We start from the raw sequence: 61,537 nt of genomic DNA, 5'->3' as shown, positions 1-61,537 counted from the left end.
AAGACAAACAATCCAATCCAAAAATGGGCAAAAGAAATGAATAGACACTTCTCCAAAGAGGACATAGAGATGGCCAATAGGCATATGAAAAAATGCTCAACATCACTAATCATTAAAGAAAAGCAAATTAAAACCACAATGAGATATCACCTCACACCAGTCAGAATGGCGCTCATCAACAAAACAACACAGAATAAGTGCTGGCGAGGATGTGGAGAAAAGGGAACCCTCCTGAACTGCTGGTGGGAATGCAGACTGGTGCAGCCACTGTGAAAACAGTATGGAGGTTCCTCAAGAAATTAAAAATCAAACTGCCTTTTGACCCAGCTATACCACTGCTAGGAATATACCCCAAGAACACCATAGCACTGTTTCAAAAGGAGAAATGCACCCCCATGTTTATGGCAGCATTGTTCACAATAGCAAAAATCTGGAAACAGCCCAAGTGTCCGTCTGTGGACGAGTGGATTAAAAAGCTTTGGTACATATATACTATGGAATACTACTCAGCCATAAGAAATGATGAGATTGGATCATTTACAACAACATGGATGGACCTTGATAACATTATACTGAGCGAAATAAGTAAATCAGAAAAAACTAAGAAATATATGATTCCATATATAGGTGGGACATAAAAATGAGACTCAGAGACATGGACAAGAGTGTGGGGGTTACAAGGTGGGGGGGAGGAGAGGGAAGGGGTTGGGGGAGGGGAGGGGCACAAAGAAAACCAGTTAGAAGGTGACGGAAGACAATTGGACTTTGGGTGATGGGATTGCAGCATAATCAAATGTCAAAATAAACTAGAGATGTTTTCTCTGAACATATGTACCCTGATTTATCAATGTCACACAATTAAAATTAATTAATAAAAATTTTTTTTTAATTTATGCACCCAACATAGGTGCACCTAAACATGTAAAGCAAATCTTGATGGACATAAAGGGAGAGATTGACAGTAATACATACAGTCATTGTAGGGGATTTTAATACCCTGTAATATATCAATGGATAGATCTTCCATACAAAAAAATTAACAAAGAAACAGTGATCTTAAATGACACAGTAAATCAGACAGATTTAATTGATATCTTCAGAGTATTTCACCCCAAAACAGCAGAATACACATTCTTTTCAAGAGCACATGGAATATTTTCTAGGAAAGACCACATGTTAAAACACAAAACAAGTTTCAATAAATATAAGACTAAAATCATAGTAAACAGCCTTGGCCAGTTAGCTCAGTGGTAGAGCATCAGCCTGGCATATGGATGTCCTGGGTTTGATTCCTGGTCAGGGTACACAGGAGAAGTGATGATCTGCTTCTCCACCCATATCCCTCCCCTTCTCTCTTTCTTTCTCTCTCTTTTCCCTTTTTGTAGCCATGGCTCAATTGATTCAAGCAAGTAAGCCTCAGGAGCTGAGGATGGCTACGTGGCCTCCACCTCAAGTGCCAAAAAAATGGCTCGGTTGCTGAGCAACAGAGCAACAGCCCCAGATGGGCAGAGCATCACCCCCAAGTGGGCTTGCTGGGTGGATCCCAGTCGGGGTGCATATGGGAGACTGTCTCTCTTCCTCCCTTCCTCTCACTAAAAAGTTTTTAAAAATTAATAATAAATAAAAAATAAAATAAAACCATAACAAGCATATTCTCTGATCATAATAGTGTGAAACTAGAAATCAAACACAGGATAAAACTGAAAAACACACAAACCCATGGAGGCTAAATAACAGGCTACCAAACAATAAATGGGCTAACAATGAGATAAAAGAAGAAGTCAAAAAATAGCTTGAAACAAATGAAAATGAGAATACAACAACCCAAAATCTATGGGACACAGTAAAAGCAGTCTTAAAAGGGAAATTCATAGCATTACAGAACTGTCTCAAAAAAAAAAAAAAAACAAGAAAAATTTCAAATCAACACTCTAACTTTACACTTAAAGGAACTTGAAAAAGAAAAACAAACAAAACCCATAGTGAGTAGAAGGAAAAAGACAATAAAGATCAGAGCAAAAATAAACAAAATAGAGTCTAAAAACCAATGCAAAATGATCAATGAAACCAAGAGCTGATTTTTTGAACAGATAAACAAGATTGACAAACCTTTAACAAGACTCATCAAGAAAAAAAGAGACTCTAAATAAATAAAAGTAGAAATGAAAGAGTAGAAGTAACAACTGACACCAAAGAAATAAAAAAATATTTAGAACTATATGCCAAAAAATTGGACAGTCTGGACAAAATGGATAAATTCCTAGAAACATACAATCTTCCAAAACTGAATCAGGAAGAATCAGAGAATCTGAATAGACAGATTACAAGTAGTGAAATTGAAGCAGTAATCAAAAGACTCCCTACAAACAAAAGTCCTGGACCAAATGGCTTCACAGGTGAATCTTTCCAAACTTTCAAAGAAGAACTAACACTTATCCTTCTCCAACTATTCCAAAATATTCAAGAGGAGGGAAGACTCTCAAGCTCATTTACAAGGTCAGTATTATCAAAATAAAACAGATAAAGACATTACAAGGAAAGAAATTATAGGCCAACATTCCTGATGAACATAAATGCAAAAATCCTCAACAAAATATTAGCAAACTGAATTCAACAAACATTAAAAAGATCATACACTGTGATCAATAGAAAAGAATAAAGAGTCTAGAAATAAACCCACACTTACATGGTCAATTAATATTTGACAAAGGAGGCAAGAACATACAGTGTGTAAAGACAGTCTATTCAATAAATGGAGTTGGGAAAATTGGACAGATACATGTAAAAAAAGAAAGAGTAAAAAAGAGAAAGGAAGGAAAGAAGGAAGAAAGGAAGAAAGGAAGGAGGGAGGGAGGGAGGGAGGGAAGGAAGGAAGGAGGGAGGGAAGGAAGGAAGGAAGGAAGGAAGGAAGGAAGGAAGGAAGGAAGGAAGGAAGGAAGGAAGGAAGGAAGGAAGAAAAGAAAGAGGGAGGGAGGGAAACTAGACCACTTTCTAACATCATACACAAGTATAAACTCAAAGTGGATTAAAGACTTAAATGTTAGACTCAAAATCATAAAAAATCCTAGAAGAAAATATAGACAGTAAAATCCTAGAAGAAAACATAGACAGACAAAGAGTAATATTTTTTCTGATATAGCTCCTTAGATAAGGGAAACAAAACAAAAAATAAACAAATAGAGCTACATCAAACTAAAAGTTTCTGCACAGTAAAGGAAGGCATGAGTAAAATAAAAAGACAACCCACTGAATGAAAAACATTTTTGTGGATACATCCAATAAGGGGTTAATATCCAAAATTTAGAAAGAACTTATACAACTCAACACCAAAAAAACCCACAAACAATTCAATTTAAATAATGGCAAAGAACCTGTACAGACACTTCTCCAAAGAAGACATATAAATGGCCAGTAGACAGATGAAAAGATACTGAACATCACTAATCATCAGAGAAATGCAAATTAAAACCACAATGAGCTATATCACCTCACACCTGTCAGAATGGCTGTCGTCAATAAATCAACAAACAAGTGTTGGCGAGAATGTGGAAAAAAAGCCACCCTCACGCACTGTTGATGGGAATGCAAGTTGGTGCCTACTGTGGAAAACAGCACAGAGTTTCCTCAAAAACATTAAAAATGGAACTGCCTTTTGACCCAGTGATCCCACTTCTGGGAATATATCCTTAAGTATCCCAAAAACACTAATTCAAAAGAATATATGCATACCTATATTCATTGTTGCATTATATACAACAGCCAAGATCTGTAAATAGCCCAAGTGTCTGTCAGTAGATGAGTGGATAAAACCATGTAACATAATGGAATACTATAATACTTGGCCATAAAAAGAAGGAAATCTTACCTTTTGCAACAGCATGGATGGCCCTGGAGAGCATTACGCTAAGTGAAATGACCAACCAGTCAGAGAAAGACAAGTACCCTACCATTGTACTCATCTGTGTAATCTAACGAACAAAATGAACTAACAAGCAAAATAGAGACAGATTCATAGATAGAGAGCAGGCTGACAGCCATCAGAGAGGGGGCTGGAAGGTGGGATTGAGCAAAAGAGGAAAAAAAGAGAAAAAAACTCATGGACACGGACAACAGTGTGGTTATTGCTGGCCGGGGTTGGGTATAGAAGGGGGTGCAGGAAGGTACAGGGGGATAAATAGCCATGGACCCAAACTTGACTTGGGGGTATGAGCACACAATACAGTGTCCAGGTGACGTGCTGTGGAGTGCTGCCCCCCAAACCTGTATCATTCTGTGAACCAGTGCTGCCCCAATAAATTCAATAGAAAGGGGAAAAAAGAAAAAGGAAGCTGTGCACTTCTGCCCAGCGCTCTAGTAATCACTTCCTTTCTCACGCTCAAAGCCACAGGTGACCTGAGCTCTCCTGCAAGAAATTTCATCACTTCTGAAGGTTCTTTGTTTGTCTGCTTGCTTATCACATGCTCCTATATTCCTAATCTATCTGCTGTGTGGTTTGTTGTTGTTGTTTTGGTTGTCTCCGTCCGAGATATTTCTGCTTCAGGCTACGTGACATTGAGACTGGAGGGTGCTTGTGTTCTGGGTCAGGCTGTCCCACATACCTGGGTATGCCTGTGAGCTGAGTACCTTGGGGCGCCTGAAAAAAGCTCCAAAAATCTCTGGCCCACCTTGGGAAGGGCCAGGACAGAACAAGCCACTGTAGACCTCAGGGAAACCACTTGGGGCCCTGCCTTCACATTTGGTCATGATGCCATCCTCATCTTCAGCTGAGGGACAGCGAGCACCTGTCTTTCCAACGGCAGGCAGGTACAGCTCAGCTCTGCGGCCTTTGCCAAGTCCCTGCTGAATCTCTGTTTCCTCGTCTACAATATGGGGTAACAAGCACATCCCAGCCACCCTCGCGGGGCTGCTGCGGAGAGCCCGGTCACAATGACAGCATGTGCCAGATGTCAGTTTGTAACTGTATTGTGCTGACCATGCATTAGCGCCGTGTTTCCTGGGGGACTCAAGGAATACTCATCCGAGGGATGTTAATAGGTGTTATTTGAAAAATAACTTTTTTCAATGTTAAAAATGGGCTTGGGAAGCTCTGGGTTAACAAAGTATGAATCGGTTCTTCACCGCAGGATTTCTCAGAGACGTGAGTATGCTCTGAGTCTCCATGAGGGTTTTCCAAACAGTGTAGGAAGGAATCCTTATGCAGAAAACTGTGAAGTTCCACACGACACCCTCTATTAAAAATGGAGGATGAGATACCACAATAGTCCTTCAGTGGAGGACACAGACATCAAATTTCTTGCCAGCTATCATGCTAATGCTTGGATCATACAAGACATCAAATACCATGGATGGATTAGTTAGTCTAACCCAGGGGTAGTCAACCTTTTTATACCTACGGCCCACTTTTGTATCTCTGTTAGTAGTAAAATTTTCTAACCACCCACCGGTTCCACAGTAATGGTGATTTATAAAGTAGGAAAGTAACTTTATAAAATTTATAAAGCAGAGTTACAGCAAGTTAAAGCATATAATAATAATTACTTACCAAGTACTTTATGTTGGATTTTCGCTAAGTTTGGCAGAATAAATCTTTATAAAACAACTTCCTATAGTTAAATCTATCTTTTTATTTATACTTTGGTTGCTCCACTACCGCCCACCATGAAAGCTGGAACGCCCACTAGTGGGCGGTAGGGACCAGGTTGACTACCACTGCTCTAACCAATGAACAATGAAAGAAGAGCCACAACCTGAAAAGCACTCTCATGGCCCAGGAGAAAGCTTCGGGCCACATGTGAAGAACCTGACAAGATCTCCCAGGGTCACCACATACCCTCAGAGTGCACTCCGGTTCCGGAGTTATTTTTCTATCAAGAATTGTATGTGAGCCTGACCAGGCGGTGGTGCAGTGGATGGAGTGTCGGACTGGGATGCAGAGGGCCCAGGTTCAAGACCTCAAGGTCACCAGCTTGAGCGTGGGCTCAGCTGGTGTGAGCAAGGCTCACCAGCTTGAGCCCAAGGTCGCTGGCTTGAGCAAGGGGTTACTCAGTCTGCTGAAGGTCAAGGCACATATGAGAAAGCAATCAATGAACAACTAAGGTGCCACAACTAAAAACTGATGATTGATGCTTCTCATCTCTCTTCATTCCTGTCTGTCTGTTCCTATCTATCCCTCTCTCTGACTCTCATTCTGACTCTGTAAAAAAAAAAAAATGGTTGTGTTTATCCTCACATACATTAACCCCCGCTTTAACTTTTTCTGGAGCTTAGTCTCTCGGTTGGTGAGAAAATCTGCCCTGACCAGGGCACTCAGTTGAAGTACCCCATAACGCCTTGCTCCACACGGATCACGCAGCAGAGTCACCCCCGTGAAGATCCGACTCACGCCTGAACTCAACACGCCTCCATTCCTTTATCCCGAACCTTTATTTTTTGCCCCAGAATGATTGCCTTTTTATTTAGATCTCTTCATTTTGGCATTTCTTTACCACCATTACCAGCAGTTAGCTTGTTTCATAAAGAAATGAAGTCCTTGGGTTGGAGAATTCTAAGTCTTCTGTGAGTAATGAAGACTGAGTTAGGAGGCAGAGGACGAGGCCCGCGCACTGGATAGAGGGAGTGGTTTTGAGTTGGTCGAGTCTGGACAGACGAGGCTTGGCTCAGCTCTGTCCACTTTCCTCTTGAAAGAGAGCTGCCTGGGGGGGTCTGGGTGTTGGCTTTGCTTCCGTAGATACGTCTGTCCAGTTCTGGTTTGCTTACCAAGCTCATTCTTGGCCCTTCAATTTCTTAATTTGCTCAGAACCGAGGCAGTAAAGGGGGCGGGGGAGAGGTGAATGCTTATCTTAGGCGATACTGAGCACTGAAAACTAAGGAGACCGTAAATGCTGCAGGGTTTTAGAGGAGGAGTGAGTCCCAAGGGCCGGCACTGTAAGACACCACCATCGTGGTTAACGTGGGGCGAGCACGTCCTACAACCAGGCACTGTGTGTGCAAAGCTCTTTCCACGTGTTCCCGCCCCTGCTCCTCACGTCAGTGTTGGTGCTATGACAACCTCCATTTACAGGATTCTGGAATTTTCTAATTCAATCTCTCACCTATGGAGAAAGATTTCCATATTCTTATATAAAATTTTCATTATAGAAATGCTGGTTCTTCCTTCTTTCATTTGTTCAGTAAGTACCTGGTGTCCGTGGTGTGCAGGTGTGGGGAGGTGGCGGCAGGCGGGGAGGGCCCGGCCCCCGGCCCCCGGCCCCCAGCCCAGAGTCCTCCCCGGGGCTGAGCGCTCAGCACACAGTGGGCCACGCAGGCTCCATCGGCAGGATTCCACAACGGGCCCTTTGCTGACACTGCTCTTGTTCAAGGGGCTAGAAATCTACCTCCTGGTAACCTCTCCTCCCTGGAAAGCCTCCTAGAACGAACCCATGGCAAAGGCCAGTTCTCTGATAACATAGAACTAAGGATATCTTAGCTTCTCTTTTCCAGACCAGAAACTTTCAGTTCCTCCCCCTCTTCTCTGCCAGGGGTTCTCCTGACCCAGATAGCCAAAGGCTCCCCCAAGCTGGGGTCCCAGGATGCCCACACACCCTTCTGACAGTGGCCTTGTCCTTTCTTCCTGTCTTTTCTGTGTCATTTGAAGCATACAGCGCAACCCCACAGACGTAGAAGATGTTCATAGACACGTGGTGAATTTCATTGACTTACCCACTTAGCCACTTTATCAAAGATCACACCAAACGTGGTCAGAACTCTTCCCGCAAACACTGGCCGAGCACCTGCTCTGTGCCCAGTACCATGCGAGGTCCCCTGGACACATCAGCACGTCCAGCAGGCACTCGGTTCTGCCCTGTGAAGCCTACGTCACAGTGGTTCTCTACCCACACCTTATGCTTGCTTAGCCCTTTTACGCATTTACGCAGTTGCTTCCACGACACCTCTATGATGTAGTTACTATTATTTTCAGTTTACAAGTGAGAAAGCTGGGGCCCAGCAAGCTTAGAGAGTTAGCCCAAGGTCATGCAACGATTGGTGCTACAACTGAAACTCAAACTCCCGTTCTCTTGCGGGATATGGACCTGCGCTCCACCCTGCCTCCTTGAAGTCTCCTGTGGAGCTCTGTAAAACAGCTAAATTATGCCCCGGGACATCATTCTTCCCTTCGCAAGGAAATTCCTGTATTGGTTTATAAATCCTGTCTCCCCATGGGTTAAAACAATCCTCCTTCAAGAATTATCCACCTTTCCTCAAAAGTGAGCAATGCCCAGCAAAAGCAGAACCCCTAAAAAAAACCTGCTACATGTCAGCAGCATTCGGGCCCAGGATTACCCAACTGAAACACTAGCCTGTGCAGAAAAGGAAGTTGGGCGGTTCCCTACCTTTCTAATGTCTCTGAACAGATGCTATCTGCACTGCACTGGTGGCGAGGCCCGAGCGACCGCTGGGTGCGTGAAGGACTTCGCTGCATTAGCAGGTACCGCTCGTCTTCTCTTTATTCTCATCCGGGGGAGAGAACTCATTCAAACGCAGCAGAAGTTGCTTATTTGGAAGAGACTTCCAGGTATAGACTGTTGGGTTTTTAGGGATAAGGAGATGGAGCGAGGGGTCTAGGCAGCTGGCAGCAATACCTCCCAGGAGTGCTCATGGATCAAGGAGGCAGAGAGGGGAAGGAGGGCCACCCCCATTTAGCAGGTAGGCTGAGGCTGAAGGCGGAGACTGTGGTGAAGCACGCCCAGTGTCTTCTTGCTTCCTCCCATTTTCCCTGTCTTGCTCCCACCCATACGGTGGTACATCTGCCTCTTCCACCCATCCCAGCTCGGCCTTATGCCTCTTCGGTCCATACGCCCCTAACTGTGACCATGCTGCCTTCCTTGGGCTCCCACAAATTCTCAGTTGAGAAGATGACCACGCCGAAAGGGTTACCCTTAGTAGTTTTGCATTTTTCAATACTGACTTCCAAAAAAACCAGCGAGAACATGTGTTACATGTATGTGTGTACAAACACTTATGTATTACATTTGTATATGTACATCTGTGTTTCAAGTTTTCGTTGGAAATCCACGCTGAGTCAGACTGTTAGATAATCGGTTGGCTGATTCGGCACCCTTTTGTCTGGGTAGCTGTGTCAGAGGGTAGGGGACAGAATGCTTTTTGAATCTGGGAAACTTCGGGCTGCTTGGAGATGGAAGTAAACTGTTGTCTGACGGGTGTTTGGGGGGGAGGAAGGTGGAAATACGGGGCTTTTAGCCTGTGGAAGCAACAGGAGTTGGGACACACTGCCGTTCCAGTGATGTTAACATTGAATCATGAGGCCTGAGTCACTTCTGCTGGGGGAAGAATTTTATGACTCAGTAAGAAAAAAGAGATATACTAAACAGAAAAAAAAAATGGGTAAGGGGCACAAATAGATAATTCACAGTAAAGGAAATACTAGTAATTTCAGCTTAAAAGAAAATTAAATAAATACTGACATCCCTTTGCTCAAATAATTGGCCAAACAATTATTTTTTTTTAGATATTCTCAGTGTTGACAGATGCTTGCTAAGATGAGCGTCATTACCTACTAGGGTCAAGAGTATATATATTGTCACACACTTTCTGGAAGAATTTGGCAAGATGCATCAACAGCCTTAGAAATGATTGCAAGTAGAAATGGTGCTTTGGGAAATCTACTTAAAGGGAATAATTTTTAAAAATGAAGACAAATATGTTTATTGCAGCATTATTTCTAAAAAGCACAAATTGGCAACAACTTAATTATGCATCAATAAGATAATGATTAAATAACTATAGCCCTGGCCGGTTGGCTCAGCGGTAGAGCGTCGGCCTAGCGTGCAGAGGACCCGGGTTCGATTCCCGGCCAGGGCACACAGGAGAAGCGCCCATTTGCTTCTCCACCCCTCCGCCGCACTTTCCTCTCTGTCTCTCTCTTCCCCTCCCGCAGCCAAGGCTCCATTGGAGCAAAGATGGCCCGGGCGCTGGGGATGGCTCCTTGGCCTCTGCCCCAGGCGCTAGAGTGGCTCTGGTCGCAATATGGCGATGCCCAGGATGGGCAGAGCATCGCCCCCTGGTGGGCAGAGCGTCGCCCCATGGTGGGCGTGCCGGGTGGATCCCGGTCGGGCGCATGCGGGAGTCTGTCTGACTGTCTCTCCCCGTTTCCAGCTTCAGAAAAATGAAAGAAAAAAAATAAATAAATAAAAAATAACTATAAATATCTATAGTTCCAACTATAAATATGTTGGAATCGTTACAAATTATATTTTCTAATAATTTTTAACCACACGAAACCAGGTGCAGGATATAAAATCCAAACTACCCGAATACAAAATATTCTACAAGGGTGATTATCAGTTATAACACACATGGTAGGCAGAAAGGAGACAGTGGTTCTTCTTTCTTCACGGCATAGGTCGGGGTGGGCGGACCAGAGGGGCCAGAAATCTGAACCCTCTGGTCATGCGGAACGCCCTGTTACCACATTATTTTGACAGCATACGCATACATTCCCTATGAAAACATACTCTTCCCGATCATCTCTTTCAATTAAGTAATATATCAGCCTATATACAAATACTAAAAATCAGCCACATTCGAAACACCTGTTAATGAAACATAAAGAGTAATATGTTTGGACAAGGAAGCCGGTAAGAATATTCAAAATTGCTTGTCAGGTGGAAGAAAGCAAGCAACTTGAAATGAACTGATCACACTCCCCCTGATTTCTAATTGTCTTCAATTTGCCAGAAATTCTAATTCTAATTCTATCTATCTATCTATCATCTTTGTGAAAGATAAGCCACCTGTGATGTGTCTTTGTTGGACACGTCATTAAGTAAGCGGATAAATATAATCCTGGATTCCCATTAGGTTATTTCATTTGCTTACGACCCCAACCCATCGGCAGAAATTCAAACTTCTCATTTACCGTAACTAAAGATTTTTAACGAAGGCTGCAATGTCTTGTTAAAACAAATTGTTAGATACCAATCATTGCAGGTTTTCTATAATTTTGGGTGATGGGCTACAGACTGGTTGTTCGTGGGAAGATAAGAATTTCTCTCTACGCTGAGGAGTTATTTCCTTCTCTAGAGTCACACAAAGTTATCTTGAACAAGATCTAAGAAAATTTTAGAAGGCCTGAAAACTTAAAAAAAAAATAAAATAAAGATGGTCAGCGGGTAGAGGAAGGAAGGGAAGAACTAGCGCACATCTGTCTGGCTCTGGGCATGTTCTCACGTGGTTCGTGCGTTATCCTCACGCCAGCCCTTCCTCTTCACGACACTGTCTGCCCTGGGCTTCCGGGACACCAGCTCTCCTGCTTTCCCACCCACCTCGCTGTCCACTCCTTCTCGGTCTCCTTTGCTGTGTCCTCCTTATTCCTCTGGCCTCGGATTTTTGGCAAGCCCAGGGACACCATCCTCTAGCAGGGGTCGTCAAACTTTTTATAAAAACCGCCCACTTTTGCAGTGCTGGTCGACCTGGTCCCTACCGCCCACTAGTGGGCGTTCCAGCTTTCATGATGGGCCAATCACAGCGCTGTTTGTTTGTACGGTAGGGACCAGGTTGACCAGCGCTGCAAAAGTGGGCGGTTTTTATAAAAAGTTTGACGACCCCTGCTCGGTGTTCTAACCCAATGCCATGGACTTTAAACACCATTGATGTGATGGAAAAAGTCCATTTTGTATCTTTGGCCAAGAGTTCTCTCCTGGAGCTATGTATCCCCTGCCTGCTGGACCTCTCCACTTGGCTGGCTTGTAGGCATCTCCGACCTCACACGCCCCAGACCAGGCTTATTCCTCGTCCCCTCCCCTCCCCCGTCCTTATCCTGGCTGATGGCAACTCCTTCCTGCCAGTTGCTCAGGTCCAAACTCTTGGCGTCACACTTGACTGTGTCTCCCTTACTCACATCCCAGCTGCCAACAAGTCCCATGGTGCTGCTGTCTGCATTCATACGGAACCCACCCACTTCCTGCCCTTTCTACCCCTCCAGCCACGTCCAATCCAGAGTCAGACCATGCCTGGATGATCATAACAGCCTCCTTACTGGTCCCGTCTTCCCAACTCTGCTTCCATGGTCTATTCTTACAGGCCTTTTAGAACAGTCCTTATAAAATATCAGTCGGATCATGTCCTGCCTTTAATGAGAATTCTCCGATTGTCCTCCACCTCCTTCGGAGGAGAGCCAAAGTTCTTTCACGGCGGCACGACTGCCTGGAACCCGTGCCTGACCCCAACTCAGATATCCCTGGCACCTCGCTCTTCTCTGGCCACAATGGCCTTCTTGCTCTCCCACAAACATGCCCAGGTGTTCCCCCATCTCAGGGTATCCGCACCTGTGGTTTCTCTGCCTGGTCACTGGAGTGGAGTGTAAAGCACACAGCAGAATCAAGAACATTAGAGAATACAGGGTGGGACAAAAGTAGGTTTACAGTTGCTCGTATGGAAAATAACAAGTAATAACTAGCAATACAAGAATAAACTGTGTTTTGCATCCTTGCAAGTGTAAACCTACTTTTTCCCCACCCTGTACATAACAAAGGAGGTGTTTCGAGCCCAAGGAGGAGAGGACGCTTATTCAACATACGATGTCTTTAAATTGGTTAACCATGTAGAGAGAAATAAATTAGAAATGCATTTCATGCCATATATCAAACTAAATTGAAACTGTACTAGAGATTTATATATATACATATATGGAACAAAGAGATACTAAAATATAGAAAAAGGTTTATGTAATTTGGGGGGTGTGGAGGCCCTTCCTTCAGAGAACCCTATGGCAATAATAGTGTGGGCTTTGGAGCCAAAGGTCGCAGGTCCCAGCTCTGCCCAGCACTAACCACACAGTAGTGACCGAGCCTTGCCAAGCCTCTTCCTGTTCATCTGTAAAATGGGGACAGAAACACCCATGCTGCAAGGTTGTGAAAACAAGCGAACATTCACACAGTGCCTGGCCTAAGGAAGACACAATTATTTTTGACTCTTAGCTCACATTGGTTATGTGCAAAGAATTCAAACTTCCCGAACTCAGAGACCATTTTCTTGCCAGTAATTTTCCCTTTATTGTTTACAATAAAGAAAAATCACATCATACAAAGGAAGTGTTTGACCATATCGCGCGTTATCCGGTCCACACTGAAAACAGAGCGCTTCTTCCATTCAGAGGCGCTCTGTGGGCTGTGGCTCCGCACGGAGGAGTTGGAGTCGCGCTGCGCTGGTTTTGGTTGGAACACCTGGAGTTCAACAAGCCTCTCTGAGTTGATGCGCTGGTTTTGGTTGGAACACCTGGAGTTCAACAAGCCTCTCTGAGTTGATGCGCTGGTTTTGTTTGGAACACCTGGAGTTCAACAAGCCTCTCTGAGTTGATGCTCTGGTTTTGTTTGGAACACCTGGAGTTCAACAAGCCTCTCTGAGTGGATGCGCTGGTTTTGTTTGGAACACCTGGAGTTCAACAAGCCTCTCTGAGTTGATGCGCTGGTTTTGTTTGGAACACCTGGAGTGGAGTTCAACAAGCCTCTCTGAGTTGATGCTCTGGTTTTGTTTGGAACACCTGGAGTTCAACAAGCCTCTCTGAGTTGATGCGCTGGTTTTGTTTGGAACACCTGGAGTTCAACAAGCCTCTCTGAGTTGATGCTCTGGTTTTGGTTGGAACACCTGGAGTTCAACAAGCCTCTCTGAGTTGATGCGCTGGTTTTGGTTGGAACACCTGGAGTTCAACAAGCCTCTCTGAGTTGATGCGCTGGTTTTGTTTGGAACACCTGGAGTTCAACAAGCCTCTCTGAGTTGACGCTCTGGTTTTGGTTGGAACACCTGGAGTTCAACAAGCCTCTCTGAGTGGATGCTCTTTGGGAGGAGCTCTGGCTTGCATAAGGGGAGGTGCTGGAGGGTTCAGGGGAACGGTCTCCGGTCTTCAAAGACAGGAAGGTTTGAAAGATTGTAACGCCCTAGGGATTCCCTTCCGATGTGCACTTCAGGCTATCTTAGCCCAGTGCCCAGCCACTCAAGCTGAAAGTCTGGGGCCCACCAAGAAACGTGCAGAGGTCCGGTGCTTGTCCTCCAACTTCAGGATCTGCCCAAAGCAGACTAAGAGTCGCAGAAGAGGAAGGAGAAGAGAGAATGCGGATGTGAGAGTACCACGTAGAGCAGTGGTCCCCAACCTTTTATGGGCCACGGACCGGTTTAATGTCAGAAAATATTTTCACAGACCGGCCTTTAGGGTGGGATGGATAAATGTATCACGTGACTGAGACAAGCGTCAAGAGTGAGTCTTAGACGGATGTAACAGAGGGAATCTGGTCATTTTTTAAAAATAAAACATTGTTCAGACTTAAATATAAAGAAAATGAAAATAATGTAAATTATTTATTCTTTCTCTGCGGACCGGTACCAAATGGCCCACGGACCAGTACCGGACCGCAGCCCGGGGGTTGGGGACCACTGACGTAGATAATTTGGAGGCACTCCAGAGCTGGTGTCCGCATACCCACATGCCACGTGGAGGGGTATTCCACGGGCATCTGAAGGGCCTTCTCAGTCCTCCAGTGGAGGCTGCTCACCCCCAGCCAGCTCGGGTCTCAAGGCCCTAAGAGAAGTCTCCCCTCCCCTTGTCTGGGAGTTGTAAGTCAGCTCCACCCAAGATTGAAAAAGAGAGCCAAGCTGCTGACATTTCCAAACAAAGTTCAAATGCCTTACCTGGAGTGGCCTCTACTTCAGTTCACTTCGGTTTTCTTAGATCTCCGTTGTGGTTTCAAGTTCTGATGGGGAACCCAATTACCTTTAGAGCAGGGGTCGGGAACCTATGGCTCACAAGCCAGATGTGGCTCTTTTGATGGCTGCACTGACTCACAGACAAATCTTTAATAAAAAATAATAATAACGTTAAAAATATAAAACATTCTCATGTATTACAATCCAGTCATTTTCTACCGCTCATGTTCATGTCTGCGGGTGGCTGGAGCCAGTCACAGCTGTCCTCTGGGACAACACCAAATTTTTATTGGATAATGCATAACGCGTACATGGGTCGTTGTGAGGTCAGGAAGTAAACTTCCCTCCTTTTAATCAAGTAGTCAGCTAGCTAATTGAAACCCTTTTGACAAAGAAGATGGCTAAAAGAAAAAAAATGAGGAGTATTCTGTTTTCAGCAGGAATGGACAGAGGAATTCGCCTTTGTGGAGAGAGTAGGTTCTGCAGTGTGTCTAATATGCAATGATAAAATTACATTGATGAAACGGTCAAATATAAAGCGGCACTTCGACCACGACATACTACATTTGCATCGAAATATCCAGCGGGGCACAGCAGGAAGAAAGCATGTCAAGAGCTACTGTGCAGAGTGCAAGCTAGTCAGCAGCAACGCCATGTTTGGACCCAACAAGGTGACTGGAATTCAGCTAGCTTTGCTGATGCTTTAGCAATTGTGAGAAATGGAAAGCCATTCACAGATGGGGAGTATGCTAAAACATTCATGCTTGATGTTGCCAATGAACTTTTTGACGACTTTTCGGATAAAGACAAGATAATCAAACGAATAAAAGACATGCCTCTGTTGGCAAGAACTGTTCACGATCGTACCATCATCATGATGGCAAATCAAATTGAGGCAACACAAGTGAAGGACATAAATGCAGCACCATTCTTTTCTCTCGCTTTGGATGAGTCAACAGACGTAAGCCATTTATCCCAGATCAGCGTGATTGCAAGGTATGCTGTGGTGACACACTACTACGTGAGGAAAGTCTTGCTGTTTTGCCTATGAAAGAGACAATAAGAGGGGAGGATTTATTCAAGTCTTTCACTGAGTTTGCTAAAGAAAAAAATCTACCGATGGATAAACTTATTTCGGTGTGTACTGATGGTGCTTTGTGCATGGAGGGGAAAAACAGAGGATTCGTAGCACTTCTTCGTGAACATGAAAAGAGACCCATCCTAAATTTTCACTGCATCCTACATCAGGAGGTGCTTTGTGCTCAGATGTGTGGCGAGCAGCTTGGTGAGGTGATGTCGCTGGTCATTCGGGTGGTCAACTTTATTGTTGCCTGAGCTTTAAATGATCGCCAGTTTAAAACACTGCTGAATGAAGTTGGGAATAATTATCCTGGTCTGCTTCTGCACAGCAATGTGCGTTGGTTGTCAAGAGGAGAGGGAAGGTGCTCAGCCATTTCGCGGCTTGTTTGAGTGAAATCTGGACTTTTTTGAAATGAAAAACATTGAGCATCCTGAATTAGCTAACACTGAGTGGCTCCTGAAGTTCTACTATCTCATGGACATGACTGAACATCTGAACCAGCTCAATGTGAAAATGCAAGGCATTGGAAATACAGTCTTATCCCTTTAACAAGCAGTGTTTGCATTTGAAAACAAGCTGGAACTCTTCATCGCGGACATTGAAACAGGTCGTTTAATACACTTTGAAAAACTGGGAGAGTTTAAAGATGCATGCACAGCAAGTGACCCTGCTCAACATCTTCATCTCCAGCAGCTAGCGGGCTTCACATCTAATCTCCTGCAGTCATTCAAAGCGCGCTTTGAAGAATTTCATGAGTGCACTTGTCTTTTTAAGTTCATCACCCATCCACACGAGTGTGCAGTGGACAGCGCCGACTTGAGTTATATCCCCTGTGTCTACGTCAGAGATGTTGAGCTGCAAGCTGCTGACCTGAAGGCCTCAGACATGTGGGTGAATAAGTTCAAGTCACTGAATGAAGATTTGGAAAGACTTGCACAACAGCAAGCAGAGTTGATGAGCAAACACAAGTGGGGAGAAATGAAAAAACTTCAACCTGCGGACCAGCTGATTGTCAAAACTTGGAACACGCTTCCCATCACATACCACACACTGCAGCGTGTGAGTATTGCTGTACTGACAATGTTTGGCTCTATGTATGCATGTGAGCAGTCTTTCTCACATCTAAAGAACGTTAAGACCAACCTACGATCACGTTTAATGGATGGAAGTCTCAACACCTGCATGAAGCTTAACCTCACCACGTATCAACCAGACTACAAAGCCATCAGCAAAACCATGCAGCACCAGAAGTCGCAGTAATGATAAGAAGTACTTTATTCATCATTGGTTAACAACAGCGTAACAACGTTATTAAAAAGAATTCAGAGACTTATTGTACTTTAAAAGTGTTGGTCTTACATAAAATGCACACATTTACTTGTATTTAGTGTTAAACATACTGTATGGCTCTCACGGAATTACATTTTTAAATATGTGGCGTTCATGGCTCTCAGCCAGAAAGGTTCCCTGCCCCTGCTCTAGAGGGTGTGTCGGCACAGCCTTCCAGCTGTCGCAGCTGATAGCACTTGCCTTCAGTTACAATTTTAACGTAAGGGAGCGCAGAAAACTTTCAAATTTTACAACTTTAAAAATTTGCATTTCCCTGCCACAACTTTTTTTTTATTTTTTGTCCATTGCCTTTTATGAATATATATAGTTCCATGTTGCAGTTTCTGCACTGTTCATTTGCTCCAATTTTTGTTAACATTTATCTGTGATCCTGCTGGTCCCTGGACCTGGCTTTCATCACTACATGGACTACAGTTATTCAGTTAGCTTTCATGTGTCAAAACGTTTAGACTGTTTTCCATTTCTTTGTCTTTCTATAATAAAAATGATGCCACAATGATCACCTTTGTGCACATTTGTGTTTTGGGTGGTTGACCTTTTCCCCTAAGGGTAAATTCCTAGGAGTTGAACTACTCAATCTTGATGGTCCTTGTTATGGATAAAATTTCTAAAAACTGGCCCTGGCTGGTTGGCTCAGTGGTAGAGCATTCACCTGGTGTGTGGATGTCCCAGGTTTGATTCCTGGTCAGGGCGCACAGGAGAAGAGCCCATCTGCTTCTCCACCCTTCCCCCTCCTTTCTCTTTATCTCTCTCTTCCCCTCCTGCAGCCAAGGCTCCATTGGAGCAAAGTTGGCCCAGGCACTGAGGACGGCTCCATGGCCTCCGCCTCAGGCGCTAGAATGGCTCCAGCCACAACAGAGCGATGCCCCAGATGGGCAGAGCATTGCCCCCTGGTGGGCATGCCAGGTGGATCCTGGTTGGGCACATGCAGGAATCTGACCGCCTCCCTGCTTCTAACTTTGGAAAAATACAAAACAAACAAAAATTTTCTAAAACTCTTACTGAACTAAGTTACATTGCATTGGCAAGGAGCAGCATGTCTGCCTGGGTGCCAGCCCGTTCCATAGGTGCACAGGTCCTGGGCCAGGACCCTGATGGAGATGTGGCAGCGACAGAGCTAAGGTCACAATGCCCAGGGAAGACCGAGACACAATGGACCATGAGGCTATTAATTACAAACCACTGCAGCACATGGCGGCCAAAGGCTCGGGGTTGGGACTAGGTCTCCCCACCTCAGCAGACAGCAGCCACATACACCAGGGAGGGCCAGGAGCCCAGGGCAGCCCCTTCCCACTCTGCCCATGCCTCAGTCATGCCGGCCCCTTCCCCACCTCACCACTGCCATTTAGAAAGGACCAATGAGAGAAGACAAGAGACTGAAATAACAAGCTGGTGACAGCTTCAGGTTTTAATCATTCTCTATGCGTTATCAGGCTAAGTTTAAACCACTTTGACTCAAATTTGTGGATCCTTTTTCTGGCTACCCAGCAGGTACAGAGGTAACAGAGATCCCAACAGTTGGAGACACTAAAGAAGCTTCAGCCCTGGCCGGTTGGCTCAGCGGTAGAGCGTCGGCCTAGCGTGTGGAGGACCCGGGTTCGATTCCCAGCCAGGGCACACAGGAGAAGCGCCCATTTGCTTCTCCACCCCTCCACTGCGCCTTCCTCTCTGTCTCTCTCTTCCCCTCCCGCAGCCAAAGCTCCATTGGAGCAAAGATGGCCCGGGCGCTGGGGATGGCTCTGTGGCCTCTGCCTCAGGCGCTAGAGTGGCTCTGGTCACAACATGGCGATGCCCAGGATGGGCAGAGCATCGCCCCCTGGTGGGCAGAGCATCGCCCCATGGTGGGCGTGCCGGGTGGATCCCGGTCGGGTGCATGCGGGAGTCTGTCTGACTGTCTCTCCCTGTTTCCAGCTTCAGAAAAATGCAAAAAAAAAAAAAAAAAAAGGAAGCTTCATTTGCATGGCACAGCTGAGCTATACAACGGGCCATTTTACTGAACCAGCTAAAATCGTATCATTTTATTTGGTTTTGTAAAATTTATATACATGTCTGCATAGAGAAGTGTCATTCCACTGGTAAATTAGTGGTCATATTAGTGGTAAACTCTGCATGGTGAGATTTGGGGTACATTTTAACTTTTGGGCTTTTTTTTAGTGTTGATGCTGTTTGTTTCTTTACTCATACTGTCTCATTTTTCCAAAATGTAAAAATGTCAGTTTTTAAAAGCCTAATTCAAACCTCTTAACTATTTCAGAGTTATATATTCATTTTCATTAGGACTGTGTAGACTGATGAAAATGATTTCAAGCTACATGGGTTCAGTTTTCATACCTCTGACTCCACGTACCTAGTCATCCAGGACTTGGCTCCTCAGGCGAGAGGACCGGCATGCATGCTCCCCTGTGCTCTGCCCTCCAGCGCCCCCAGAAGTGTATTTAATGTTAACATACAGATCATGTTAGTTTTACAGAAGTAATACATGAATTGAGGGCACGGTCATGCAGTTGAAAAATACTTCAGGAAGTTCAATCAGACGAACCCAGTGCAGACAGCCGGTCACACAGCAGCTCAGCGTCTGGTCCAGGATCACCCAGTTTGAAGTTCAGTCTTCTTGAGGAGCCCACGGTCTTGCAAACACCCACCACTATCAACACCGGAGTTCAAGAACTGAATCCTAGAAGTTGGGTCTCTGAGAAATAGTACCAAGAATGGATTTAGACTTCAGAATATCATTTCTATCTGAACTGTACAGGGGTGACTGTGGGTCAGAAAATATGGACTTTAATCGCAGCCAAAGGCGTGCTGTCTGAAAGACCAGGAGGGTGGGTCCTCTGGGTCCAGCTCAGCTTGTCTCAAAGCAGCACGAACTCGTGTGCAGGCAGGAACTGCGAAGACTCTGTAAGTCATCTCATTTGTGGCAGCAGCCAGACAGACACGGCAAGGACAAAATTATTTTCAAGTGGCCCTGGACCAGTTTATGAGCAATAGGTACTGCGGTGACAGGTCCATGTCCAAGGAGAAATGGAAACCAGTGACAGAGACCGGGCAACATTCAAGAAAGACCTGGGTGATGATTGCATGAAGCCGCCCAGCTTGGCCCACATCCACACAGGGACAGGAAGCCCTCTTTCCCGAGAATATGCCCTTGAGAGAAGTCACTGTTCATCTAAGAACAAAACAATTGTCAAGAGGATCCCCAACAGAGGCAAACGTCGGGACACCCTCCTGCACTCCCCAAGATACTTCTCTGCAAACAGGACAAGAAGATAAGAAAATGGTGTCAACATTTCTTTGAAAACTCTTCACATAAACGGCAGTGTGACTAGTCGAGGCAATCAAACCCCCTCCCTACTCCGTATCCAGGGAGAGAACCGCCCCAGCCTGGAGAGGGAGGACTTTCTTTAGAGAATCCACTCAGCTCCCAAAGAGTAAGTCTGGGCACCTCCAGGTCCCAGGGAGGGTCTCTGAAAGAACACTCTTATCAAGATGTCCTCATGGAGGAGGGACCAACGTTTCTCTCCAGGCTGGACCAGGTCACCCCTGAACCTGTCCCCACCCACCAGAGCAATGCAGGAAACCCCATGTGCAGGGACACCAAGAAAGAGTCCACGGAGCCCAAAAGTCATACACATGTGAGAACTGTCCCAAATCTTTAGGTATTTCTCTCAGCTAAAATTCCATCGGAGAAGACACAATCATGAGAGGACATTGATTCATGCCGCACGTGACAAAGGCTTATGTATCAGAAGATTCATGCAGGAGAGAAGCCGGTCAGGTGTAGCACGTGTACCAAGTCCTTCAGCCACAGAACCAACCTGCTGGTGCCATGAGAGGATCCACCCAGGAGGGAAGCCCTAGGAGTGTTCCGTGGGCCAGAGACACTACCGCCAGTCCTCCACCGACAGCGCCACCTGAGGATGCACCAGACACCTGCCTTCAGACCTGCTTCCTTCCCACCAGGAGCTTCCTCGATGTAAATATGTCTGCCAGTCCCTATATTCCCACAGTACTTCTCTATTTAGAATGTACTTGATTCTTCCCGATTATATATTCTATTCATTGTCTCCCCCACTAAACTGTAAGTTTAAGGAGGGCAGGGCACTTCTGTTTTATTCACCAAAGAATCTTGGCCCTGGCCGGTTGGCTCAGCGGTAGAGCGTCGGCCTGGCGTGCGGGGAACTCAGGTTCGATTCCCAGCCAGGGCACATAGGAGAAGCACCCATTTGCTTCTCCACCCCCCCCCCTTCTTCCTCTCTGTCTCTCTCTTCCCCTCCCGCAGCCAAGGCTCCATTGGAGCAAAGATGGCCCGGGCGCTGGGGATGGCTCCTTGGCCGCTGCCCCAGGCACTAGAGTGGCTCTGGTTGTGACAGAGCGACGCCCCGGAGGGGCAGAGCATCGCCCCCTGGTGGGCAGAGCATCGCCCCTGGAGGGCGTGCCGGGTGGATCCCGGTTCGGCGCATGCGGGAGTCTGTCTGACTGTCTCTCCCCATTTCCAGCTTCAGAAAAATACAAAAAAAAAAAAAAAAAGGATCTCCGGTGCCTAGGAAGTGGCTGGCACATTTCAATTAACCAATAAATACCTATTGAACAAAAAAAAAAAAAAGAAAAGAAAAAGCTTCAGAATTTTTTTGATTGACAGGATTTTAGATCAGTCTGGGAGAGAAGGAAAGAAAACACAATGGATGCTGAGTAGCGAGCGGCTCTACACCTTGCGTCCATCTGAAGTGGGCAGCTCTGTCCCTTGCTGAGACATTCAGGTTTAGAGGGACATTCTCTGGGGTTGTAAATGCATAACAGTTCAAACAATGGGGATTTTTTGTTTTCTCCGCTGCTGTGGGGTATGCTGTTAGGAATAAGAATGCTGCTACGATCCCACAAGCCGGCCGTTGCTCCACGCTCCACCTCAAAGCCTGAGTGTGTCGCTGTTGCACTGAGACAGAGCCGTAAAAACAGTCAGCATGTTCCCTCCGAGAGACCCCCTTTCCTAATTTCCTGTGAAATGGCTTCTTTCACTTCTGCTTCTTACCAATTTTACAGCTTTTTTTGAGTTTCAAATGTGACCTCACGAGCACTGTCTCATCTGGTCCTCACCGGAACCTCAAGTGGTATCATGATCTCCATTTTGGAGATGAGTCAATGAGGCTCAGAGGTGAGGGCTTGGGCCGGTCCTACAGCTGGAGAGAGGGCGGGCCAGGGCTGGCCGCTGCGCCTCCCGTCCACACAGAAGCCTGGCAGACTGACCCCTGGGGGCTCGGTTCTCCGTTAGGGAGCGAGGACGAGGCCCTGCCGTTGGCTCCGATGATTGCATTTCTAGGACTTTCTCTGAAAAATGTCCATTGACTTTATCTACCCATGTCCTTCCCCAACTTCTCATAGAAAGAACGAAGCCAGCAGGAGTCCTTCCAAGGACGTCTGCAGGGATTAACTGACCTTCCTAGGAGTCCCTCCCTGTCTGTTTTTCATTCCTAAGAAAAGCAGGCACGGAGCCTAGGGGTCCTGGTCTTAAAAATGTCAAACCTGGTAAGAATCCTATTGGCCTCCTCTTCCTGGTCAGCCCCTTTATGAAGGAGAAATCCAAGGGCTTTGCATTTGGTACATGACAGGCTTGTCTCAGTATTGGGAGGAGAAAGAGGGTCAATTAATCCAAGTTAACAATGTTTATACAGTAATTGCAATGGCTACCGTAGTTAATAATTCTAATACCTACATCATCCAACTTTAAACTTAAGAGTCACTGCATTTGAATCTAGTGATGAGAAAATTAGACAAAGCTACTGAAGATCTAGCCTGAACTTTTTTGCATTTACTGGTTAGAGAGTTTGGGGTAAATTACCAAATTTCTTCAAGGTCCAATTTCCCCAGTAGCTATGGTGAACAGCACATTCTTACAAGGCCATGAGAGGGGTCATTATTTCTAATAATAATAATAATCACTGGCCCTGGCCGGTTGGCTCAGCGGTGGAGCGTCGGCCTGGCGTGCGGGGGCGATTCCCGGCCGGGGCACATAGGAGAGGCGCCCATTTGCTTCTCCAACCCCCTCCCTTCCTCTCTGTCTCTCTCTTCCCCTCCCGCAGCCAAGGCTCCATTGGAGCGAGGATGGCCCGGGCGCTGGGGATGGCTCCTTGGCCTCTGCCCCAGGCGATAGAGTGGCTCTGGTCACGGCGGAGCAACGCCCCGGAGGGGCAGAGCATCGCCCCCTGGTGGGTGGAGCGTCGTCCCTGGTGGGCGTGCCGGGTGGATCCCGGTCGGGCGCATGCGGGAGTCTGTCTGACTGTCTCTCCCAGTTTCCAGCTTCAGATTTAAAAAAAGAAAAATAAATAAATAATAATCACTATTAGTATTTAAATTTTGGTTTTTAAATACGAAAGATGATTTTTGAAAGTCATATATAAATAGTAAAAATGCATAATTCCTTAAAAAGTTACAGAAATAAGAATTTCTATTACATGATTTATTAGTATCCAGACTGTTTTTTCCTGTTTTGTACTTCTTCTTCCAAATACGTTCAGACGTCAACATCCCCATTTTCACCGCCCGTTTTCACCGCCACCCATTTCTGTCTCTCATCGTGCGTCACACTGACTTTCAAAACTTCCATCTTTCATTTCTGACTCCTCCCCTCCAGCAGCTGCAGCACACACACCAAAGAACCTTCCAGGGTCTATGGGCTGTCTAGCACATGCGGTTCTGTGGGAAAATAATAAATCACCTGGGATTCAGAAACAGTGGTCGGTGCCTAATTGTGGGGTTGTTTTTATCTTCTCTCGCAGGGACAAGAAAAATGGCCACCACCATCATCGATGCGCCCGAGATTGAGGAGGGGGCCATCGGGACCACATCCTATGAGTATCTGTTCACCATGCCATGTGAAAAAGTCAACATCCACGAGCTGGCCACCCACATGCTGCCCCCGCTGTACGCCCTGGTGTTCGGGGTCGGGCTGCTGGGCAACGTGATGGTGGTGGTGATCCTCACCAAATACAAACGCCTCTGCAGCATGGCCAACATCTACCTGCTCAACCTGGTCATTTCGGACTTGCTCTTTCTGTTCACGCTGCCCTTCTGGATTCACTCTCTGCTGTGGGATGAGTGGGTTTTTGGCAATTTCATGTGCAAGCTGCTGTCGGGGCTTTACTGCATCGGCTTGTTTGGGGAGGTCTTCTTCATCATCCTGCTGACAATGGACCGCTATCTGGCCATCGTCCATGCCGTGTTTGCCCTTCGAGCCCGGACCGTCACTTTTGGTATCGTAAGCAGCGTCTGCACCTGGGTCCTGGCAGGGCTGGCTGCCCTCCCTGAATTTATCTTCCTAAAGACCCAAGAAGGGAATGAAAAGTTGTACTGCAGCATCATTTACCCAGAAGATGAAGGAGACGCCTGGAAGCGTTTTCACGCCGTGAGGGTGAATGTCTTCAGCCTGGCTCTGCCTCTGCTCGTTATGGCCTTCTGCTACTCCGGCATCATCAAAACCCTGGTGCGGTGCCCCAATCAGGTCAAGTACAAGACGATCCGGCTCATTTTTGTCATCATGGTGGTTTTTTTCATTTTCTGGACACCCTTCAACCTGGTTCTCCTTCTCTCCACTTTTCAAACCATCTTCTTTGAGACCAGCTGTGAGCGGAGCAAACAGCTGGACGTGGCCATGCTGGTGACAGAGGTGGTCTCCTTCACGCACTGCTGCGTCAACCCCGTCATCTACGCCTTTGTGGGCGAGAGGTTCCAGGAGCACCTGCGCCACTTCTTCCGCAGGCACGTGGCTCTGCCCCTGGGCCAGTGCACCCTACTCCTTTCTAACGACCACCTGGAAAGAGTCAGCAGCTCTGGCTCCCGGTCAACGGGGGAGCAGGAACTCTCCGCTGTGTTTTAGGTCAGATTGGGGAAAACTGCCCGCAGCAAATGCTCTGGGCACATGAAGTGAACACACTGAGCCAAGCACAGTGACCTCTAGACCAGTCTTTTAAACTTCCAGTGCTACACTGAAAAAGCTCTTGAAGACATTAAAATATATACACAATGGTTGCATCTATCCATGCACCCCAATGTCATTAGCAGAGGTCAACGGCTGGGCAGCTCACTTATCGTCAACCCCGAAAAGCACAGCTTTGCTTGATTCTCTGAAGAGTTATATCCATTTTAGTGCACCTGAATGTTAGATAGTTAGTATGTCCAGCTACAAACAGGTAAAACTTAGTGTATTTTAAATCTTAACTTCAGCCAGCTATGGATATAAGCAAAACTTATTTCACAAAATACAATAAATCGATTACATTACTTCTTAATGTGCCTAGCTCTTTCCTTGCTTATCTGAATAATCTTAATATTAAATTGATTTCCTGTTCACAGCAAATGCCCACATTTCCCATGAGTGACTCCATGGAAGAAGAGCAAGTTAGTATCTTCAGTACCAAGAATAGAGGCCCCACTCATAGACATGTCTTAGCCCAAAACGCGCGGACCCTGTCCTCCTAAATGCCCATCTCATCATTCATTCAACAACCGCGTGTGCGGGGACACAGGCAGGATGCACAAATGTTGCTTTTGGTTAAGTGAGGAACACAAAAATGTATAAGACAAACACAATCCTTGCTTCCACAAAACCTTCCACTGAGTAGGGGGTGTGAGGCAGGAGCAAGTAACTCCAGGGCAAAGAAGAACCCTCCGTGCTATGCCCGGTGCAGGAAGGAAGAAAGTATTTCCAGCTAGAATCTGAGAGAGGAAGACTTCATGGAGGAAGTGGCTTTTGAGCAGGTCCATGAAGGAGGAACAGGGTCGGAAAGGCAGGGGGGTTGAGGCGGCACCTTAAGCCAACGAAAGACCCGAGACGAAGGGGAGAGGGGAGAGGACGAACATACGTGGGTGGAAGGGTGGGCTGGGAAGGGCCACGGACTTCAGACAAAGCATCCTGGGCTTTGTCAGGAAGGCGAGGGGAGCTAGAGAGGGGTTGCAGGCAGGGGAGTCAAACAGTCGACACGGTGCCCTCGGGAGACGAATCCGCTAACACGCAGGGGATGGAGCGGAAGCCCAGAACCATGCAGAGAGGTGAGTCGGGAGACAAGGTCAAGTGTGGAGGCCAAGTAAGACCAAGAGCTGGACAGAGGGGTGCCAGGGGCACCCAGCGAAGAGTTTGGCCAAGAGACAGTGTGAAGAGTCAAAGTACCAGGAGCGATATCTGGCAGATTGAAGGGGGAAAAAAAAAATCAAAGGCCAAAAAGTACACCGTATGTAAAAAAGAGAGAGAGAGATTAGTATTGTGAAGTGACGTCTGCCTTTAGATACCGTATTTTTCGCTCCATGAGATGCACTTTTTTTCCCCCAAAAGTGGAGGGGGAAATGCCCACGCATTTTATTAAATATTTTAACACACCATGTGGTTCAGAATATTTTTTTTTTCTTCTTTTCCTCCTTAAAACCCTAGGTGTGTCTTTGGGGTCAGGTGTGTCTTATGGAGCAAAAACTATGGTAACCACCATGCAGGATAGAGGCGCTTGTTCATGCCCCCACCCCACCTCATCCTCACCCCCCCATCCCTGAACGCTTTTAGGAGTTTTGTGACCCACACAAACCTGCCCATAAGCAAATCAGGAATTCAGGCTGCTCCATTTCTGTCCCCAGCCCAGCCCAGCTGTACCATCCGGTAGGGTCACTACCGGCACATGCAGCTATGAGCACCTGAAATATGGCTAGTGTGACTGAGGAACTGATACTTTAATTTTATTCTGTTTTAATAGCCACATGAGGCAAGTGGCTGCTACATGTGGTTTGTGGTGAAACACCAGCCCCTTTGGACCTGGCCCTCCACCTCTCCTCTACCTACGCAACCAGCTTCCTGTATTCAGCAACCACGTGACCTGAACACCGTGTCACAGACGAGAGAAGATGCCTAATGATGCAAAGTCCAACAGGACCCATTTCGAGAAAACTCACTCGTTGTTCAGTGCAAGAGACCCATCCGACTCAAATGACTGCAATAAGACGTGACGGGTGCCCCAGGGACCGTGTTGCGGAAAGCAGACATTTCAGAAAGGACACGGAGAAAGTGACATTCTGCTCAGGTTGGGTTCCCCCAAGAGCAATACCTGAGCAAGGATATGAGAGCAAAGGGTTTATTTGGAAAGTACAGGAAACTCCAGCAGGGACCAGGGAAGGGAAACAGGAAAAGCAAGATGCCAGCCAGGGGTACCTTTACCGAGCTGACTTCCACGGGGTGCACCTGGAGCTCGAAAATGCTAGAAAACTCCAAGAAACATGCAACTCGCGGCTCCATGATCCTTCTCCAGGAGTAAGGGAGTTGGGGTATTTCCCGGCACTCCGGTAGGTCACTGGCTGATGGCTGCTTCCAGGGGACACTGAGTCCCCAGCACTCAGGCCCGTCTTGGCTGTGACAGAGAGGCCCTCCCAGTTTGGAGGAAACTGGGTGTTGGAAGCCAACTGGGCACACTCAGTTAAGGCTTGGTGGCTAAAGCATCTGCTACATATTTGAACTGGTTTGTGAACCATGTTCTCATGAAGCAAAGGGTGGAAGGGAGGGTGGTGTCCAGGCAGGTGGGTCAATTTGTTGGAAGGCAAAGTTGCTGCGGGGAAGCCACAGTGACCTTGACCACGGCAGTTGGTCATGAGCATGCCTCAGTGTGGACTTTCCTGCTCCTCTTCCTTTGTGTTGAGCCTCATACTCTGCTACGTTAAAAAGATGATTCTTGCCTGACCAGGCAGTGGCTCAGTGGATAGAGCATCGGACTGGGATGCAGAGGACCCAGTTTCGAGACCCTGAGGTCACCAGCTTGTGCGCGGGCTCATCTGGTTTGAGCAAAGCTCACCAGCTTGGACCCAAGGTCGCTGGCTCGAACAAGGGGTTACTCGGTCTGCTATAGCCCCCTGATCAAGGCACATATGAGAAAGCAATCAATGAACAACTAAAGTGCCACAACAAGAAACTGATGATTGATGTTTCTCATCTCTCTCCGTTCCTGTCTATCCCTATCTATCCCTCTCTCTGACTCTCTCTCTCTCTCTGTCTTTGAAAAAAAAAAAAAGATGATCCTTTTCCAGCTTGAATTTCTGAGTTTTCTTCAAATTCCGGAGCCAAAATTTTAAAGTCTTTACATCTCCTGAACAAAGCAAGCCTGTGTCCTTCATAGCCTAGGGGCTGTCAGTAACTTCACTGGGGTGCTCTTTGTGGTCTGCCCCTGGGTAAATCCCCAGTACGGTTGGAGTCACCATCCTCTTTCTCTAGTCACTGATCAAATCCAGGGGTTAGGTTCAATGTGACCCCCCGGGCCAAGTCCAGCCCACGTCTGCTCTGTGAACTCACCAGAACACAGCCACACTCAATGGTTCATGAATTGTCTGAAGTGGCTTTGCACCACCACAGACTTGAGTCATTGTGACAAAGGCTGTATGGCCCACAAATTCTAAAATATTAACTTTCTTGTCCCTCACAGAAGACATTTCCTGACCCTGACAACCCACACCCCACAGGATCCGGGGCTCCAGTAGTCATATGTTGACACAGGAGACCAGATTGCGGAGGGAAGTTCAGGATGTGAGGTCTATAGACAAGCTTCTGGGATCCCCAGGTAGCTCTACCTGGACCCTGGGCGCAGTTCCAAACAAACCCAATAGGGTTAAATGGGGGAGTAGACTAGTGTTGCTCACTTATGCCAAACACTGACAGGATGTCCCAAGAGAGCAAATTGGCACTTGTCATTGAAGCAGCAGGACATCCATAGTTTCCAATATACAGAAATTATAAAGGAATTGTAAAAGCCGGTGCCGTGACTCTCAGGACCCCCACCTCTTCTGGGGACAAAAAGATTAGATGAACAACAATTAGAAAGATCCTTCTTTGTTGAGGGTTGCTGGCGCCGCCTACCCCAGATGGGCAGGGAGGAAGGTGTCGTGGGTGCGAGTCTCTCAAGCCTGGGAAGAGCGACGCCAAAGCCCCCAATGACATAGTTGTCATATAAGCCTGATACAAGTCACCATGGCTACGAAATCAGAGGACAAGAGACAGGCCAGCCAGCTGTTTTGGAGGTGAAGTAAAGAAAAACCGTCACTATTTTGAGATGGATCTAGACTTTCAGAGTTGATTTGGGGGGAATTTCTTTTTCCAGGGGCCAGATGAGAGGGAGCTGACTGGAGGAATTCTAACCTTGCCCCAGCACCCAGAAGACTGCCTGGGTGGAGCTCGTCTGTGGGACCCCGGGAGCGAATGTGAGTCCAGGGAATTGCTGAAAAAAACAGAGGTAATGGGAAGCTGTCAGCCAGGAAAAGGGCTTTTTTTTTTTAAATCCCAGATTATGTTAAATATTCCCAAGGATGCCTCCAATGACTACAAGAGCAGTCCATGAAAGAAAGAATCAACTTCTAGATTCCTGCCAGCCCCAAGGGGTGATATCTTCTTATGACGGGGCCAAGAACTATTCTAACCCCAGCTTCCCTTCCCTGGCCAGTGTCCACCCCGCTGGAAGACTGGATGCCATGCTTAGCAAGCTGGACGAGGGGAGAAACGCCAGGGAGGAAGAGAGTTAAGTAGGACGGCACCCCCCACTTCTCTCCCCTGAAGATGACTCATCCTTCAGCCAGCTGGGGGTGGGGGAGGGAGCAAAATTTAAATGTCAAATCAAGTTGAGTTTTGATATTCATATGAGGATCAGTTCTTCTATTTCTGCATTGAAACTCTGTCCTTTTGTGACCTCAAGTGATGAGGGGGCTTCTTCGTACCTAAGTGTGATGACTAAAGTCATGGGGACTGCCCAAGGGTTCATTGGGGCTAGGAGGGCTTCACCCTCTAATTCCATTTAAAGGGATATGAGACACAAAAGTAAAGATTCTTTCTGTTTGTACCCCATGGAAGTTGTGGTTTTATAGACTGGGGGGCCAATTCCAAGCCCCCAGATTTCAGCCCTCTGAGGTCCACAGAGAGCTCACAGGAACTTTCAGGACAGTCCTGCAGGATTTAAAAGGATGTTAGAGACCCAGATCCTGGCTGAGAAATAAGGCAGAGGGGGGGAAAAAAGCAATGATATTATATATAATACATTTAGATATAAACACATCCATCAGAAGAAGCACGGCCTCCAGCAATCTGGACTTTCTGAACTGAGGAAAGCCTCTCAGTTTTCAGGTAGGACAAGATTCTTCCTGGCTTGGTTTGTGGTCCTGGCAAATTGGCCCCAACTCTCCAATGGGTCCCTTACTTGCTAACACCAGCTTTAGTTACAGTTGCAGTGGGAAATGTGAACAGTAGGGGGCGTTCGCCAATGCTGGAGCCGCAGCCTGCCCTGTGCAGATTAGGTCAAACTGAGAAACATGCCCGCACCCTAGGGGGAGGGGCAGGTTTTGAAGATATTACAGCAAGAAACTCAAGAATGTCTACATCTGAATCTTCTCCAGCTGAGTTATAAAATTCTAGGAGATGCCATTCATACTCCTGGGAATTGTCATTTATGGAGTTAGGGGTGTGGGGTACTCTGTCACCCCTCCTAACCCAGACCCACTCTCTGCCTCTCTCCCCCCCACTCTGTGCCTGAGCAGCCACTCCCTACGAGCCACATCAGTATTCTCTTTGCTCTCTGGATTAAGCCCATGGAGGCTGATATCTCTGAAGTCACCCTTCTAAATGGTCCCTTTGTTCAACTCTCCTCAAACAGCCCAATTTGAGTGTGTTGTTTCCTGCTGGGACCTTGTATGATACAGGAGCCCATATATAGCACAGGAAAACAAGTTGGCAATAAAAGAAAAAAAATATGGAAAGTGCCAAGGGAAGTGTTCAGGGAAGACTTCCTGAAGGAGGAGGCACTAGGCTGGATCCTAAAGACAGGAAACTACACCTCTGAAGAGAGCTATGGAAAGGGGTTCAGGCAAAAGCCGAGTTGGGAGTGAACCGAGAAAGTACAGAACACAGAGACTAACAGTCAATGCGGAAGGCAGAAATCAGCAGATTTGGAGTCAGAGGTCTGAAAGTAAGAGCCCTTGATGCCTGAATTGAGAACCTTAAATGCCAAGGGTCTGGACATACCCTGCTAGCAGCGGAGAGTGACACTGCTATAGACACAAACTGCAGGGTTTGCTCGGCTCGCGATGATTCCTCCAGTCCCATCCTCAGGCCCCTCCCCCGTCCCCTTTGACTTCTCTGACCCACACGGATCCTATCCTGACCTGAGCGAGGCCAGCTGAAATTTGAAAACACACAGAAAATTGATCCTATGGCCGCAGTCTAGAGAGAGGCTCCGGGACCTCCTCCTGAAGTCTACTTACTCTTCCTGCTTCCGTTTTGCCAGCTGCCCAAACCACCCCGTGCGGTCGTTCCTGGCTGCAGGTAGGCTGTTTCTAATCACGAAGATGAACTGATGTGGAAATGAAAGCTGGAGAGCAGCCTGCAGACACCAGACTCCCAGGGAGGGGAGCCTCGCGTCCATACCCAGCATGGGGCAGTGTGTGCAGCCCGTGTGCCAGGGACAGTGAGTCCAGTTACCACCTCGGACTGCATGCCCGGTGAGGACAGCGCCTGGGCAGGCGCGCGGGGGCGGGGCGGGGCGGGGGGTGGGGGGGTAGGTGGCCGGGAGATGTTGCTCACCGATCGAATGACGAAAATGAGGGATGCTGGAACCAGAGGGTAGGATGGTTGCTTCGAAAGGCACTGAGCAACTTAAATCAAAACAAAACAACAACAACGAAAACCTCGAAGACTGAAATTTTCATCTTCCAGTTACAGTGAAACTTAGAGCTTTTCTGTGACCAGGTTGGGGGGAAGAAAAATCTTACTACTTGAAGCTGCTGGGTTATGACATTTGGAAACCAATCTAGAGCCTGAATTGGCAGGTGTCTTTAATTATAAGTTGAATCCACACGTTGGCAGAAAACCATGTATGGAGAGGCATTGAGACAGAGCGAGAACCGTGGGGACAGGAATATGTAGAAGGATCCGGAGGACCTGGGACCTGCTCCTCTTTGGCCCTGTGACACCCTGTCATCCACCTTTCATTCCCAAGAAGACACTTTCCTGCGCATGATGATAAAGCTAACAGCTCACCCCATGAACCACTCTTCAGGGTTGCTCACCTAGTAAACAGGACTTGGATTTGACACGGCCCAGAAGATAAAATGCAGAATCAGCGTAGGGAAGAAGAGTCTGTAAGGAATTACAGAAATTGTTTAATACGTAGTATCAAAAATCTGAGTTTGGATTTTGAGAACGCTTCATAAAAGAGGGCAGAACAGAACTTAGGGTTGGGCTGTACTTAGTGGTAGTTGCACTCGTCAGCAATACTGAACTCAGTGGCTAAGGTTCTAAGACTTTTCTGATGGGGGCTACAACAGATTGGGACCAAATGTAGGTCCATGCTTGAGGAGTGTGAAAAGCCAGGAATCCCTTGGAATAACCAAGATGAAGATTGAAAGGTTCTATCACCTCTATCTTGTGGGTTCTGACCAGCCTGCCGCACTGTGTTCTCTCTACAACGGAGAATACCTTCCTCTTCTTCATCATGAGGACAGGATTGGAGTGGAAGAAGGGCTGGAATGGTGGTGGGAGGAGCTGTAATGGAAACACAGTCCTTGACCTCGGGGCGCTAGGGAGCATACTAAGTGTGAGTGCTTTACCTGCCAGAAACCACCTAGGTGTGGCCATTCTAAAAGCCAACAGGAAAAGGCTGGTGATCAGGGCGCCATCCAGACCCCCTGACTGTGCTCACCCCCCCGTGGGAATCCCAGGAATTATATCATGCCTCAGTCAAGAAAATCTTATATCTGGCAAAAAGCCAGGCCTGTTCTGAGTTGCTTTAGAGAGAATATGGTCTCTCCAAATTCTCAGAAGTGAGTCATTTCACAAAACCAGGGCCTTTTCATGATGGGGAAATCACACATCTTTGAGGAAGAGCTATATCATGTCACCGCCCACGGGAACCTTCACCCTCGCCTTTCCCAAACGGACCTGCTGCCACTCCGCTGGACTAACATGCCCAGGGGGTCCTCGGGTTACGACACAGTTCCGTTCCTACGATAGTGACGTAACCCGAATTTTGGTGTTAAGTCAAAACACACCTTAGCCTAAGTCACTTCTCCATCCTAACACCGTTGTAAAATCATAATCTAGAGCAGGGGTCCCCAAACATTTTACACAGGGGGCCAGTTCACTGTCCCTCAGACCGTTGGAGGGCCAGACTATAAAAAAAAAAACTATGAACAAATCCCTATGCACACTGCACATATCTTATTTTAAAGTGAAAAAAACAAAATGGGAACAAATACAATATTTAAAATAAAGAACAAGTAAATTTAAATCAACAAACTGACCAGTATTTCAATGGGAACTATGGGCCTGCTTTTGGCTAATGAGATGGTCAATGTCCGGTTCCATATTTGTCACTGCTAGCCGTAACAAGTGATATGACGTGCTTCCGGAGCCGTGGCGCGTGCATCCCGCGTCACTGGAAGTAGTACTGTACGTGAGCAACACCACACTTTGCGGCACCACCACATACAGTACTCCAGGAGCACAGGATGCACCTCTCACTGACCACCAATGAAAGAAGTGCCCCTTCCAGAAGTGCGGCAGGGGCCGGATAAATGGCCTCAGGGGCCACAGTTTGGGGACCCCTGATCTAGAGCATAAAAACACAACTAAGCCACAGAAAAAGGAAAAGGACATAAATATACTGTGCTGTACACTGTACTGTAGTAACAGGAAAAAATATGTGTAAAAAATATTTCTTACCTTTATTCCTGTGGCTGGCTGGCACACTGGCAGGGGCATTGCAAGGTGGGAGAGAGTGACCTACTGGGAGGAGGAAGCTGGAGAGGCAGGAGAACCTGCAGAAGATGCTAGAGACACTGGGTCAGGTGAATCAGTCACCAAACAAAGCAACACAAACAGAACACTTGTGCTTTTAACAATCTGAAATGGCGTGGATAAGCGTACCGGTAGATGCCAATTCCCTCACTTATAGCCAAGTTACTGCGCATTCTTCCGCCCTGCGCAACCAAACTACGTAGTTCACCCACGTAGTCCGTAAGTAGGATGCTAACAGTATAAGCCAAAACACTCACCTCTCAATCTTTTTTGCGTTTTTATGGGAATGAGTGTCGTAAACTCGAAACATATGTCGAGACTGTCGTAACCTGAGGAGCCCCTGTATTGGGAAACGTGATACTCAGACTTGTTCGGGATCATTGAATGCCAGCTGTAAGTCACAGTGATCCTAGAAAAACCCAGGAAATCACTGAGGTCAGCCTCAGAGCAAATACTCACGAGAGCCAGGTGATAGAATTTTGATGTGAATTTGTGTCATTATGGACCGAATAGGGCCCTGAACCCACCTTGTGCTTTTTTTCACCAGTTCCCAAGCACAGTGCGGGGATAGATACGCTCAGCAGAGGGTGGGATTCCCGCACTGGCTTCCAGACAGTAGAGAAAGGTTACTCAGAGAGCGAGGTCCGAGTGAAATCCACCGGAGGCCTCCTGTCCTGCCAATCAAAACTCACACACTATCCTCCAAGGAAGATAGCAGAGATTAATAATTAGTGTCCCCTCACAGGGAAGAAAGATGCAGACCTAGCCGTTCTTGTCACACTGCTTTGTAATTCTCCAGGTGGCCGACATAAAAGACTGATCGATGGGTCTTAGAAAATAACAGGAGAGTATTGCAACTACCTCAGCCAGTGACTTCAATTGTGTGTGTGTTCTTCTCAGTTTGGTTCCCCTGCTGAAGCAAATCATTCCACTCCTGTATTAGTTCCAGGTCAAGAATTCAGTCAGGATACAGTGGGAGCAATCAAAAAAAACAAAACAAAACAGAAAACTACTTTTGGAAATTAAACATATAATATCAGAAATTTTAAAAGAAAGTCAACAGAAGGTTTGAAAGACAAAGATGAATAGGAAAACAAGAACAGGAAATCAACAAATAGTGTCAATAATCGATACCCCATGATGTCACAATATAAATATATTACATAACAACTCCGGAGATCAGCCCCAGGAGAAATGGCCGATAGAAATGAAAGCAGTTGCCTCGGAGGAGTGGGCAGGGGCGGCGCGGGAGATGTTACTTCTAGTTTCTTACTATGTTCTACTATAACGTTCACAAAAAACAACTTTAAAAATGTGATGTTATCGGATGAGGAAATAAGAGCAAAAGGAAAATAAGACCAGAAGAGTGAGATTCAACCATAAACAGAATTCCTTATTGCATATTCTAGAACCCTGATGATTGAAAGAAGTAAACACAAACTTGACCGTGTGCTTCTTAGTAACCTAAACAAAGCACAAAAACACTGTCCAGCACGGCCACTAAAAGATGGTCAGATTGTTAGAACAATATTAAATTAGAGGCCAACCAACTGCACTGTTAGGTAAATGCTGAACGGTCCAGTGTTAGCTAAAACTCAGTACCTGGCCACACCTAGGGCCAAAACTGACGGTCACCATCGCAGAAAAAACATCGCTGGGACGTGAGAACAATCTGAAACCTCATTTAAACATGTAATTATCATTGCAACTGTATTATTAAAAGCGAGCACTCTAACTTGTAAAGTGTGACACCAGGGTGCAGAGATGATCACTTCTTGGCCCCTGTCAGTGTTCGGTGGCTCCTGGGGTCACTATTCGACCTCTGTGAGATACTGACTGCACAGTTTCCTGCTTCCAACCGGGGCTGGTGGGGTAGCAGTTTTGTGTTTACTGCGCCAGCATGGGACAGAGCTCACGGTGATGTTGTCACTGTTACTAAGCTCTCCTTTCTTTATCTCTTGTGGTGATCAACTAAGGTGATAGTTTGTCTCCAGCTCCTAGAATTAAAGATACCATCGCTGGTGGTAATGCGATTTCAATGTGCACTGCTTAAAGAAGACACCTTATGATTAGTGTTCTCGGGAGCTGACCCCCCTGAGGAGCCACTTCCCGTCCTCTCGGCCTTTTCCGCCATGGGCTCCCATCACCTCGCACACAGGTGCAGCTTGATGGCACATGGCCTGGGCCGGCCGGGGCCACACCTCCCTTATCCCAGCAGTCCTCTGTTGACACTCAGCACCCACGTGTGCAAACTGAAGAACAGGGGCTGATGCTCTGACCAGAGGGAGCCCGTAGCTAATGAAGAAATGCGTCTGCCTCCGGCCTCCAGGTGGACAGTCCTGAGAGGCACCTCATAGCTTCCAGCACCCGTGGTAGCGGCCACCACACGTCCTTGTCCTGGCCCTCTCGCCCTCCCTGCTGACTGCACTGGCCCTCGCCTCTGCGGCCCGAGAGCACCCACCCAGTGGAAGTTCTGGCACTCAGGCCTCGATCGTGGGCGCTGCCTCCTGAGGAACACGCCGAGATACAGGACTGTGCTCGCTGCCTTCTCCTTCATCTTCATTCCTCGGAGTTTCCTGCGCACTGGGGGTTCCATACAAACACTTGAGAAAAGTTTGCTCTTAAACCTTGAATCTAAGAATGTCCATGGAGTGATGTGACCAGCATCAAATGCTTTTAAAAACTGTCTCAGCCCTGGCCAGTTAGCTCGGTTGGTTAAGAGCGTCATTCTGAAACAACAAGGTTGCGGGTTCAATCCCCGGTCAAGGGCACACACGGGAAGCAACCAAAAAGCGCATGACTGAGTGGAACAACAAATGCTTCTCTTCCCCCTCCCTCTCTCTCCCTTCCTCTCTCTGTGTCTCTAAAAATGAATAAACACTAAGCCCTGGCTGGATAGCTCAGTTGGTCGGAGCGTCGTCCTGGAGTGCAGAGGTGCCAGTTTGATCCTCAGTCAGGGCAGGTACAAGAGCAGCTTGATGTTCCTGTCTCTCTCTCTCCCTGCCTCTCCCATAAAATGGAAATAAAATAAATTGTCTCGCCTGCATCTCAGCTTTCACGACGTGCTCAGCTGTGGAGTGCAGGACTGCGGCTCTCCCAGTGCACTGACTCAGCGGTACGGCGCTTTCAAGATGACTCCTTCAGTGGATTCCCGTAAACGGGCTATTTTTCCCCCACAACTGTCAGTTGTTAGCCAGTCCTGTTATCCGTAAAATGTATGACACCCTGTTTTCATCAAACAGCGTCTCTAACGCCTGTGCCATTGGTCTGAGCCTTTGGGATAAATGTGTTACGAAGCAGTTTCACTCTGCTCCGGGTCATGCAGTTTACCTTCAGCTAAAGATTGGCCTCACCTTTCTGCTTGTGACCAGGATTTCTGCTACATGATGCCCTGTTGCAGGCACTTTCCGAGAGCCCAGCCGAAAGGTGCGAACAAAACAACGCGTGTTTGTTGATCCCCGAATCACTCATCGCTTCACTGTGTGTTTTCTGTCTTCAGTGACAGCTGCAGAACAGTTTTGCCTTATTGATTTTTCATTCAATACGTATTTGTTTCCTTTAGATTCACCCTGTTGCTATCTGTTTGAGACCCAAACATCTGACAAGCAAATAAGTAAACGTCTAATATATTTCCATGTGATTCCTCTGGGCTCTCAGAGTTTAAAGACGAGTCACCTGGTTGCCCCGGCACGTCCAACACCGGGTGCGCCAGACACAAGGCCGGCACGGTTAGTGTGGTCAGGAGCCCTTCTGCGCACAGAACCACAACGGTCAAATGTCTTCTAGAAGGATCTTTGCATCTAGAATTCACAGCCGGCACAAATCTCCCAAATCCTTCAACTTCTGAAAAGGGCTGGCAGCCTCTAGCGATCATTTAGATGAGGTTTCTCTTTTTGAAAACAAAGACTGTGTCTTTGTAAAACATTCTAGTGAGATCGATTGTTTCAAGGATTGATTAGGGAAATGAATACATTTTGCGGTTTGCCTTTTTCCTCAACATTTTTTTTTCTTCTTTATGCCTTATATTCTCTTTTATGTCTGGCTCTAGGATTGATTATGGATATTTTTGTACGTTCTTCTGGAGCCTGGGAAATTCTGAGAAGGAACTCTTAGCAGTCTGCTCTTACTTTGTCCTCACAGGGTTAGAAGAATCCTCAAATAGAAAATCTTCTGGAAAGATTCCTGGCTAAATTTGAATCGACTAAACTAAAAATTAATTACAGTTCTTAAAGGTCATTTTGTTTAATTTTATGACCAAGACTAGCAAGGCAAACAACTACAAAAAAAAATGAAAATTATATAATTGAAGCTTCATAATCTCTATTCTCTCTAGTCTACCTTTTAATGTTATTTATGTCTTTATAAACCTCTCTCGGCCCGATGCTGATACAATGAGCTTCCTACAGCATCCACATAACATACGCTGTCTCTTATTATTTGTTATAACTCCAGCCCATTTCCTATTTATTTAACCATTTGGAGCATCTTAATTTTAGGCAGATAATATGGACAGCTTAGACTAGCACTAGTTCTGCAGCCTTTTACTCTTGCAATATTTAATGTACATTTATGTTTCAATTGGTTGATAGAATTTCAACACATAAAACTCATAAGGAGATGTTTTACTCTAAGTTACACCTAAATGCTTAGTTACATTTGGAGCTGAATATTCAGTTATTTACAATAACCTGTGCTTGTGTTACATACATTGAAATAATGGGACCTACATGACCACTGATCATGCGTAAGTTCAGAAGTCCCAAAAATAGCATTGACACAGGCATCTAGTTTTATTTGCCCCTCTGATGACTAAGTTCAAAGCTGAAGCCAAGGTTAGACTCTTTGAACTGCATTTTTTACCTATCTCCTATTATCTCAACTCCATTTTTGAATAGCACTGAATTCTTATATAAATTACATCTCCACTGGGTACTTGTAAAAAGTCCATGTGCTCTTTTGTCTGGTGACTCATAAGAGGTTAAAACAGAAAAGAAAAAAGCTACATTAGTGAGGTTATTTCGAGAACTATAAATACTCCATGAAGTCTTAGAAGAAGCCTTCATATGCATTGGTAGAATGCTCTTCTTTTTCTTACCACGTCTGAAAAGCCAATCGCTTTTTTTTTAAATTTTGTAAACATTTAGCTAAACTACCAGCTGAGACAACATCTTGAAGATTGAGCTGATCTGGCCTCCGAACCAGAGCCTGTCACGCAGGTCCAGGAAGACAGGTGGAGGGGGGAGGGGGGTGCCGGGAGGTAGTGACACATCTCACATTCTTACTTAACAATCAGAAATGTTACTTCCTGTCTTCACACCTCTAAGCTTCACTGCTATCAAGATTTTAGTGCCCAAAGTACCCCCAAAAGTTCTCCTTAATTGGAAACTGAGAATACCACCTGAGGACACTGTCACGTCCTTACTCAGTTAGTGAAATGGCAACAAGAAGAAAGGAGGAAAAAAAAAGAAAAGAAAACATATGTATTCAAGAAGAATGTATTTCATCCGTGAGAAATGTAGAATGACATTTTAGGCACCTATGTGTACTCTTCTACCCCAAAGTAGGAGTTAACAGAAGCTATTGCCGTCCTATGCAGGTGGGTTTATCAGGGTCTCAGATGGCTGAGGAATAACAGATCGGTCACCTCTAAGGACTCCACCCATGGAGGTGGTGGCCGAAAGATAGGAAAACTTGAAGCAGGAGTGGAGGATGGATCTTAAATACTGGTTGCAAAATAATTATTATTATTCTTGCATGTAATTCTCTTTCCTCTTTACTTCTGTTATTGTGCATAAGTTATGCTAGTTACAGTTGAATGTTTTTAAATGTTTACTTATTGATTTTAAAGAGAGGAGAGAGAGAGAAAGGCAGAAGGAGGAGCAGGAAGTATCGATTCATAGTTGCTTCTTGCATGTGCCTTGACCAGGCAAGCCCACAGTTTTGAACCAGTGACCTCAGCGTTCCAGGTGAATGCTTGATCGACTGTGCCACCACAGGTCAGGCTATAGTCAAGTTTAATATCGGTTCATAGGCTGCAGATTATCAATATGGGCTCACAGTGAAACTCCAGTAGAAATTCACACCACCTGGGCGTGCATGGGCTTGGATGACAGTGAACTTGAGAACTCATTTCTAGGTGCAGCAGTTGGTGACGACTTTGGCTGTTTCCCCTGCCACTCCCACAGAGGGGCTGGGGGCTGAGTGCTTTTGCATTTATCCGAGTACCCAGGTCACCTTCGGATAATCAGCGAAAAAAGTTCCAGTGTGTGTTTGCACATGGCCAAGGAGTGGACAGTGATAAACACCCAGAGGGCTGTCCATCAGCTCACAGAAATTCCCACAGTGACCATGTTCACTTACTCTGCTCCCTGGCCTTGGAGCTGACCCACACAGCATGATCAGACTGGAAATTTTCAAATAAAATAATTTTGAACCTTTTGATGAAACAATCTGGAACCAAAAGTAGGTAGAACTGAGTTATCTCCAGACAAGTCTTTAACGAGCGGGTCCATGACGTCCTGCTGCTGAAGTCCCCAGAGTTTCCACAGTCCCTGTTCTTCCTGATGCCAGGCTGCCCCACTTAGCCTTCCATCCCATGAGCTTCCTGTGCACCCTTCCAACAAATCCACTTCGAGCATAAGCATCAGCTTTAGTAACTTTCTGAAGAGACCTAATTGATGTGGATATAAACATAGGAAGTTAGATTCAGCAGCAGAGGACAAAGTGGATTGAACTGGAGATGCAAGAGAAGCTAGTTAAGAACTGTTCTAGGAGAGCCTGACCAGGCGGTGGTGCAGTGGATAGAATGTCCGACTGGGATGCGGAGGACCCAGGTTCGAGACCCCGAGGTCGCCAGCTTGAGTGCGGACTCATCTGGTTTGAGCAAGGCTCACCAGCTTGGACCCAAGGTCGCTGGCTGGAGCAAAGGGTCACTTGATCTGCTGTAGCTCCCTGGTCAAGGCACATATGAGAAAGCGATCAATGAACAACTAAGGTTCCACAACGAAGAATTGATGCTTCTCATCTCTCTCCCTTCCAGTCTGTCTGTCCCTATCTGTCCCTCTCTCTGTCTCTGTCTCTGTCTCTGTCACACATACAAAAAAAGAGAAATATTCTGGGGGTCTGGGTGAAGGGATTAAGCAAAGAAGAAACTCAGAAACAGACAGCAGTTTGAGGGTTACAAGAGAGAAAGGCGAGTGGGGAGGTAGAAGAGGGTAGTGAGGGACTAAATGGTGATGGAAGGAGACTTGACTTGGGTTGGTGAACCCACAATACAATATACAGATGAAACCTATATGATTTTATTAATTAATGTCACCCCAACAAATTCAATAGAACATTTTTTTAAAAAATAAAAAAGAACTATTCTGAGATAGGTAACAAAGATTTGGTCAAGTATGCTGCTCAGACAAGAGTTCGTTCAAAATCTAAAACTTTCTAAGGAACAGTGTTGAATGACGTATGCATCTGTTTGTTGTGTTCCCCAAAGCCACATAATAAGTGACCCCCAAAGCTTAGTGGATGAAGACAGTAAACTTTGTATTATATCTCACAGTTTTGTGGGTCAGGAGCTCGATAAGGGCTTGGATGAGCAATCCTTCTCCACTTGACATTGATTGGAGTGTCAGCTGGTGGCCCTGCTGGTCTGGAGGATGCAGTCCAGCCCCTCCAAGGGGGTGGCTAAGAGGCCAGGCTCTCCCTGATGGTCTTAGTGCTCCTCTGCCTGCTGTCTCCAGCAGAGTAGCCGGACTTCTTACATAACTTCCCCCCGGTCTGAGAGCAACTCTTCCAAGAGATAAGCCCGCAGTCTCTGAAGGCCTGGGCCCAGAAACTGGCATAGTATCACTTCTGCCCTAGTCTATTGGTCCAAGCGGTGACAGAGCCCACTCAGATTCAAGGGAGGGGACACAGATCTCATCTCTCAGTGGGGGAGATGTCAAAGAATCTCCAGCCACCTCTAATCTACCACCGTGCATGTGTGTGCGTAGAGACTAAATCTTGACTTTTGCTGCAGCAAGAGTTTTTAACCAGCATGGTTCTTAAAATTACTATTGCAATCAGATAGTAGATGAGAGAAAATTACTCTTTATAGAAGTTATCCAGCTAATTAGCAAAGAAAAAACAATAGAATAGTAATATTATCACTTTTTAACCTCTAATGAATTAATACATCCAGGCACAAGTCGTCAGTGGCTACCTGCATCCCAGGAAGAGGGACAACCAACCATTCTCAGTCAGAATGTGAAAGACTTGGATTGAAAAAGGACCAGAAGCCTGTATTTATACATGTTCATATAATTAATTACCTGTTTGGCTCGAGGTGGTGAACACACAATGCAATCTACAGGTGACGTGTTGTAGAACTGTGCACCTGAAACCTGGATACTTTTATTACCAAATGTCACCCCAATAAACTCAATTAAAAATTTTTTGAAATAATAATAATAATAATAATAATTACCTGATTAGTTTACTTTCTTCTTTGTGTGTTTCTTTTCCTCTTTTGATGGTTTTCAATTACAAAAATAATTCGTGTATGTTGCAGCAAGGGAAATCTTAACGGATAACGGTGTATAAGAGCAGAGGCAGTGTGGCCTTCTCTCCCCTGCTTCTCTGTGTCTCAGGCAGAAAGAAACACCAGCCGGATAAGTGTTCCCCACAGACCCAGGTTCCTCTGCTCGCTTTCGCCGTGTCATTGCATGGGAAGTTTTCACTTTATTGTAAATGATCGACATCCTTCCATTCAATAGTCAACTCTCCATCTTTCTTCCTACTTTCATTATGCAAAAATACATATTTGCATATGTAATTTTACATTCATTGGGTCGAATTCTATATATTTATAGTTATATATATATATGTCCGTATGAGGGTATATTTTTCTTTTTAGTGTAATTTTTGTTTCTCTCTTTTTTTTTCTACTGGCCTGTCCATTCCCTCTTTTCCCTCTGTATCTGCTGTCCCCCAAGTCTCACAAATGACCTGTGTCCATGCCCTAATGCACCATAGCCATACCTGGAGTTTTAGAGGGGTTTTGTCCATTGTTCATGACACACAATACACAGTTCTTTGGATCTTACTTTTTCATCCAACAATACCTCGTGGAAATTCTTCCAAATCAGTGAGTTTAGCGCGAATTCCTTCTTTTTTAATAGCAAAATAATATTCTAGGGTGCGGACAAGTCATAATTTACTAACCTTTCTAATATTTAGGATTAATCACTTTCTAGGATTTTTTGTTTTAACTTCAATATTGATACACACCAGTCCCTGGTACTTGATGGGGCACCAGATACACACTTTCCATGGGGAAGGCCCCGCCATATCGTGTTCTGAAACAAAGCTCTTCCTCTGCCTGCCCCTCACCAGCTCATCACACCAGCTGCTTCCTCCCTTCACACATGGTTCGGCTGATGGGCTCGGAGCGAGAGTTCACTTTTAATGGAGTTTGTGTGGTTGGGCACATTTGTTTATATTTTTAACCATTTGGATTTGTTCTTCGAGGAACTGATCCCTCATTAGGGACCAGACAGGAGACACACCCACAGATGTGGAGGGAATGAACAAGGAGGGATGAAGTCTGCACCCAGCACTGTCCTGACACATTTGAAAACCGTGAGAAAATGGGAGATCTAGAAAACTTGAAATGATCAAAACTCACCCAAGGAGAAGTAGAACTACGAATAGACTAACTAACATAGAAAAAAATAGAAAAGTCAACTAATATCTACTTTTAAAAAAGTTACCAGAACCAAATGATTTTATAGCTTAGTTTTATAGCTAAGCTCTACCTGATCTTTAAAGAACAGGTCATTTTTGTGATATTTACATTATTGCAGCACATAGAAAAAGATGGAAAAACTTTCTACTTAATTTTGGGGGAGGCCAGCCTATTTTAGAGATAGAATTCAACTATATATCAAGCATACTTATGTAAGTAAACATCTAAACATTAGCAAGTAAAAGCCAGCAGTATAGCAAAAAGAATAATAAACTACAGTCAAGTTATGTTATCTGAACAGAAATAGGGGATCCAAATTAGAAGCTCTCTTCTCTAAATGCATTTCAGCAGGTGTGCTAAAAGGATTTTTAAACATGCAATACGTGACTATTTATTCAGGGGCACTGGCCTCTTTTCCCTCAGATTGTCAAATAAAAAAAATGGCAACAGCCAACACAACAATAGCTGTCCTGTGTGAATGAACCAAAAGTATACTTATTTTTTGTGTCAGATCAGCAAAAAAAATGTATTTTTTGGTGTACTATAGAATTTTAGTAATTGGTTATGTGTGCCATGAGATGGAAAAGGTAGAAAATTGCTGCATTCAATTAACAAGTAAAAGAACAAAAACCAAATGATTGCATTAAGAGCCACTGAAAAAATTATTTCATAAAATAGCAGCAATGATTTTTAAAACAGGGGAATTTGTAGAACAATTTGTAACGAAACCTGTTGCCAAAATCTTCTAAAAACATCACCCCAAATGATAAAAATATTAAATCAGCCAATCATTTTCAGGACCCATATATAGATGCCTGCCACCGGCATGATAGCAATATTATCTTAGAGGGTCTAACAAGTAGAGTGAAAAAAAAACAAAAAACTGGTAAAACTTTGCATGTTCGCATGTCTCAAAAACCCAAGAGAGGGAAAAAAAATAAAAGTGTGGAAATATCAGTAGCTTTTCCTTCTACTCACAACAGTGACACCGAAACCCCAAAACTATAAAAGATAAACATATTTGATTAAATACGTTTTTTCAAAACGTTACAGAGCAAAATAGACTAGAAAAGAAATCCAATAGAATGTGTTGCAAGCCACACCTCGATGAGATAAGGAACTGAACTTTATCCCACAGTCGGCAGGCTTTCCCTGAGAAGCACTGTGTCCCAGATTAACAACCAGATTACAAAGATGCTTTCAGCGCAGCCTGAAAAGTAATCATCTAAAGGCAAAGCGTATGGACCTCCTTTTCAAACCCCACCACCGCCTCGTGCACCTCGTGCCAGGCTGCCTGCGTGGGGAGGAGAGGGGAACTCGGCCCCCTCTTGGGCTCTGGAGCAGCGGTTTCCGGCTCTGCCTCAGTAGTACCCCCTGCGAGTTCTCGTTCATCGATGTGGGACTCTGAAACCCTGCCGAGCTGTGGAAGATGCTGTGCCCTTGCCCTAGGTGTCCTCAGCCTTCCCCATCTGCAGCTCGTCCCTAGAGGACAGACTGGCTGAACTCTGGATGCCAGTTAAGTGATATCTGTCATTTTCCTACCAGGCCCCACCCAATGGATTGAACAATCTGAATGGAATCAGGCCGCAGGGCCAGGACACCCCATGGGGCCCTGTGTTAGATGCTACATATGGCACCTACTCCTTCAGGTGAAATTCTGCAGCCCTGCCGCCTGGTCCAGGCCAGTCCCTAGCGTCTCCCGTTACCAGCTGATCAGCATGTGCCACTTATGATGACTTAGACCAGGGGTCCCCAAACTTTTTACACAGGGGGCCAGTTCACTGTCCCTCAGACCGTTGAAGGGCCGGACTATAAAAAAAAAAACAACTATGACCAAATCCCTATAAACACTGCACATACCTTATTTTAAAGTAAAAAAAAAAACAAAACAGGAACAAATACAATATTTAAAATAAAGAACAAGTAAATTTAAATCAACAAACTGACCAGTATTTCAATGGGAACTATGCTCCTCTCACTGACCACCAATGAAAGAGGTGCCCCTTCCAGAAGTGCGGCGAGGGCCGGATAAATGGCCTCAGGGGGCCGCATGCGGCCCGCGGGCCGTAGTTTGGGGACCCCTGACTTAGACATTGCCTGGTGACCTGGAGTGACGTGACCAGCCATAAAGAGTCCACCAGTTTCTGAGCTGTGCCATGGTCCCAGTCCGTGTGTGTGTGTGTGTGTGTGTAGCCTCCACGACCTTTCTGCTGGAGCGCGTGTGGGTCTCCTGCTGAGAGCACACAGCTGAGGACGTGTGCGGAAACAACCATGAGGAGGCTGGGAAGGTGTGGGCGTGGGAGGCATCCAGCAGTCCCTCGGGCCCAGGGAGAAGGTCAGTAAGACGGAGTCAGGTGGGGAGTCCCTCAGAGAAACTGACAGGCAACTCTGACACATCCCGGGAGTGAGTGGGCTTGGGGGGCACGCAGGCGCCAGGGAAATACAGACTTTCAAACAGCAGGTGAGAGAGATGAGTCATGCAGATCATTCAAACCCTGCGAGAAGGGAATTATTCTAAGGACTTAAACTCAAAGGTTGTTAGTTTCGGTCCTGCTGCAGAAGCTATGACGAAAAGGCAAAAGAACAGGTGAGGAGAGGGGATTTCAACACAGGCATCGAAACGGGGGCAGCGGGGAGCTAGCTGAGAGAGGGGCCACGCCGTGTCCTTCCCTCCGACTTCCCGTGATCCTGGCTCCCGTCCCCGAAGCTCTGAGGGGTCAGGTTGGTTTTTGTAGCTTTCTGATAGCTCCCACGGTGGCCACCAAACATTTAGAAAGCAGTGCCAGGAATGCCGTAACTGAGCAAAGAAAGCACGGTGGGATATACGGGGGAAATGTAAGACCTAGTCTCCACACAAAGCGACAGTGGCAGCTACTCTGATATGGAGTCTCGCTGGTCAACGTGAGATCGGGGACCAGCAACGTCCACCTCGCCTGGTTGCTCATCAGAAAGGCTGAGTATCAAACCCCACCCCAGACCTGCTGAGTCAGAATCTGTACTTCTAGCAAGAATCCCCAGATAACATGGAGGCACATTAAATTCGAGAAACACTGATAGAGACAATAGGGCAGAAGGTAGACGACTCCCGTGGAGTCGGGTTGTCACTGAACGCTTCACGGACAAGCTGGGTCTTGGACAAATCTTGAACACGGATGTCGAGCGGATTCAAGAGAAGTGCTGGGGATGGAAGAACAGGCGGAAGCCTTCAGGGCCCATTTCAGGTGCTTCCCACGCAGAAAGTCAGGAGGACACCGCCAGCCTGCCTGCCCCTCTGCCCAGGAAACTTCCTCGAGATAATTCAAGCCAAGACGCGGCTCTGGTTATCAGGCGTGAAGCATCATGGAGAGGCTTCTTCACAGCAGGGGTAAGGAGCAGGATGTCAAGCCCTCAGGCCTGCCCAGTCATAAGAAAATACAGATTCCCAGGATCCGCCCCTGAAAATTCATATGCAGGAAAGTTTGGGGTGCAGCCTGGCTACCTGAATTTTTACCAAGTACTCCAAGAGTTTTATACCTTCAAGGCAACACTGTTTGAGGTCTTCAGTTCCCTGGACAGGAATGGTCATCCAACTTCCCACTTCTCTCCTACCCAAGAGCCGTAAGGCTTCCGCCCCAGCCTCACGCTCCAAAGACTGAAGAAGAATCTTCTCAGAAGCCCAGAAAGATAGTGAGTGAGTGGAGGCCACTTTGAGAGGCAGCCTCTTGGTCCTATAGAACTTATTACAACACTGACCCCACTCCAAGAAACTAACCCGGGCTGCGAAGGCCAAAGCTCCAGACAACCGTTCCTCTGGCTGCGGTCCGCAGTGAGGCCAGGGTTCCTGCAGGAGGCCACGGGAACGGCCAGCCGCACCAGGCCGTTCTTCCCCTCGTTCGTGTGACCTTCCCGCTGGGGAAAACGTGTTCGGTTACAAGTAATGCACTTCCTCTCCATTAAGCTGTCCAGGACTATTACTTTTGCTTTTTAGAAACCCATAAAGGGGAATTTTGACTTGTGTAATCCAGAAAGAAAGGAAAAGCTCAGACACTGAGAATGGCCCTAGTCTCTGAGCAAAAGACTAATTTCTTTCTTTTCTTTTTTTTATTAAGGGAGAGGTGAGGAGACAGAGATAGACTCCCACATGCATTGCACCCTGACCAGGATCCACAGGGCAAATCCCCTGCAGAGCCGTGCTCCGCCCAGCTGGAGCTGCTGCTCTCTTGCTTGGCAACAAGCTATTTGAGCACCTGAGGCGAGGCCATGGAGCCATCCTCAGCACCCAGAGACAACTTGCTCAAACTGAGCCATGGCTGCGGAAGAAGAAGAAGAAGAGAGAGGGATGGGGGAGGGGTTGAAGCAGATGGGCACTTCTCCTGTGTGCCCTGACCGAGAATCGAACCTGGGACTTCCACACAATGCTCTACTGCTAAGCCAACCGGCCAGGGCCAAAAGACTAATTTCTATTGATAGTTCTAGAAAGGGGAGATTGATCTATGCATACTGACATATATTCTTTTATTTTTTTATTACAGTTTGCAGTTTGTTTTTGTACGAGCTTCAGATGTACTCTATATCCAAAATATTATCTTTTTAACAGGTAATTAATACAGATTCCCAGTATCTGCCCCTGAAAATTCATATTCAGGGAAGTTTGGGGTGCAGCCTCCTCTGTCTGGCTTCGGAAGCCTTGCCTGTCTCGCTCTCCCTCTCTCCCCCTCCACCTACCAACGCCCCTCTCTCCCACTGTGCTGAATTATTCGCAGGTCCTCAGCACAGCAGTGCCTCTTACGTCTAAGCTTTTACAGTGGTCCACCTGGTTCCCTCTGCCTAGAATGCCTTTGTTTTTGTTTAGTTTCGGTTCTTTATTCATTTTTTATTTTTCAATTACAGTTGACCTACAATATTATATTAGCTTCAGGTGGACAACCCAGTGATGAGACATTATATAACTTCCTAAGTGATCATTCTGATAAGTCTTATACTCATCTGATACCATACATGGTTATTAGAGAATCGTGGACTCGATTCCTTCTGCCGTTACTTCACAGCCCTGTGACTGACTATTCTGTTAACAACCAATTTGTACTTCTTAATCCCTTCATCTTTCCTGCCCATCCTCCACCCCCTTCCTACCTGGCAACCCTCAAAATGCTTCCTGTATCTATGAGTCAGTTTCTGTGCTGCTTATTTGTTTATTTTGTATTTTAGATTCAATTGTTGATAGATAGGTATTTATTGCCATTTTATTGTTCTTTTTTTTTCTTCTTCTTCTTCTTCTTCTTAAAGAAGACTCTTTAACATTTCATCTAATACTGGTTTGGCGGTGATGAACTTCTTTAGCTTTTTCTCATCTGGGAAGCTCTTTAATATGTTCTTCGGTTCTGAATGATAGCGTTGCTGGGTGGAGTAATCTTGGTTGTAGGTCTTTGCTTTTTATCACTTTGAATATTTCTTGCCACTCCCTTCTGGTCTACAAAGTTTCTGTTGGGAATTTTTCTGTCATTATTTTTTCAAATAAGTTTTCGATTTCTTGCTTTTTCTTCTCTCCTTCCAGCACCCCCATGATGCAAATGTTGCTACACGTGAAGTTGTCCCAGACGCTCCTTACACTACCTTCAATGTTTGGTTTGGTTTTGGTTTGGTTTGGTTTGGTTTCTGTTCTGATTGGGTGGTTTTTTGCCTCCTTGTATTCCAAATCGCTGATTTGATTCCAGATTCCTCTATTCTACTGTTGATTCCCTGTAAATTATTCTTCGTTTCAGTTAGCGTATCCTTCATTTCTGACTGGTTCTTTTTTGTGGTTTCTAAGTCCTCGTTAAGTTCCTTGAGCATTCTTATCATCATTGTTTTGAACTCTGTATCTGATAGCTTGCTTATCTCCATTTCATTTCGTTCTTTTTCTAGAAATTTCTCTTATTCTTTCACTTGGGACATGTTTCTTTGTCTCTGCATTTTGGCTACTTTCCTATGTTTGTTTCTAGATATAAGGTAGAGCTGCTACATTCCTCAGACTTGGTGGAGTGGCCTTGTGTCATAAGTAACCTGTAGGGCCTAGTGGCACAGCCTCCCCAGTCACCTGAGCGGGGCACTCCAGGGGCACCCCTGTGTGGGCCGTGTGCACTGTCCTGTTGTAGTTGAGCCTTGATTGCTGATGGCATCACTGAGAGGTATTGACCCCTGTGCCCATCGGCTGTGAGGACTGGCTGCTGCTATTACAGCAGAGGAGCCGCTGTGCAGGAGTCAACCCTACAGAGGAGGAGTTGCTTCCATGGGACTTTGGTGCTCTCCGAGTCCGTCCTGCTGGGTCCGCCCGGCAAAACCACTGGAAACCTCTTGGGTGGGCCGGCAAGTTGAGTGGAGCTAGGTCTCCGGGAATCACAGGGTGGAGCGAACAGTGTGAGCCAAGTCTACTGAGACTCAGACATGGCGCTCACCTTCAGATGAGAGGAAGGGAGGGGCGTCTCAGAAAAGGAACAATGGCCTCTGTCAGCACTTTTAACTGGCAGAAAGCTACCCCTCCCCCAGTTCTTGCTTGATGCCAGACAACCCAGTTCCTCCCTGTCTGTCCCTGGTTCCTTTCAGGTTGCTGCAGCTAGAGGTCAGAGGGAGTGAGTCCAAATAAGTTTGTGTGGGGTCCTTTAAGAGGCGCTGCTTGGTACTATGGCAGCTCTGTCTCACTCGGCCACAATCCCCATTGTTTCTGCAGCCAGAAGTTATGGGAACTTCTCTTCCTGGCACTGGAACCCTGGGCTGGGAGGCCTGATGTGGGGCTGGGACCCCTTCCTCCTCAGGGGGAGCCTCTGCAGCCAAGATGTCCCCCTCAACTTTATTTATTTATTGTATTTTTCTGAAGTGAGAAGCAGGGCAGCAGAGAGACAGACTCCCGTATATGCCTGACTGGGATCCACCCAGCATGCCCACCAGGGGGTGATGTTCTGCCCATCTGGGGCGTTGCTCCTATGCAACCAGAGCCATTCTAGCACCTGAGGCAGAGGCCATGAAGCCATCCCCAGCGCCCGGGCCAACTTTGCTCCAAAGGAGCCTTGGCTGCGGAAAGGGAAGAGAGAGATAGAGAGGAAGGAGAAGGGAAAGGGTGGAGAAGCAGATGGGCGCTTCTCCTGTGTGCCCTGGCCAGGAATCGAACCCGGGAGTCCCGCATGCCAGGTCAACGCTCTACTACTGAGCCAACCGACCAGGGCCCCTCCCAATTTTAAACTGTCACACGTGGTTGTGGGACCAGCCTGTTCCATGTCCCCACCCTTCCTACTGGTTTCCGTGTGGCTTCTTCTTTAAATCCCTAGCTGTAGGACTTCCATTTAGCTAGAGTTCAGGCGGTTCTCAATGACGGCTGTTTTCTAGTGTAGCTGTCATTTTGATGTGGTTGTGAGTATGCACATACTGAATGCCCGGGGTGAGGCAGATGCTCGCTCCACTCCCCACCTCCCCCCACTCAAAACACCTCTTCCTGAACTGTGCTTCAACCTACATCACTGACATACACTGAGGAAGGAGTGTTTCACTTTAAAATGACTCTTCTAAGGACGCTGCTGTATCCACTCCATGGATCTTGTTAAGGACGTTGACTGCATGGCCCCAGGAGTTGCCATCGTGTGCTCCAGGATATGCTGGTTAACAGCTGCTCCAGAGAAACGGGAACAAGAGGAAGAAGAAGTCAGAGGTACTTTTCTGTGCCCCAGAAGCTCTGGACGCTAGTTTGTTTACTGTGAGATGTACGGAGCCTTTCCATTGATGCGGACGCTCCAAGAAGGTCTGGTGCATGGGGCTTTCCAAACTCAGTCGACCCTTCTTTGCAAGATAGTCTTGTGTAACACACTTCAGAACAGGCTTTGCCACGCCTGTCTTCCCAAAGAAGACCCATGGACGACACTTCTCTCCTTGAGTCCAGTACTGAGAACGGCTGTGTGTTCACTGGGGAACTACCTTGACTCATTTTGTGAGGCCTGAGAATCCAGAAGTACATGTGTTTTTCTCTTTTTATGGGCTGCTGGGCTGAGAGCCAAATCGTTGGCGGGCCTCCGGCAAGTGTGCTGAACCGTGGAGCACACCCTCTGTGGCCTGACCCACCGGTGACCACTGGTTTCCCTCCATTTCCTCACCAATTTGAATTTTTTTTTTCTTGCTATAGCTCTGCAAGGCACTATAAGTCTTTTCCCAGAGAAGAGTTCAGAGAGGCCAAGTGGCTCGCCCATGGCCACACAGCTCATCAGTGAGGAATCCAAGATTCAGATGCAAGTTCTGCCGATCTTTGAGGCCTGCGCTTTCCCATGCCACCACCCCAGTCCTGAGGGGGGCCCATAAAAGACCTGGGTGTGTGGCTGACACTGGGGGTTGGTAGGAAATGACCATTATCGAACAACGACGATGTGACTTCGTCTTTCCCTCCTCTTGGGCGTGTTCCTTGCTGCCTAGCCTCTTTCACACACACACCTCCCTTTAGGACCCCTTTCCTATTTCCTACGACTCCTCATCAGCTCCCCAAGGCCAAGACCACAATCTGGGATGCACAGCTCCAGCCCACGGATTTCTAGACAACCACGTGTACCAGAACAACACACTGAGCGGTCAGCGCAGGCACCGGCCACAACAACAGGGGTGAGCGTTCCAGCATCTTCCAGCTGGGTCTCCCCCACCTGCACACAACAGAAACTCAGCCACAGGGCCAGCTTCACTAATTATGGCCTTGTCTCACCCACCCACCAACACCCCAGCTGCTGCATCCGGCTCTCTGCTCTGCCATCCTGAAGTGAAGCTTTCATCTCCATGGTTGCCACATGGGTCACAGATGGCTGGTCCACTGCCAGCTTCTTATTTGCATTCTAAGCTGGAAGAAAAAAGGAAGAAATCAACTAAGACAAGGAGGAAGGGGCAGCGGCAATGTGAGGAAAGAGAAACTCCCCGGGGACCCCCAGCAGACATGCACTTGGGTCTCACTGGCCAGAACGGAACCACGTAGCCACCTCTAGCTGCAAGGGAGGCTTGGTATCATGGTATGCCATCGCACAGTATACGGCATAACATAATCACAGCGGGTGAGGAAGGAGGGGACACGAGTGCGAGCGGTCGGCTGGTGTGGTCTGCCAGGCAGGACCGCCCCGAGTGCCTGCGTTGGGAACAAGCTGCAGAAAGCAGGCAGCAGGGCTGGGAGGGGGGCACCAGGACCGAGAGGAAGGGCAGAGGCATCCAAGGGAATGTGTGACGCGGGGCTGCACCCGAGGGTCCCCTTTGGAGCTGAAGGCTCCGTGCCCTCTGCTGCGGGGCGTGCTGCCAACACAGCCCCAGCCGTCAGCCTTTAGTGGGAATCACTCCAGCTAAAAAGAGTCACCTTGCCCAGAGCCGCGCCACCTTCTCCAACCTTCGTTTGTTCCTCCCCATGGACTCCGTTTAGACTGCACGGCTGCCCAGCTCCTCTCTCTTTTCCTGCTCTTATTCTCCTGTCCGTCCTCCCACCCAAAACACTCTGAATAAATCTCCCTAAACACTCCCAGTGAACACCGCGTGCTCAGTTGCCAGACGCACGTCCTGTACCAAGTTGAACATGACGGACGCCTGCTGAGTGCCCGTGTGCCTGAGCTCCGGGCTGGTGCTGGGTCGGGGGGTGGGGACGGGCGAACACAAACCCAAACACGCATCAGTCCCCACCTTGCCGGAGCTCCCAGGCTCGTGCAGCGGAGCTGGGGAAACAAGCAGCTAAGATACGAGACAAAATACGGTCAGGACAAATACAAAGTGCTCAGAATGCGCCAAGGAGGAAGGAGTCATCAACAGCCTGGACTGGGAGGAGGGAGACAGCGGGAAACCTGCAGGGGCTTCGTGGGCGAGAGAGCCTGGGAAATGGCCTCTGAGGGTGACAGAGCAGAGCCGTGGCCGGGAAGCACGCCAGACGGGGCCGGCGCGTGCAAAAAGGCACAGAGGGCGATGTGGCCGCCCTGTCCAGAGAGTGGCAACGGATCGGTGTGGCCAGAACGGGAAGTGAAATTAAAGTGCCCGTTAGGAACACGTGCTTCCAAGTCAGAGAGAGGGGCATCGGGCATGTTACTCACCTCTCACCACCACGGCTTTCTCATCTGTAAACCAGTAATTATACGGCCCTTTGGGGACATTGAGGAGTTAAAATCTGCCGGTCACTCCAGAGACGGCTGGGGCACCATGAGGCTGAAGTGACAGTGTGGTTGTGGGCACAAGAGCAGACCCATGGAGGAGGCTGCTGGGTAAGCCAGTGGTTCTCCAAGTTCGCTTCCCAGCTGCCTCCAATTAACTGGGAACTTGCTAAAGATGCAGAGTCTCAGAGCCCCGCCCCAGACCTCCAGAATCAGAAATTCAAATGACAGCCAGGGGTGAGTTTTAACAAGCCCACCAGGGAGAGCTGGGGGCCATTAAAACTTGACAGCTGCTGATGTAAAGCCACGAGGAATTTATCTGAAGATAGAGGTGCGGCAGGACCGCAGACAGGAGCGGCCAACAGCTGGGCGCCCGGAACAATGGGAGTCTCCCTTCTCCTTCGCTCTCTGACCTTCTCTCTTACCCCCTGCCCTGCTCTTCCTGTGGCTGCAAATGAGATTCTTTTTTTTGTTTCTACTTCCACAAGCTGAGGTTTCTGCCATAGAGAGCTGCCAGGCTCAGAGTCTGAAATCTCTTGGTCTCAACTCCAGTTCCCCTGGAAGCGGTTCAGTGGCCCAGCGAGAGTCAGGTGCCCACACCTGGACCTGTGCTTCGGGGGCTGAGGCCCCGAGTCTGATCACAGGTGCCCTTCCCCTACCCCAGGGGGCATGGAAGCGAGGTGCTGGGAACGCCGGTCAGGCACATGGCAAAGAGGTTATGGTGAGAATATGAAATTTTGGAGTTACAAGCTTTGAACCCGGTCCCACAGAGCCACGGTTCTCAAAGAGTGACGCCCAGACCGGCAGTATCAGCCACACATTGATAGAAACGCTGTCACTGTCGTGGGCTCCCACCCCCACCCACCCACCCACTCAGACCTCCGGAGCCAGAAGTTCTCTGGGGATAGGCTTGCCAATCTGCGCGTTAGCCAGGACCAGAACCACCCTCAGGCAGGGCTCAGAAACAGTGCAAACCCCCATTTAATGAAAAAGACAATCATTTCCGCGACTGCCTTCACTCCACTTCCGTCGAGTCATAATGAAATAGGCAAAAGAGACATGAGAAGAAAAGACACCCAGGGTGGTGGCTCCCCCTTCACTTTTCTTTCTTTAATGCAGGGTATGCAGAAAGAGGCAACTTCCTGATTCCACAGACTGTTTGAGCTGGAAGAGAGCCCGACCCTCCCTCTTTGTTTTGGGGGAAACCGAGGCCCGGTGGGGTAACAAGCCATGGCCAGTGTCTCCCATTCAGTGGAAGAAGAAAAAAAAAAAAAATGAACCTTTCCTAGGTCAAAGAGAAAAGTAACCAAGAAAGTAGAGAGAAATGAAGCCAAACAACAATTATTCTGTGTGAATAATTAAGACCAACTCGGAACCAGCCAGGGGAGTTGGGTCACATGAACGGTTGCATCTACAGTGTCTTTTTGTGGAATCCCTAATCAAAATCATCAAACCCAATTGTTCATAGCCAAGCCTCAAATTCCACCATTATCATTAGCAAGAGTAGTCCACGTACCACAAACCACCCAAGCCCAATCCCACCTTACAATTCGAATATTCATTAGGCTTTAATAAGTAAGGGAAGGAGGAGGGAAAGAAGAAGACAAGACGTGTTAAAGAGGCCCAACAAAAGAAAATGACATCTCCTAACTTCTTATATTTAAATGGGTCTATGAAGTATCCCACAGGGGGGGAATAGCTAACATATTGTGCAGAGCAGAGAACTGTGTGCTTTAGAGACTGAACTTTGTGGAACTGCACACAGAAAGAGGCTCTTGGCAGTTAACATGTCAGTCTTAAGAAAAGGAAGTGGTGAGTCCAGCTTGAACTGGGGGTGGGGGGTGGGGGGGGGATGGATGTGGCCTGTGTAGGATGCAGAAAGAGGCGAACAGACAACAAAAACAAGTTCATAAAGATTTATAAAAGGGGAACCAAGGCGGAACCAAAACGAAGACATCCTTGCTTGCTCTTAGCTCTGGGTTTGACCAGCATGTGGACTGCAGGAGGGGTGGGCAAGGACCGTTGGGCAGGCTGTGCACACGGTGCTGCTCCGGCTCACACGGCCGTGCTCAGACCAGCCCAGTGTGGTGCCCGATCCTGACCTCACAGGCCAAATGACAGGATCACGTAGCTGAGTGGCCTTTTGATAGCTGTCATTTGATATGTGTGTACATTCAAAATATCTGATACCTGCTTGGCAACCCACACATTTCAAAGTATGACTTGGGTTCTTTTCAAATAGTTTATTTTCTCTATAGAGTCCCAGACTCAGGAGATCCGGCCAGCCGTTTAGAGCCACTATCTTGGCGTCTAGACAGAGCAAAGTGAGAACAGGATGGGTGAGCAGGTCCTTCTGTGGAGAGGCACCGGCAACCATGCCGACCTGCTCTGCCTCTGGAGCCGGCCATAATCCCCGTGTTTTGTTTTGTTTTTTTAAAGTTTGATTTTTATTTGTTTCTGCAAATACTTTTCTCAAGATCTTAGGGATTTTGATGATACTGCGTTTAGAGATTTGCTTTCTTACTCCTTTCTACGACACCGCCATGCTTTATGTGACTAGAAATGTCAGACCACTTCACTTGTAGAAGTCCTTCCCAAGCACCAGTTCCTTCGACAGTCACCACGACCCTCACAGAAATAGCAGGGGCCGCCTCACTTCCACAGGGAACTAGAAGGCAGCGCGGCTCGCTGGAGAGAAGCTGGTTTCCACCGAGTACAAACTAAAGGCTGTGGGAAATTTTCCACCCCAACCGGACAGTGCGGGAGCGAGGACGGTGCTAAGCGTGTGTGCTTGGCATCAGTCATGGGCCCCGGGCTAAAGCCAGGACCTGACCCCTCATCTCCACCTCCTGGCCACCGTCCTTGCCCAGGCACTGTCATGGGCGGGGCTCTTGCCTGCCCTGTTTCTCTGCTTCTCTCTGCTTTAACAGGCGATGCTCAGCGCAGCTGCCAGAGTGATCCTGTTAGGACCTCAGTCCCTCCACTCTGCAGAGTCCTCCACTAGCTCCCCAGCAGGTGTGCCCAGTGAAGGGCAAAGCCCTGCCCAAGGCCTGCCATGCCCCACAGAACATGGCTCCCAACTACATCTCCACCGTGGGTCTCCGCGGTGGGTCCCACCCACCCCCCTCACTCCCTCTGCTCCGGCGCCTCTGGCCGCCTTGCTGTTCCTTTGTGCACAAAACATGTTGACATATCTCTGGGCCTGCTGGATACCTAAGAATGAAACTTCTAAATCAGAGCATCTGCACATTTTCTAGATGATATTGCCAAACTGCTCTCCCAATGGGCTTGCCAATCTATACTCCCACCCACGTTTGGGGAGGGTTAGGGTTCCCTCTTCCTCTGCGATGTTCAGGATTGCCAGACTGTTGAATCTCTTCCAACTGGATGGGTGGGAAGTGTTGGCCCAATACAGTTTCAGTTCACGTTTTCTTCAATATGACAGAAGTGCAGCGTATTTTGTGTTTATTGGCCATTTGTATTTCTTATTCTGGGAACCTACTGGGGGAAAGAAGATATTTTTTAATAATTCAATTTCTTAAAAAGTTTATTCAGCTTCTCTACTTTTCATGAGTCAGCTTTGACGATGTATGATTTTCTAGAAACGTGTCCAGATTTCCAAATGTGTGGGTTGTCCTCTGTTCTGTTTGGTTATGGTGTCTTTTGCTGTGGTTCTTGCCGTTGTTGCCAATTTGAGCCTTTTCCCTCGATTCTCCTCCGCCCGTCCGGCGGGAGGTGCAATCACTAAGGCGGTAAGGAGCCCCACGCGGGGGCGGGGCTTTGCCGCGTGCGTTCTGAACCGAAGCTTCCGTTCAGAGTCCTTTGGATTTCCGAAGGCGGACTGTGGACCCCGGAGCCCGTGTTCAGTCTCATCCAGCTCTCATTTCCCTCTAATTTCTGTTCTGCTTTCATTTTTAAAGCATACGGCACGTAGAAATCTATTTTTCAGTTTCAAAAACTTTGTTGGTTGTTTCTAATTTATATAAAAAATCATATTTAATTTGATCAATTATGGTCAGAGAATGTGGTCTGTGTGATACCATTGCTCTCCTATTTGCTAATAACTCGATTATGAACTTGAGGCGTGGCCAGCTTTGACCAAAGTTCCCTCTATAGTCTCGGTTTCAGAACCTCTGGGCGGGCGAGCCATGAATGGGCTCCGGCGTGTTGTGCCATATTGATTTGTTCAGTCCTGAGGATGACCGGGCGGGGGTCTCATCATCAGCCACCTTATCTGAGCTTTCTGGAGAGCAGCCCCTCACTCAGGAAGCTCACGTGGTTGCCCCCGTGACCGACATCCGGCCCTGTGTCTATGCTAATGCACTAAGCCCAGCCAAGGAGGCACCTCTTGGTGGACACCCATGTCACCAGCCAACTCAGAGCTCACCGCTGTCCACCAAGGACAAGGGGTCTGGTGGCCTTGCAGAAGGAGTCTGTGCATGCTCCAGGTGCCCACGGAATGGAGCAAGGCCAAGGCCAAGGCCTCTGATAGAGGCTGGGGCCAGGGAGTCGCAGCCGTAGCTCCAGGAAGCAGCGTCCGCTCTCTACTGTACATATTTTGGCCACTTCTGTCCATCTGTGGCATCCAGAGCAGCTGCAGAGGTGACTGTTCTAACAACATATGTATGATTGGTAAACATAGAGCTATATCAGTTTTTAAACTGAACATAAAGCATTTGGTTGCCTTTAATATTCCTTTTTATATATTTTGATATGACAAGAAACGTCAACATTACATTTGTTAATGAAAGAGAAAGAACTGTTAGATTCTTCAAATATAGTTTCAACTGTTGCAAGATTTTGTATGGTTGTACACAGTTTGCTTTAAGAACTTGAAATTATTGTCATTAAAAATCTTCACCTGCCTGACCAGGCGGTGGCACAGTGGATAGAGCGTCGGACTGGGATGCCGAGGACCCAGGTTCGAGACCCCCGAGGTCACCAGCTTGAGCACGGGCTCATTTGGTTTGAGCAAAAAGCTCACCAGCTTGGACCCAAGGTTGCTGGCTCAAGCAAAGGGTTACTCAGTCTGCTGTAGCCCCACAGTCAAGGCACATATGAGAAAGCAGTCAATGAACAACTAAGGTGTCGCAACGAAAAACTAATGATTGATGCCTCTCATCTCTCTCCGTTCCTGTCTGTCTGTCCCTGTCTATCCCTCTCTCTGACTCTCTCTCTGTCTCTGTAAAAAAAGAAAAAAAGAATCTTCACCTGAAATATGTCCAGAAATTTCCAGCATTATATATGATAAAGATTTATGTCTGCGGGCGCAACCTCATTTCTCATTTAAAAATGGAGAGATATTTTATTTGTAAAATGTATTTTAAAAAATCAGTATGTGATATTTTACAATATTGGGAATTTTATATTTCTTATTATGACTATAATATTAGCAAAATGAAAAGAATTATAATTTCCTACTAGATTATTTCTTTAACGTCATGTTGTTTTTCTATTTGGCGTTACGCCTCAGCATTCTTTCGGTTCATCTTTTTTCTAGAATACCTCTTTCCATCTCTTCATTTCCATCCTCTGAGGCTTTCTTACAGGGGTTCTTGTGTAAGCAGCAAAGTCATCGTCTGTCTTTTAACAAATGACGGTAATCCGTTTACATTATACCTTTTCTGCAATTATTGATATAATCAGACTTACTTTAGCCACCTTGGTTTTTCTGTTTGCCACCTTTCTCTCTCTCTTAAATCTCTTTCCCTGCCTTTAGCCCACCCTCGCTATTTCTGCCACGTGGCGGTCAATGCTTTCATGCTATAGGTTGCAGTCAATTCTCTTTGCAGTTACTCTTATTTTTTAGCATGCATATTTAATAACAGATTTTTCTCAAAGATTCTGAAGTCATGTACTATCTATGTTTTCCTCCCAAACACAGCCTGAATTTTTGCACACTGCACCCAGTGAGTATCACCTCCCTACCATCTAGTCATCGCTGCCTTGTGGTTTGGTTTGGTTTGGTTTTTATATTCTCAACAACAACAGCAAAGCTTTCTTCCATCAGCAGTTAAATTTACCAAGATATTTCATCAGTTTTTATCCTTACAGCTGTGTTTTGTATCCCCTGATTTCTTTCCAGGTTTACTTTTCTCTTGTTGAGGCACATTTTTTTTTTTTTTTTGTATTTTTCTGAAGCTGGAAACTGGGAGAGACAGTCAGACAGACTCCCGCATGCGCCCGACCGGGATCCACCCGGCACGCCCACCAGGGGCGATACTCTGCCCACCAGGGGGCGATGCTCTGCCCCTCCGGGGCGTAGCTCTGCCGCGACCAGAGCCACTCTAGCGCCTGGGGCAGAGGCCAAGGAGCCATCCCCAGCGCCCTGGCCATCTTTGCTCCAATGGAGCCTTGGCTGCGGGAGGGGAAGAGAGAGACAGAGAGGAAGGAGGGGGGGGGTGGAGAAGCAGATAGGCGCTTCTCCTGTGTGCCCTGGCCGGGAATCGAACCCCCCGGGTGCTCCGCATGCCAGGCCGACGCTCTACCGCTGAGCCAACCGGCCAGGGCCAGAGGCACATTTTTTAATCATTCTTTTATTGAGTGTCAATAGATGGTAAAATGCCCTAATCCTTGTCTTTCTTAAGATTGCTCATTTGACTTCACTCTTCTTTTTTTTTTTACTTTATTTATTGATTTTTAGAGAGAGAAGGGGGGAGAAGCAGGAAGCATCAACTCCTATATGTATCTTGACCAGGCAAACCCGGGGTTCTAAACCAGCAACCTCAGCATTCCAGGTTGACGCTTTATCCACTGCGCCTCCACAGGTCAGGCTTGTCTTCACTCTTGAATGACAAAAGGGCAGGGTATAAACTCTCTAGGTTGACAGTCATTTTCCTTGAATGCTTTGGTGATATTCTCCTTTGTCATCTGGCATAAAACCAATCTTTTCTCTTTGACAACTTTGAAGTGTCTACATGACTGATTGGCTACAGTTTCACAATAGGTTTAGATATATCTTAGCTCCATTTAAGATATGCCTACATATATTATTGTGAACTGCTAAATATAGTTGCCATATTGTCAATTAATTAATAATTAATTTCATTTGGAGTAAATTGGATTCATTTTTATTTTGGACACAACTAATAAAAAAGCCTGTTTGTTTGTTTGTTTGTTAGGGAACTGCCTTTAACCATTCTCTTCTGGTGTTTTGCTGGTGACAAATTCTCTTTTATCTGATAATTCTTTGATTTTATTGGAGACTGTCATTCTGACGAGTATGTCCACTGGATTCTGAATTAATAGTTCTTCTTTTTTCAGCCCTTGAAAATGTTGTGACACTACCTTTGGGCTTTTGCAGTTTCTGTTGAGAAATTCACTGTCATTCTGTTTGCTCCCTATAGATAATGCATTTCACAAATAATTTTTTTTTTGGTCTTTAATTTTCAGAAGCTTGACAATATAATGTGTCTTGGTGTGGATTTCTCTAGGTTTACCTTTTTTGAAAGTTTTTCAGCTTTTTTAATCTGTAGGTTTATGTCTTTTGCGAAGTCTATAAAACTTTTACTGGTTATTGAGGATATTTGCAGCCTCGTCCTCTTTCCCACAGGTTCCTGAGGCTAAGTTCTTCTTTTTTCTTAGGATTTTTTTTATTTAGGTTTCTCTCTCTCTCTCTCTCTCTCTCTCTCTCTCTGCTGTTCAGTCTAGGTCTCTGGTCGGCAAACCGTGGCTCGCAAGCTACGTGCAGCTCTTTGGCTCCTTAAGGGTGGCTCTTCCACAAAATACCACATGCAGGCGCTACCTCGATAAGGAATGTGCCTACCTATATAGTTTAAATTTTAAAAATTTGGCTCTCAAAAGAA

General features: G+C 46.7%; 1 protein-coding gene and 1 pseudogene across 2 annotated transcripts; both read left to right on the top strand.

The window, feature by feature from the left end:
• The first annotated feature begins 8,373 nt into the window (after positions 1–8,373).
• LOC136382113 (C-C chemokine receptor type 3-like) lies at positions 8,374–25,370 on the top strand. Of its 2 annotated transcripts, none has more exons than XM_066351027.1 (2): positions 8,374–8,464; positions 23,896–25,370. In XM_066351027.1, the coding sequence occupies exons 1-2, from the start codon at positions 8,377–8,379 to the stop codon at positions 24,990–24,992; spliced, it is 1,185 nt and encodes a 394-aa protein (XP_066207124.1). In that variant the 5' UTR covers positions 8,374–8,376; the 3' UTR covers positions 24,993–25,370. The 2 variants fall into 2 exon arrangements, with proteins under 2 accessions (XP_066207124.1, XP_066207125.1); XM_066351028.1 differs by lacking the exon at positions 8,374–8,464 and adding an exon at positions 22,544–22,645.
• On the top strand, positions 12,263–21,102 carry LOC136382386 (zinc finger and SCAN domain-containing protein 4-like; annotated as a pseudogene).
• Positions 25,371–61,537: the final 36,167 nt, after the last annotated feature.

This window comes from Saccopteryx leptura, chromosome 10 (genome assembly GCF_036850995.1).
Source record: "Saccopteryx leptura isolate mSacLep1 chromosome 10, mSacLep1_pri_phased_curated, whole genome shotgun sequence".
Taxonomy (NCBI): domain Eukaryota; kingdom Metazoa; phylum Chordata; class Mammalia; order Chiroptera; family Emballonuridae; genus Saccopteryx; species Saccopteryx leptura.
This window is presented reverse-complemented; position numbering and strand designations above follow the sequence as displayed.

Excerpts from the sequence above, each read along its gene's own strand:
- LOC136382113 (XM_066351027.1), top strand. The coding sequence starts at position 8,377 with ATGTCTCTGAACAGATGCTATCTGCACTGCACTGGTGGCGAGGCCCGA. Across the intron at positions 8,465-23,895 it reads GGACTTCGCTGCATTAGCAG|GGACAAGAAAAATGGCCACC; the intron begins GTACCGCTCGTC and ends CTTCTCTCGCAG.